The sequence below is a fragment of the Enhydra lutris genome, unplaced genomic scaffold (assembly GCF_002288905.1).
Source record: "Enhydra lutris kenyoni isolate GAN:26980312 unplaced genomic scaffold, ASM228890v2 scaffoldscaffold45, whole genome shotgun sequence".
In the NCBI taxonomy this organism is placed as follows: Eukaryota; Metazoa; Chordata; class Mammalia; order Carnivora; family Mustelidae; genus Enhydra; species Enhydra lutris.
In genome coordinates this window covers 15,173,418-15,235,654 of record NW_019154129.1, presented here as the reverse complement: position 1 = coordinate 15,235,654, position 62,237 = coordinate 15,173,418, and the positions used below count along the sequence as shown (strand labels likewise).

At 64.8% G+C, this 62,237-nt stretch overlaps 9 protein-coding genes across 18 annotated transcripts in view; 4 read left to right on the top strand and 5 right to left on the bottom strand.

Annotated features, from left to right (window-relative positions):
• Positions 1 to 7,549: 7,549 nt before the first annotated feature.
• On the top strand, positions 7,550 to 8,849 carry LOC111156206 (family with sequence similarity 173 member A). Its single transcript, XM_022516944.1, has 5 exons — positions 7,550 to 7,807; positions 7,881 to 7,985; positions 8,067 to 8,207; positions 8,417 to 8,467; positions 8,595 to 8,849. Exons 1-5 carry the CDS (start codon positions 7,646 to 7,648, stop codon positions 8,814 to 8,816), a joined length of 681 nt encoding a protein of 226 aa, XP_022372652.1. The 5' UTR covers positions 7,550 to 7,645; the 3' UTR covers positions 8,817 to 8,849.
• Positions 8,850 to 8,882: 33 nt separating this feature from the next.
• LOC111156196 (coiled-coil domain containing 78) lies at positions 8,883 to 13,188 on the bottom strand. 3 transcript variants are annotated; one of them, XM_022516925.1, is made up of 15 exons: positions 12,803 to 13,188; positions 12,548 to 12,659; positions 12,255 to 12,341; positions 12,089 to 12,175; positions 11,692 to 11,850; positions 11,559 to 11,615; positions 11,397 to 11,458; positions 11,180 to 11,258; positions 10,951 to 11,076; positions 10,539 to 10,723; positions 10,305 to 10,473; positions 10,091 to 10,131; positions 9,343 to 9,409; positions 9,171 to 9,271; positions 8,883 to 9,088 (listed from the first exon to the last, which is right to left on the bottom strand). In XM_022516925.1, exons 1-15 carry the CDS (start codon positions 12,862 to 12,864, stop codon positions 8,977 to 8,979), a joined length of 1,506 nt encoding a protein of 501 aa, XP_022372633.1. In that variant the 5' UTR covers positions 12,865 to 13,188; the 3' UTR covers positions 8,883 to 8,976. The 3 variants fall into 3 exon arrangements, with proteins under 3 accessions (XP_022372633.1, XP_022372634.1, XP_022372632.1); XM_022516924.1 differs by having other exon boundaries at positions 8,884 to 9,088; positions 11,698 to 11,850; positions 12,548 to 12,665; XM_022516926.1 differs by lacking the exon at positions 12,803 to 13,188 and having other exon boundaries at positions 11,698 to 11,850; positions 12,255 to 12,370; positions 12,548 to 12,612.
• A 348-nt stretch (positions 13,189 to 13,536) lies between these two features.
• Positions 13,537 to 16,300, top strand: LOC111156204 (hydroxyacylglutathione hydrolase like). Of its 2 annotated transcripts, XM_022516941.1 has the most exons (8): positions 13,537 to 13,921; positions 14,280 to 14,344; positions 14,434 to 14,551; positions 14,628 to 14,736; positions 14,814 to 14,917; positions 15,152 to 15,253; positions 15,579 to 15,658; positions 15,917 to 16,300. In XM_022516941.1, exons 1-8 carry the CDS (start codon positions 13,817 to 13,819, stop codon positions 16,083 to 16,085), a joined length of 852 nt encoding a protein of 283 aa, XP_022372649.1. In that variant the 5' UTR covers positions 13,537 to 13,816; the 3' UTR covers positions 16,086 to 16,300. The 2 variants fall into 2 exon arrangements, with proteins under 2 accessions (XP_022372649.1, XP_022372650.1); XM_022516942.1 differs by lacking the exon at positions 15,152 to 15,253.
• Positions 16,301 to 16,998: 698 nt separating this feature from the next.
• LOC111156198 (nuclear prelamin A recognition factor like) lies at positions 16,999 to 23,987 on the bottom strand. Its single transcript, XM_022516929.1, has 11 exons — positions 23,922 to 23,987; positions 22,731 to 22,826; positions 21,105 to 21,248; positions 20,695 to 20,827; positions 20,112 to 20,246; positions 19,709 to 19,827; positions 19,403 to 19,532; positions 18,657 to 18,729; positions 18,112 to 18,249; positions 17,500 to 17,657; positions 16,999 to 17,311 (listed from the first exon to the last, which is right to left on the bottom strand). Exons 1-11 carry the CDS (start codon positions 23,985 to 23,987, stop codon positions 17,073 to 17,075), a joined length of 1,431 nt encoding a protein of 476 aa, XP_022372637.1. The 3' UTR covers positions 16,999 to 17,072.
• A 12,717-nt stretch (positions 23,988 to 36,704) lies between these two features.
• LOC111156199 (mesothelin-like) lies at positions 36,705 to 40,137 on the top strand. Its single transcript, XM_022516930.1, is given in 12 exon segments — positions 36,705 to 36,806; positions 37,194 to 37,281; positions 37,818 to 37,861; positions 37,969 to 38,068; positions 38,253 to 38,281; positions 38,283 to 38,504; positions 38,588 to 38,743; positions 38,851 to 38,993; positions 39,070 to 39,197; positions 39,479 to 39,573; positions 39,790 to 39,976; positions 40,049 to 40,137. Coding segments are annotated over 12 exon segments (1,383 nt in total).
• A 603-nt stretch (positions 40,138 to 40,740) lies between these two features.
• LOC111156194 (mesothelin-like protein) lies at positions 40,741 to 47,327 on the bottom strand. The gene is made up of 14 exons (XM_022516923.1): positions 47,210 to 47,327; positions 46,882 to 47,002; positions 45,920 to 46,040; positions 44,976 to 45,061; positions 44,692 to 44,818; positions 44,417 to 44,607; positions 44,039 to 44,129; positions 43,684 to 43,825; positions 43,188 to 43,381; positions 42,961 to 43,116; positions 42,764 to 42,891; positions 41,911 to 42,214; positions 41,408 to 41,663; positions 40,741 to 40,994 (listed from the first exon to the last, which is right to left on the bottom strand). The coding sequence occupies exons 1-14, from the start codon at positions 47,325 to 47,327 to the stop codon at positions 40,741 to 40,743; spliced, it is 2,289 nt and encodes a 762-aa protein (XP_022372631.1).
• A 2,663-nt stretch (positions 47,328 to 49,990) lies between these two features.
• LOC111156203 (RNA pseudouridylate synthase domain containing 1) lies at positions 49,991 to 52,995 on the bottom strand. 4 transcript variants are annotated; one of them, XM_022516938.1, is made up of 6 exons: positions 52,846 to 52,985; positions 52,226 to 52,416; positions 52,007 to 52,130; positions 51,775 to 51,877; positions 51,541 to 51,642; positions 49,991 to 51,093 (listed from the first exon to the last, which is right to left on the bottom strand). In XM_022516938.1, the coding sequence occupies exons 2-6, from the start codon at positions 52,405 to 52,407 to the stop codon at positions 50,696 to 50,698; spliced, it is 909 nt and encodes a 302-aa protein (XP_022372646.1). In that variant the 5' UTR covers positions 52,408 to 52,416; positions 52,846 to 52,985; the 3' UTR covers positions 49,991 to 50,695. The 4 variants fall into 4 exon arrangements, with proteins under 4 accessions (XP_022372646.1, XP_022372647.1, XP_022372645.1 ...); XM_022516939.1 differs by having other exon boundaries at positions 51,766 to 51,877; positions 52,226 to 52,988; XM_022516937.1 differs by having other exon boundaries at positions 51,775 to 51,880; positions 52,226 to 52,987.
• Positions 52,996 to 53,229: 234 nt separating this feature from the next.
• LOC111156191 (chromosome transmission fidelity factor 18) overlaps positions 53,230 to 62,237 on the top strand; it is a 9,879-nt gene continuing 871 nt past the window's right edge. The window contains exons 1-22 of one of the 4 annotated variants that reach the window (XR_002641188.1): positions 53,230 to 53,328; positions 53,497 to 53,691; positions 53,773 to 53,923; positions 54,061 to 54,229; positions 54,577 to 54,669; positions 54,755 to 54,807; positions 54,891 to 55,023; positions 55,684 to 55,893; positions 56,407 to 56,504; positions 56,736 to 56,859; positions 56,943 to 57,091; positions 57,262 to 57,355; positions 57,624 to 57,722; positions 57,799 to 57,929; positions 58,104 to 58,275; positions 59,167 to 59,391; positions 59,475 to 59,624; positions 59,710 to 59,840; positions 60,474 to 60,618; positions 60,716 to 60,847; positions 61,160 to 61,217; positions 61,312 to 61,557. Coding sequence is in view for 3 of the 4 variants with exons in the window: in XM_022516913.1 (XP_022372621.1) it covers positions 53,238 to 53,328; positions 53,497 to 53,691; positions 53,773 to 53,923; positions 54,061 to 54,229; positions 54,577 to 54,669; positions 54,755 to 54,807; positions 54,891 to 55,023; positions 55,684 to 55,893; positions 56,407 to 56,504; positions 56,736 to 56,859; positions 56,943 to 57,091; positions 57,262 to 57,355; positions 57,624 to 57,722; positions 57,799 to 57,929; positions 58,104 to 58,275; positions 59,167 to 59,391; positions 59,475 to 59,624; positions 59,710 to 59,840; positions 60,474 to 60,618; positions 60,716 to 60,847; positions 61,160 to 61,217; positions 61,312 to 61,448 (2,940 nt within the window). In the remaining variant the exon portion in view is untranslated. Of the gene's footprint in view, positions 53,329 to 53,496; positions 53,692 to 53,772; positions 53,924 to 54,060; positions 54,230 to 54,576; positions 54,670 to 54,754; positions 54,808 to 54,890; positions 55,024 to 55,683; positions 55,894 to 56,406; positions 56,505 to 56,735; positions 56,860 to 56,942; positions 57,092 to 57,261; positions 57,356 to 57,623; positions 57,723 to 57,798; positions 57,930 to 58,103; positions 58,276 to 59,166; positions 59,392 to 59,474; positions 59,625 to 59,709; positions 59,841 to 60,473; positions 60,619 to 60,715; positions 60,848 to 61,159; positions 61,218 to 61,311; positions 61,626 to 62,237 lie in introns of those variants that run through there. The other 3 variants (XM_022516914.1, XM_022516913.1, XM_022516915.1) reach the window with 3 other exon arrangements.
• Positions 61,652 to 62,237, bottom strand: part of LOC111156207 (G protein subunit gamma 13) — a 720-nt gene continuing 134 nt past the window's right edge. Inside the window, exons 1-2 of the mRNA XM_022516945.1 lie at positions 61,940 to 62,237; positions 61,652 to 61,763 (exon numbers count right to left, since the gene is read on the bottom strand). The exon at positions 61,940 to 62,237 is cut by the window's right edge and continues 134 nt beyond it. Coding sequence (XP_022372653.1) covers positions 61,658 to 61,763; positions 61,940 to 62,037 — 204 coding nt within the window. The 5' untranslated portion in view covers positions 62,038 to 62,237 and the 3' untranslated portion in view covers positions 61,652 to 61,657. The remainder of the gene's footprint in view (positions 61,764 to 61,939) is intronic.

Here is a 62,237-nt window from a genome sequence, read left to right as displayed (position 1 = left end):
GAAGACAGGTGGCCCCGTCCAGGTTTTCTGCGGCTGACAGTTGGGCCCTGGGCAGTAGGCCTGGGCAGGGGAAACCTGGTGTTGAGGAGATGGGTTGGGGCAGTGTGTGTGCTCCTTCCGGACCAGGCCACTGGCCAGGAGCCCTTCCCTTGCACCGCAGGCACTGACGCATTCTCGGGGTGGGGAGTGCTGGAGCTGGCAGGTGGGGAGCCAGGGGCCCTAGGCCCGCCGGCTGGGTCGGCAGCTGTGTCGTCGCACTGCCACCAGAGGGCGCCTGGAACCCACCATCTCAGAGACCCGGGCAGGGGCTCGGCCCAGAGCCTGCGCAGAAGTGGGAAAGGGACGTGTGCCTCTCAGCCCAGGCAGCTGTGGTGCCCACCGAGTGCCCTCTTTCCTCCTCCTGCCACCTCTTTGACCTTCTACGTGCCCAGCACAGGCCCTGTCTACCTCTTGCATTTTTACTTGAGTAAAATGGGCATCCTCACCATTTTTAAAAATATATTTCTTTTTTTTTTTTTAAGATTTTATTTATTTATTTGACAGAGATCACAAGTGGGCAGAGAGGCAGGCAGAGAGAGAGGAAGGGAAGCAGGCTCCCTGCTGAGCAGAGAGCCCGATGTGGGGCTCCATCCCAGGACCCTGAGATCATGACCTGAGCCCAAGGCAGAGGCTTTAACCCACTGAGCCACCCAGGCGCCCCCCATTTTTTAAAAAGATGTTATTTATTTATTTATTTGACAGACAGAGAGATCACAAGTAGGCAGAGAGGCAGGCAGAGAGAGAGAGGAGGAAGCAGGCTCCCCGCTAAGCAGAGAGCTGGATGCGGGGCTCGATCCCAGGACCCTGAGATCATGACCTGAGCCAAAGGCGAGGCTTTAACCCACGGAGCCACCCAGGTGCCCCCTCACCATTTTTAATTAAGGTCGCAGTTGAGTAGTGTTTGGCACATTCCCATTGCTGTGCAGACAGCCCCTCCTTCCACCTTTCCACCTGAAGCTCTTTCTCCATCACACACCCTCTCCCCACCCCCCTGCCCCAGCCCCTGGCACCCACCACCTACCTTCTGTCTCTGTGAACTTGACGACTCCAGGGGCCTCACAGAAGTGGAATCATATGGTGTTTGTCCTTTTTTGTCTGGCTGATGGCACTCAGCATAACGCCCTCAAAGTTCATCTGGGCTGTACCAGGAGTCTGAATCTTTTTTTTTTATAGTTTTCTTTTCTTTTTTAGATTTTATTTACACACAAGGGAGAGCACGAGATAGGGAGAGACGCAGAAGGAGAGGGAGAAGCAGACTTCCCGCTGAGTGGGGAGCCTGGGACGTGGGGCTCAATCCCAGGACCCTGAGATCATGACCTGAGCTAAAGGAAGACCCTTAAGCAACTGAGCCACCCAGGTGCCCCCAGATTTTTTATTTTTATTTCTTAAAATATTTTATTTATTGGGGTGCCTGGGTGGCTCAGCAGGTTAAGCCTCTGCCTTTGGCTCAGGTCATGATCTCGGGGTCCTGGGATCGAGCCCCGCATTGGGCTCTCTGCTCAGCAGGGAGCCTGCTTCCTCCCTCTCTCTCTGCCTGCCTCTCTGCCTACTTGTGATCTCTCTCTCTCTCTCTCTCTCTCTCTCTCTTAAATAAATAAATAAAATCTTTAAAAAATATGTATTGATTTGCCAGAGAGAGAGAGAAAAAGAGGGGACAAGCGGGGGAGCGGCAGGAAGAGGGAGAAGCAGGCTCCCTGCTGAGCCAGGAACCCAACATGGGGCTAGACCAGGACCCCAGGCAGATGCTTAAGGGACTGAGCCAGCCAGGTGTCCCCAGAGCTCCTCCCTCTTTAAGGCAGACTCATAGTCCTCTGTTGGACAAGACCACATTTTGTTTCTCCATCTGTTGACGGACACTGAGGCTGCACTTGGCATTTTGGCTGCTTCTCACTCTCCTTGCCCAGAGCAAGGGGTCTCTTGTAGCCTGCGTGTGTCTTCTGCTTCCCTCTGGGGCCACCTCCCGCATCTGTCAGCCATGCCCTCAGGCTCAGGAGTAGCTGGAGGGCTGGGGTAGGGCGATGGTGGGGTGGAGGGTTCGCACCCACAGGTGGCGGCAAGTCTGTGCTGTTCCCTGCAGACCTTGGTTAAAGCTCTCAGTGACCCCAAGGGTTCCAGTACATGGTTGGACTCTGGGCTTTGTGCCTAGGGCCTCCGTGATCTGGCCCAGGGTTTTCGCCCTGTTCTCGCCTTTGCCAAGGCAGTCTGCTCCTCTCCTCTGCCTGGATTCTCCCCAGTCCCTACCTGGCTATCTGTTCCCCCACACTCTCCCCCCAGGGAAGTCCTTGCTACCAGGAGACCTCGGGGCTGCCAGCCCACTCAGCTTGTCTGGTGCCCACTCAGCTTGTCTGGACCTGCTGGGCGCCTCCTTCTGGGGCTCGGGGAGGTCCTCTGGCTCCTGGCTTTCCATGCTGCCCACGGGGGCCCAGCCTCTGGCCCCCCCTTCCCCAGGGTACGGTGCCATCTCTTGGGACGAGCCGGCAGAGCCCGACCGGGGCAGGCTGGGGACTGAAAGCCCGGGGCCCACTCTTGGAAAGGGCCACCCGAGAGGAGCCTCTCTTCCTCCTACCCCGCAGCGAGGTCCCAATGGGCGTTACTCCCGCCCCAGCCCGCGGAGGTCTGGAGTACCAGGGCGCGTACGGCGGCAGGAGGGGGCGGGCGAGAAGGCGACGCGGGGTCCGCAGCTCTCCTCCGCGCCCCGCGGGCGGAGGCTCGGCCGCGCGCCCCCACGAGCGCCTCTGCGATTGGCGGAAAGTTCCTGCGCCGCGCCGCCATTGGCCGCCTCGGCCGCTGCCCCGCCCCGCTGGGCTCGGGGCGCGCTGGGCTCGGGCTCTCGGGCGCCGGCGCCCGCTCCTCGGAGGAGCCCTGCAGCTGGGGCGGCAGGTACGAAGCCCGGCGAGGCCGCCTCTGCCCCTCCGGCGCCCCGGGGTCCGAGAACCAGGTGGACGCGGCCGCCGCTGGCTTCGGGGGAGGGTGGGGGCGAGGGGGCCGCGCCGGCGGAGGACGCAAGCCGCCGCCTCAGCGCCTCCTGCCCTGCGCCCAGCGGCCTGACCCAGGCGCCGGGCAGCGTGCGGTCGCCGTCCGTGGCCCGTTCGGAGGTCGTGGCTCAGGGGCTGTACCCGGCCGGGGCGCTGCGCCCGACCCTGGCCGGCCCTCTTCCTCCAGGCCACGCCGCACCCAGACAGCGGCCGCGCGGCCTCCTCCCGTTCCCGAAGTGCGTGAGGACGGGTGTCCAGGACCGCCTCCGCACGCCCGCGGGCTTGGTGCTGATGGTGAGGGATGGTGGGGGTGGGGACGCGCCGTCTTTCGCACTGGACAGAGGGAGAAACTGAGGCACGAGAGTGAAGCGGGCTGCTAGAGGTGACGCAGCCAGTGAGGACAGGTCGGACAGACAGAGAGGGGCGGGCAGTCCCTCAGGACTCCGCTTAGGAAAGGGCTGGCCAGACTCTCTGTCTTCGAGGGCTGGGAAGAGGGAATGAGGGGACAGAATCAAAGCATCCAGCCGGAGCTGTCGGGGGCTCCTCGGTCCAGCCAGTCCAACACAACAGAAGTCCAGCGGGTGCCTGGTCACCATGGAGACGCTGCCTTGCCTCCCTGTAGGGCACCAGGCCCAGCTCTTTACTTTCCTGTAGAACGTGGAGCCTGACCCCACAGGGGATGGGGATCTTTCTGTTCTGCCTCAGGCCCCAGACCAGAGACCCCAAGGTTCATGATAGCATCCTGCCACCCACCCAGGTTGGGCTGGTGTCTTTGGGCCCAAGGAGGCAGCTCTGGGAAGCCACAGGGGTTTCCGCACGCTGGTGCGCACGTGTTGAGGTGGGTGTGTCAGAGCGTGCCCCTGGACACCCTCGGCCTGTGCGTAAGTTGTGCCCGCATGTGGGGCACAGCCCCTAGACCCACGTCTGTGGACGCGTGAATGTGCACGTGTCAGGTGCCAGCATGCTCTCTTGGGTCCCCAAGTGCCATCAGGCGCCGAGGGGAGGGTCTGGTGGCCTGTCTTGTCCTTCCTGCCTCCAGTGGGGCGGAGGCCTAGGGTGGTCCAGGAGAGGGCAGGACCTACCCTCACCGTGTCCCCTTCATGCCAGGTGCCTGCAGGCCCTGCAGTGACCCTGAGCTCCTGCTCGCTGGCCGCCTGCCCCAGCGGATCTTAGCCGTGGGGGGTCTGGGGCCCGCCCTCCCCTGCATGCCGCTGGCCGGCGTGTCTCCCCACAGTGATCAGTGGAACCATCCGCGGGGTTGCCCACAACACAGAGCTGCAGGAGTCTGTTATGGAGGACAGACCCTGCCGCCGTTCCCGGTGGGGGAGGCCGGGGGCTGGATGCGGGCCTCCACTCACACCCTGCTGCACGGCACCGTCTGGGCCCCTTCCTCTCCGTGGGCCGGAGCCACCTCAGTGAGGCCTGGCTGGGCTATGCGCCTCATTTCCAGGAATTCAGCCGTGCCTATGGGGCTGCCCACACCAGCCACCTCCACCCGGGAGGTGGCCCTGGATGGAGGGGCCTGGAAGCAGGGCACTGAGGGGGGGCTGGTCAAGGGGGGCTGAGGGGCTGCCTCCCGGTGGCACCGGCTGCTTGGGAGGGGAGAGTGATGAGAGTAAGAACATGGATTTCCTTAGCCAGCGTGGGTGGTGTCCCGTGCCTGAGCTGGCCCTCGTCCGAGCCGCACCCCCCCCCCCCCCGCCCTGCGGGCTGCTCCAATTCCACCTTCAGAGTAGGACACTGAGGCTCAGGGCAGGGCGCCTTGTCTAAGGCTAACCAGCTAGTGAGTGGAAGAGTGGCCCAGGCCTGCGCCTTGGGGAGGAGCTGCTGCTTGGCTTGTGGGGAAGCAGGGACCCTCCTCTCTGCGTGAGCCTCCGCTTGGCCGCTCCTACCTTCATCGCCAGGTGCTGCTGTCGCGCAGAGTGGGAGTGGGGAAAGTAACCGCCAAGGTCTAAGGCGGCGGGGTCCCTTAGTGGGGGCAGGTGGGCAGACACCACTCCTGGCCTGTGAGGGGAGGGGGTGCAGCCTGGCCACAGGCTGGACTTCTCGTTGCAGTCCACTGTTCCTGGCCCTGGCCCCGTCCCACCCTCGGGGACAGATGGGCTCCTCCAGTCGTCTGTGCAGTGCATCTCTGTAGAGTCAGGCTTGTTGCTCGTTGCTGGAGCGCAGGGGCATACAGTGGGGTCTCTAAGGACCTTTACGCCACTGGTCCTATTGTCGCTGGCTCCGCCTTCTTCCTCAGCCTCAGCCGCACAAAAGGCCAGTGCAGTTTGGGACAAAGCCCAGGGCCCTGAGGCTGAGTGCCCCTGGGGTTGGGGTTGCACAGGGGCTCCTAGACTGGAGACAAGCGGACTGTTCACCCCAACCCCACAGTTCCCAAGAGAGCCAAAGCTCAGGTTGTGGGTGTGTGTGTTTGTGTAGGCTGATGGGCTGAGCCCAGGAAGCAGCTTCCCGTCCTTCCCTGCCAGTCTACACTGAGGAAGGGCCTGATGGTGAAGGTGGAGGCCAGAGGCTGTGTCATCTATTGGGCAGGAACTGAGGCAGGGCCCCTTCCTCCAGATTCGGCTGACGATTATGGGTGGGGGAGGTAGGCTCCTGTGGGTTTCTGCCCACCTGCCCCTCCTGAGGTTCTCTGCTGCTCCCTTCTTCCCAAACCCCCAACCAGGGGTGCTCCGTGCTCAGGCACTGGACCTCTTCTGTTACTATTCCTGCACTGGAGAGCTGGACCTGCCTTGTGGCTTTAAAAACTGTCAGGATGCTGATGATCCCACATACTGACCTCCAGCCTGGACCTCCTCCCTGTCTGCCCCCTTCCCCTCGCCAAAGACTGACTTAGCAAAGATCAGGAGGAGGAGAGGAGGGTATGCTCCTGGTCCTCCTCCTCCTGTCCGGAGGTTTTTGCACTGTCCAGACGGGCACCAAGGATGGCTTCCTCTCTAGGGCTAAGCAGCCCCTCCCCGTTGGTGTCTGTCCTTTCTGGTCAGCTCTGCACATCCTTTCATTGGAAGGAGGCTCCTGGCCACACCAGGGGCCACTGTGGACCACCCTTCAGACCACCTAAGAAATCGAGGGGCAGCTGCTATGGGGTAAGCTCTTGGTTGGACTGCGGTCTCTACGCACCTGCTCTAGGAAGTGCCTGAGCCTCCAGTGCACTCACCCTCCTCGGAGAAAGTGCAGAAATGCAGCAGGGGCAGTTGTGGGTGTGACTAACAGGGCCAGAGAAGCACCAAGTCCTGGGTCAGGGGCTTTGTTCCTGCCTGGGGGAAGGGGCCAGAGGGAAACGGTGCGGGTGAGCATGTGTGTGGGGGCCGTGGGCTACGGGACCTGGCCCGTGGGGCACGCCCGGGCACGTACACTCACATGGGTACGCAGCCAGCTGCCCAGTTCCCCTAAGGCAGAGGAGCAGAGCGTGGGACGGGAACACGGGTGTTGTGGGGTGTGCACAGAGGAGTCGGGTTAGGTGTGTTCATTTGTCCAACAAGCTTTTATTTGGTGCCGGCTCTAGGCACTGGCAATAATGCAAGGAATGAAAGACCCAAAGGAGACAGGATGCTGTGAGCCACCCCATCTCCCCAGTGCCCAGATCTTGGGAGCAGGGCACTGGGGTTCCCTGCCACCCAGGGACACCTGTCTTTTGGGACTGGTGGCAGCTGGGGCCAAGTACAGGCAGGCCTGTGGGACCGTGTGTAGTTGGGGGTGGGGGTTGACGCCCAGGCCCCTGACCAGAGCCGTGGATGGGTACAATCCCCTCACAGTCCTGAGATGCCCGGCCTTGGGGTGGGATGAGGAGTCCGGCCCTACGCCCTACCACCCCACCCAGGCTCTGTCCCCCCCACCTCCCTCTCCCACCGCAGGCTTTGCCAGGCCACTTCTCGGATCTCAGGTTTTAGGTCACTGTTTGGAGAAGGAAGGTGGACTCCCCCTCTTGGGGCCCTTTCTGGCACCCCTGTGTGTGGGCCAGCTCCCCACGGAGAGCCAGCCCCAGCGCGCCCCAGCCGGCTCCAGCCCGGGTCACCGCGCTCCGGCCCCCGTCGTCCCCGGTCAGCTCGCTCTGGCCCCGGTCGGCCCCGCGTCTCGGCGGAGCGCCCCCTCCCTCAGACCCCGGCGCCCCCTCCACGCCCCGCGCGCGGACCCAGTCTTCGGCTGCGGGGAGGGGGAGCCGGGGGACTGGCCTTCGGGCTGTCCCGGTGGGCGGACACGCGCCGCCCCGAGCTCCACCGCCGCCAGCGCGGGGCCCGCGGGAACCCCCTTCAGCCGCAGCACCCCGTTTCCCTGGCGCGTGTAGCCCTCTCGAAGGTCGGCGGCCGTGTCGCGTCTCCCTGCGCGGGGACGCGTGGTCCACGGGGTCGCCCTGGGCGCTGGTGCGCTGGCGGTCACAGGCTTCGAGCGGGACCGGGGCTGGTGGGGAGGGCGGGGGAGCAGGCTCCGCGGCCCGGAACGCGCGGGAAGGGCCCGGGACCCCGGCCGGAGCGCCAGTGGGCGGCCGCTTCCGGCTCCCGCCGAGGCCTCCGCCCCGCCACTTCCGGCGTGGCCTCCTGGGGCCGGGTGGGCGCGGCGGGGCGTGCTGTGAGCTCCCCGCCGGCGCTTAGGGCCGGTGCGGCGGGACGCCCCGGAGCGGCGCGCCGGCGGCCATGGAGCAGGACGACCCGGGCGAGGCGCTGGCGGAGCTGCGCGGGCGGCGGCTGGGCGCGCGGGAGCTGCTGCAGGCGGCGGCGGGCTCGGGCCTGGCCGCCTACGCCGTGTGGGCGCTGCTGCTGCAGCCCGGCTTCCGGCGCGTGCCGCTGCGGCTGCAGGTGCGGCGCGGGCCAGCGGCGCGGGGGGGCCGGGGCTCGCGCTCGGAGACCAGACCCCTGCCTCCCTGCGCAGGTGCCGTACGTGGGCGCGAGCGCGCGGCAGGTGGAGCACGTGCTGTCGCTGCTGCGAGGCCGCCCCGGGAAGACGGTGGACCTGGGCTCTGGCGACGGCAGGATTGTAAGGACTGCGTGCGGAGTGGGGGCCCCCTCGCCGGCGCCCGGCCCGCCTTCGGGTCCCCACAGCCTCCTGTGCCCATAGGTGCTGGCCGCCCACAGGTGCGGCCTCCGCCCGGCCGTGGGCTACGAGCTGAACCCCTGGCTGGTGGGCCTGGCCCGGCTGCACGCGTGGAGGGCGGGCTGTGCCGGCAGCGTCTGCTACCGCCGTGAGGACCTCTGGAAGGTAACCCAGGGAGTCCGGAGCCCGAGACCCCACACCCGGCCTCCACACTTCAGTGCTGGCTTGGCCCGGGAGCTGGCAACCCAACCACAGGTTCTCCGGCCATCTGCGTGGGCTGGGGCCAGGACTTGGAAGCCACAGTGGCCCCACGCCCACCAGACCTCCTCCTGGCTGGGGCCCTACTCCCTGCCGGGGCGACCTTCTTCTTGCAGGTGGACCTGAGGGACTGCCGCAATGTGTCCGTGTTCCTGGCCCCTAGCGTGGTAGGTCTGGGGCTGCCAGCGGCAGGGGAGGCGCAGGACGTCCTCCTGGAACTTGTTAGGCCTGGAGGAGCTGGGCAGGGCGGCCGTGTTCCGTCCTGCACCCCGACCCTCCTGCTCTCTCCCACAGCTCCCACTGCTGGAAGACAAGCTGCAGGCAGAGCTGCCCGAAGGGGCCCGAGTGGTGTCAGGGCGCTTCCCCCTCCCCACATGGCAGCCCGTGGCTGTGATGGGTGAGGGTGTGGACCGTGTCTGGGCGTACGATGTCCCGAGGGGCGGGTTGGCTGGTCAGGCGTCCCCAGGACCCAGTTCTGCCTCAGCCCCTGGGCCCCCCAGTTCTCAGGCTGGCTGACCATTTGCACACAATAAAGACTCGTGGACTCGTTCGGACTCTTGTTGGGTGCAGGCTGGGTGGATGACACCCCCCGACCCCGCTCCCACCCAAGGGGGTGCTGTGAGGAGGGCTCCATGCTGGCTGTGAAGAAGAGTTCTGCCCTGAGTTTGACAGCTGGCTAGCGGCTTCGGGTCCTTGGGTGCCGCGTCTTGATGGGTGATGTGGTCCCCATTCCCCAGGCGTCCTGTGTACCCGTGAGCTTCCTCAGCCTCAGGATCTCCTGTTTGTACCTGCTAGGAGGGGTCCGGGTCAGGCACCAGCCTGGTGGTGCTGTTACCTGGGACCGCGGCCTGCAGGTCACACCCAGCCCACCTGCCAAGGTGCTGGTCCACGTACTCCTGTAGCTCAGAAAGTTGCTCCTCAGCCATTGTGGCCCGGACTAGCAGTTGTGCCCGCTCGCGTTCCAGCTCCGCCTGGCATGGGGAGGGCGTAAGCCACAGGGCCAGACACAGTGTGAACAGGGCCCCAGCCAGCCTTGCCTTACCTGGGTGCCACGGGAGAAGTCCAGGAGCTTCTGGTGGATCTGGGCCCAGGAGGCAGCTTCCTGGCCCCTGTGAGGAGAGAGAGGGACAGGCAGGAGGGCCAGCGTCCTCTCAGGTGTTGACCGATGACCTTGCTCAAGTTGGGACCCTTAGATCCCTGACTTGGCTGCTGGGAGCAAGGTCAGGACAACATGTGCCCGCGTGTCCACTCAACCCTGTTTGGGACTTTGAGCTGTCCATCGGTACGTGGGGGCAGGGCAACCCAGGCCCAGAGGACCCACCGGCTGCTCACAGAGGGCAAAGCCACATTCTAGCGGTTTATATCTCAAAACTCTGGGAGATAGGCTGACACAAGCCCTTGTGCATTGCACAGGAACATGGAGGCCCAGAGGCAAGGGCTGTGAAAGTCACCAGGCAACCTGCTTCTGTCCTGTCCACCCCCATCCCGGGCCAGAGCCTCTACTAGCCATTCCCCACACCTCTTCATCCTTAGGTACTCTAGGTCTCACTACAAGGTCCCTTTCTCCGGGGATCTCCCTGGCCCTCCATTCAATGTTAGCCCCTCTCCTGTCGGGCGCCCCCTTCACCCAGGCATTTGGCCGTCTCCCATACAGACCAAAACCCAAGGGCACAGGTGAGGTGGGCCACCTTGTTCACCACGGCCACCAAAACCCCACCCAGGGCTTAGAGTTGGGGAATAAATGAACGACCCCCTGCAGGTCCCCCCACTACCCACCCCAGGGTACTCACTGTGGGTCTGTGACTCCCAGGGAGGCTTCACTGGGCCCCTTCTGTAGGAACAAGGGCGGCAGCATGAGCCTGGTGAGCTGTGCTAGGGACTCCCAGTCGGCTGCACGAGGCAGGCTGCTCAGGAATTGGGGTCTTTGCTGAGCCTGTGATGGTCCTGGGGTGTGCTCTGGGGTGCTCGCCCCAAGACCAGTGTAGGGCAGCAGGGAACGCTCACCTGGGCCTGCAGCTTCCGGAGCTTTGTTTCCTGCCTGGCCTGGTCTTCTGGGTGGCCGAGTTTGGTGACCAGGTGCAGAGACCGGGGCTCCAGGTGTAAGGTGGCTGCGTCAAAAGTAGCTTTGGGGGTCCCAGGTGCCCCACTGGAGTCTGCCAGCACCTGCTGCACACTAAGCCACATGCCAAGTCACATAGGGCCACCCCACCCCGGTGCCCGGCTCAGGGAGGGGCCCACCTGCGGGTCGCCAGCAGCTCCTGTCTACGGCTCAGATCTGACAGGCGCTTGCGGTAGGCACGAGCAGCCCGGGCCAGCTGCTGCTCACGGCTGCGGTGCGCTGCCCGGATGTGCTCCAGAGTGGTCTCCAGGAATGTGCGGAGGGCTGCGGCTGCCGGCTGCTGGCCGGCGCAGTTCGCGTACTCCTGGAGGGGAGGGGCCGGGGCGGGGTGGGGCCAGGCCTGGGGAGGGCGGAGCTTGCTGGGCGCACCCCCCCCCCCTTCCCATAGCCCGCTCTGGGGAGCGGCCAAGGCAGTGCAGCAGGCAGGGACCCCGGGGTCTCCCGGAAGCAGTCTGGCACGCCCAGGCTAGGCTTGGTCTCCCCAGGACGCGAGGCCTCCCTCACCACAGGGCCACCCCACCCGGTGCTCACGGCCACGGCTCGGGCACAGCGCTGCAAGTGGAGGGCATACTCTTCGTTCAGCTTCTTAAGCTGCAGCTGCAGCTGGGCGTTCTCTGCCTCCACCTGGCGCAGATGGCCTTGGCAGGCAGACAACACCTGGGGGTGGAGGAGGCCTTGAACCCACACTCCACGAGGTGGGCCTTTGCTGACTGTAGGATGGCACCTGCTAGACCTCAACGTGGGGAGGGCCGGGCCTCACCATGGCTTGTGCCGCTAGTTGCTGCCCCGACGTCCGGGCCTCTTCTCGGGCTCCCTGCAGCCTCCGGCCCAGGTCTGCCCTGTGGACATGCGTGTGAAGCTTAGCGGGACCCAGGGCGGGGACTCCCCCCCCCCCCCCCCCCCCGTTCTCGGGAAAAGCCGCTCCGAGCCTGGTGCGGTACTGCGTCCTCCCTGTCCCGCGTGAGGCAGCCACTCACACACGGGTCTCCAGTGCCTGCCTCTGGGCCTTGTGCTCCTCCAGCGCGCGCTTCCATTCTCCCTGCAGGGTGCGCAAGCTCTGGGTTCCTGGCACTGTCCAACACCACCCTGGGCTAGGACAGATCCGGACAGGTCCCCAGGCCAGGTGGCTGCACACTCACGCTGTTCCCCAGCTTCTGCTGTTCATCCTTAGGGCTCAGAAAGTCCTCAGACTGTGCCTGTAGGAGAGAGCTGGTCCCAACCTCACTGTCTCTGCTGCACCCCTGCTTGGCTCCCACCCAGCCAGGCACTCACGGCGACCTGGGGTCTATGGTGGATGGAGTGTCCCTGCTCCCAGGCCTTGTGTTGGAGCCCCCGTGCCAGCTCCTGGCGCCGCCCCAAGGCAGCCTCTTGGGGGGCTATGCGATCTCCATGCAGCTCCAGCTCCAGCACTCGGCTCTCCAGCCGTAGGACCTGTAGGGTGACCAGGGTGAGCAGGTGCACTTTCCTGTCAGGCCACCCAGGGTAAGTCAACATCACCAGGGAACATACAGGCACACACAGCACACACGGGAGATGTGGGTATCACAGACACTGCATGAGCGTGTACAATCCCATGAGCATACCTGGGCCCCTCACAGCACTGGTCCCAGGTATGCACCCTCCCGCCATGTGCCTGGGCCGGCACATGTGGGCACCTTCCGGCACCCACCTCACTCTTCAGCTCAAAGAGTTCAGCCTCATGCTGCTCCCGCATGTGGTGAGCTGAGATCTGCAGGTCAACCAACTCCTTGGAGATCTGTGGGTGGTCAGGGTAAGAGGCGGTGTCCAGGGGACCCTCCCTCCTGCTAGCTGGCCCCCTAGGGCCTCACGCGCACCTGCAGGCACCGCTGCTCACTCAGCTCCAGATCCGAGGGAAGCTCTGTCTTGAGGCAGGCTGCCAAGTCCTCTGCCTGGGGCAGAACCTGGGGAGGCATCACCCCCCCATCGCCCACTGTGTCTTAGGCTTGAGCAGTGGCCTCCACTCCCAAGGAGAGCTGCCAGCCATGCACTGGCCCCTCCCCAGTACCCCCTCCACACACAGACTGAGGACAGTTTCTCCTGGCCTCTGAGGGGTTAGGGAGGAACCCCGGCGCCATGGCAGAAACAGAAGTGTCCTGGAGAGACTCACATTCTCAGTGGCCCCAGGTGGGGGTCTCGGCCTGGGGGCTGTGGCTGCTGCATGCTCCATAGGCAGAAAGGACTCTGGCCTCCCCAAGGGCAGTGCCGCCTTGCCAACCCGCCTGTTGCTGCAACACAGTGGCTTGTGTTGCCAAGGCCTCTGCTGGCCCCCTGCTGGTCCCGGGGGTGTCTGGGGCCCCACCCACCAGGGGAGCCAGGGAGGGGCACTCTCGGATCCTTCCGTATATGGCTACCCATCCTTCACCTGGGAAATGCAGACCGGCGCCTCAGTGTTGACCCTGGGTCCTGATGGAAGCAGGAGTTCATGAGAAGGCCCAGCACAGAATGGAACGACCGCCGCGGTCACTGCTGTCCTCGCGCAAGGTGCCCTGTCTTGCTGTGGGCGTTCGCACAGTAGGCACCTTCTGTGTGCCCACTGCTGCTGGCTGGGCGCTGGGATGGGCAGGTGAACAAACTGGACAGATTCCTCCGCCCCCAGCCTGAGGGAAGGGGCCGCGGACGTTCCAGTCGAGGGACTGGGGGACTCAGGAGGACGGGCTCAGCCCCGGCGCCCGGAGGGCTCCCTGGAGGCGGCGCCCGAGCGCCGGGCGCTGCGGCCCCCGACGTGCGTGCGGCCCCCATCGGGCACGCGCGCGCCCTCGCACGCGCTCTCCCTACGCCGGGGCACGGGCCATGGCGGCGGCCGGGCCGAGCGCCGCGCTCCGTTAAGGCGCCGTGGCCAGCGCCCGAGGCCCGTCTCTGTCCGGTAGTCTTTGAGGCGGTCCGCGCAGTCAGCCCGTGCGGGTAAGGAAACGGTTTGGGACCCGTGTTAGCGCCACGGCGGGAGGGGGGCGGGGCGGGGCGGGGCGGGCCTGGGGGCGAGGCCTAGGCGCGACGCGCGGAGCGGCGGAGGGGGCGTGGTTGGAGGGGGCGCGCCGGGCGGTTGCGCCGTCGCGAGGGGCGGGGCCTTCGCGGCTGCGGGCTGCAGTGGCGGCCGCGGTGGCGGCGCAGTCGTTGTGGTCGATGCCGCTGGCGGGCTGGCGTGCGAACTGGCCGGCCGGGCCTGAGCCTGGGGCGTGGGCTTCCGCACCGGAGCTCCGGGAAGTCCGCGGAGCAGCGAGCGGGCTCCCTTACCGGCCCCTGATGTGTGTGAGGAGCTGACCCCTCCCTCGCGCAGCCCTGCCTTGGTCTGGAGAGGGGAGCCCCCGCCCTGAGGAAGGGGTTCGGAAGCCTGGGGGCCTCTCGACGAGAAGACGCGGGGTGCCTGAGCTCTGCGACCATGAAGGTCAAGGTCATCCCGGTGCTCGAGGATAACTACATGTACCTTGTCATCGAGGAGCACACGCGGGAGGCTGTGGCCGTGGACGTGGCCGTGCCCAAGAGGGTGAGGGCAGCCTGTGGGCGGCGGGGAGCGCCGCTGGGGTCCCCCGACCACCGTGGCTGGAGCAGGCCCTTCCCCTGCTCTCTGATCTCTGGGCGCATGGCGATTACGGTTCCCGGATTATCTCGGGGCTGCCCTGAAGTTACGACCGTCTCCGACCCCCGTTTTTCTCCTCTCTGGTGCCTCACCGTTGTCCTACGCCCTGGGCGCTCAGTCATTGTCTGCTGGGTCTCCCGTACCTCCACGCCCCCCCGAGCCCCCGGGACTCTGTGTACACCACACTTGGCGCCCTAACTGGGGGGCAGAGAGGTGGGGCGGCCACTGGGCTCTTCCAAATCTCCCTAACTCCCGTCCCTTTCAGCTGCTGGAGATCGTGGGCCGGGAGGGGGTATCACTGACCACCGTGCTGACCACCCACCACCACTGGTGAGCGCGGTCGGGGCGGGCCGAGGCGCGAGGGCATCGCCCCTGCCCCACCCCGACCCAGGCGTGATCCTGCTCCCACTCGTCCGCAGGGACCACGCGCGGGGTAACGCGGAGCTGGCGCGGCTGCGGCCGGGACTGGCCGTGCTGGGCGCGGATGAGCGCATCTGCGCGCTGACCCGCAGGCTGGTGCACGGCGAGGAGCTGCGGGTGAGCGCGCGCCCGGGAGGGCGGGGAATCGCCTTGGGCCCTCCCGCCTCACCAGCAGCCCGCCCCTCTGCCGCAGTTTGGGGCCATCCACGTGCGCTGTCTCCTGACGCCAGGCCACACCTCTGGCCACATGAGCTACTTTCTGTGGGAAGAAGAATGTCCGGATCCACCCGCGGTGTTCTCGGGTACTGGCTGCCCCGCCCCACCACCCCCGCCTGCCTGTGACCCTGCCCCACCTTCTCTGACCTGCTGTCCTCCCCAGGGGATGCCCTGTCGGTGGCGGGTTGCGGCTTGCGCCTGGAGAGCACAGCTCAGCAGATGTATGAGAGCCTGACGGAGACCTTGGGCAGCCTGCCCCCTGAGACGGTGAGTGGCCATCCCTTCCCCTCCTGCAGGGTCCGGTCACCCTGCACAACCCACACACTCTGACCCTGACTGGTGCTGCGGGGGTGCAGAACGAGCACTCCAGCCAAGGAGCCTGGGCAGACCAGGCGTGGGGTGCGAGAGTGCGGAGAGGGGCCAGGCAAGCCCAGGTGAGCACCTCCCCGCATCTCTGCCTGTGGCAGCGCTGTGCACCCCCTGAGTGCCTCCTTTCTCCAGAAGGTGTTCTGTGGCCATGAACACACACTGGGCAACCTTGAGTTTGCACAGAAAGTGGAGCCTGGCAATGACCACGTGAGAGCAAAGCTGTCATGGGCCAAGGTGCGGCCACCCCACCTTCTCTCCTCCTAGAGGTTTGGAGGGTGGACGAAGGTTGGGGCAGAGGAGGGGGTCTATAGAAGAGTCAGACATGACCAGACCTGGCTTAGTCCGGGGTCCACCATTGACTGAGGCTCCTACTGGATAGGGGAGGAGTAGGTGGTTTTGGATGGGGGCCTGTGCAGGTGGTGGGGTGGCCGTCCTCAAGGAGCTGATGAGGCGAGGAAGCCCTTCTGCTCCCGCCCCCAGAGAGGGGCAGGGCTGAGTGAAGCCAAGTTGCTTGGGGCTCTCGAGATAGGGCTGTGACAGGGGCCTGTGGTCATTCCAGAAGAGGGACGAGGACGACCTTCCCACAGTGCCATCCACCCTGAGCGAGGAGCTCCTCTACAACCCCTTCCTAAGGGTGGCGTGAGTACTGGTTGGCGTCCCCAGCCTTCTTGTGGGGCCCTGCGCCCACCCCTGGGGCTGCACCCCAGAGCATTGTGTCCCGTGGCTGGCCTGCTGTCCCTTGGTCCCCTTTAGCGTCATCTGGGTACTGCAGGAGGTGCCAGGGGACTGCTTATTGGGCTGACTGGCACCAGGGAGTGGCTGTTCTTTAAGTGTTTCCTGCCAACACCCCCTGGCATTTCCCCAACAGTCTCCCCACGGTGTCCCCTCTCCCTACAGAGAGGAGCCTGTGCGCAAGTTCACAGGGAAGGCGGCCCCAGCTGAGGTCCTGGAGGCACTTTGCAAGGAGCGGGCGAGCTTCCAGCGGGCGGCTGAGCCGCTGCAGCCGCAGGCCCGGGCTTTCCTGGCCCTGCAGTGGGGGCTCCTGGGCACACCTCGACAGAAATGAGCCCCAGGAGGACCGGCTATGGGGCCAGGCAGCACACCTCTCCTCCTTCACCCCTTGGCCGACTGAGCCCATGGGAGGATTGCCTCTGGCACCTTCCATAGCCCTGCCCAGCTGGCTGTCCAGACTTGGGGAGTGGGCACCCTGGCACTGGACATGTGAGGCTCCTCTCTGGGGTGCGTGTGAGCCCCGAGGCCTGGGTGTTTGGGATGCGTGCTGGGGTGCACAGGGCTTCTGAACTTTGAATAAAGCTGTGGAAGGGTTCATTTTTGATGCTGGTGGATGCTCTTGGACTTGGAAGCGTTTTCAGAGAGATCCCTTTATTAGATGGGGAGCTCTGTGACAACACGCCAGGCGGTCTCACCCCACTCTGCCCTCTCCCCCACCCCTGTAAGTGGGGACCCAGCTGTGCAGATGGGACTCAGCGCCTGATCTCACCGGGTCTAACAGAACCTGCTTCCTGCCCAGAACCGGAGAAATGCAAGCTGTTCGGTCCCAGAGACCACGGCATCCTCAACGCCCAGTTCCAGGTGGGGCAGGTATGCCACCCCCAGCGTGGGGTGCTATGGGCCGCGCGCTCCTCTCCGGCCAGCGTTCCCTGCCATCCAGGGCCGGAGGGCTCTCCACCAGTCTGGATGGATGACTCCAGGAATGGGGAGGAGAAATCCCACTTTCGCTCTGCCTTAAGCTGCCCACGGGCCTGGGCCTTACCTGGGTCTCCAGGCAGCAGAGAGAACACTGATCGCAGACCTGGGCCCACGGGGAGGTTCTGGGACCTCGTGGAACCTCTGGCCTCCTGCGATGGGGAGTGTGGGTGAGGGCGGGCTGGAGGTCCCCTTGACCGGCTCTGGGTCCGGAGTCCCATTTCTGTGTGGGTTCCAGCCCATCCCTGCAGCTCAGTCAGGGTTTTGGGCTGGGGTCTCAGGACATGAGCTTCGTGGGAGTCCCAGTATTGGTTAGGCAGGCCCGGCAGCCCCGTGAGGAGGCAGCCTACCACCTGATGCTGAGGCCAGAGCTGGCCGTCTCCACCGCGTGGTAGCTCGTGTGCAGCAGGCGGCCAGCCCGCTCTGAGCCCTCGCCCTGCAGCCAGTGCTCGTACAGTTCCTGGACGCCAGGTGCGTCCTCTGGCACCTGCGTCGTCACCGCGTCGTACAGCATCTGCACGTGCTGGAGCAGCTCCTTGCCGGCTGTGCCGGGGGCCTTGAGCTGGCCTCCGCCGTTCAAGCAGCCTGTTGCAGAGCAGGGCAGGCGGGAACACGGTCACGGGATGACGCCTGCACACGGGGCGCACAGCCCAGCCCCTTCCCACACTGGCTCTCCTGAGCCTCCGGGCCGCCCAGGCCGGGGAAGAGACGGAGCCCCCCCCCCCCCGCCACCCCTCCCACAGCCCCGGAAAGGGCCCCTGCGCCGCAGCTACCTGCGGGGCAGGCCATGACCTCCACATAATGGTATGGGCAGCGCCCTCGCTTCAGCTTCTGCACCAGGTTCTGGATATTACGGAAGCCGTACACGGCGGCGAAGTGCAGCAGCACGCGGCCCTCTTTCTCCAGGGTCACCTCCTGGAAGTCCTTGTTCCTGAGGGGAGCACAGGCTGGGCTCCCTCCTGCCTCCCACCCCTGTGGGCACATGGGCCACCCCGACCGGCTCCTCCGTGGAGGACGGTGACGGAAGGGAAGGGTGGGAAGCTCACTTCGCTTGGTGTCCCGAACCTCAGGATGGGATCCCCCTCCCTCCTGACGGCCACCAACCTGGCGAGGTCAGACAGCCCCCAGCCCCCGGCTATGGAAGAGGGCATTATGTCGGGACAGACCCTGCCAACCACGGTCTCTGGGAGCTCTTGACCACCGTGACGGGGAGGCAGAGCCCTGGAGAGCACTGGCCGGAGAGGAGGTATCAGCTCCTGCCTGGTGCCCTGGGTCTTTGCCAAACCCACCCTGCTCTCCTTCAAGCCCACCTCAGCCAGGAGACCCAGGCCGAGGCTGCCCCAACTGGGCTAACCTGTTCCCAAGCTCCAGCCCTCCTCACTGACCTCAGGGGTCTGTAGGTGACCTCATCCACGTGGATCCCAAAGAGCTCCCGGGCTGCATGCCGGAACACGTGCTCCAGGTAGCCCCCGGAGCCCCCGCCTCGGTGGCTGGTGGGCTCTTGGGCAGATGCGCTGTTGCACCTAGGGAGCAGGGCACGGCCTCAGGGGGCAGCAGCTGCTGTCCACAGGGCTTTCAGAGAGCTTCTATCTCTCGAGTCTGACGGAGTTGCTCTCTGAACGGGAAAGGAGTCTGAAACCTGGGGGCTCTGTGTGTCAGGTGGTAGCTCAGGTGGGAGAAAGATTATCCGTCTGTTGAGTAACCTGTTTCGGGAGCTCAGGCCTGGGTTGGGTTGGGGTCGGCTGTCCACCGGCTGTCTCATGAACCTGACCACCTCTGTGCACACCAAGACAGACCACAGAGCAGACATGGGGCCGACCAGAAGGAAGCCGCGTGGGGAGGAGCAAGGGAGGGGACACGAACCACCTGCACGCCCCCAGACCCACACTACGAGCACCCTGACCCCACTCCGCACTAGAAGGCGACTTACAGACTGTCCAAGGGGGCTGGCTCCAGCTCCGAGAGGGAGACCCCTTCTTCCTCTAGCAACTTGAAGACTTCTCCTACAAAAAGACCCCAGCGCAGATGCTCTTCAGCTGAGATCGCAGTAAAAGCAGCGAGGAAGCCCATGGCACCCGCACCCCTGGCGGACGGACACCCTGACGTCCGCCTCCCGGCTTGCGGGTGGACGAGAACCCGGCCACAGGGCGAAAGGAGGACCCACTTCTGAAGCCCCTCAGAAGAGCCAGCCCGCGCCCCGGACCTGTAGCCCGCCCTCGCGCCGACACAGCTGGGGGGCACGCCCATTCCCGGGGCATGCCTGCAGCGGGGTGCTCCCGGCTCCCCACCAGGCGGACCAGGGCGTGTGTTCGTGCAGGAGGCCTTCCCCCCACTGGCTGGGCTCCCAAGCGTTCACTCTTCTGTATCTGAAGCCCTCGGGAGACTCTGAGAGGCTGCTCAGCTCAGAAATGGGGTGACCCACGGGAGCCAGAGCAGCTGGCAGGAATCTCCACCCACCTCCCCACACAGACTGTTTGAGAGCAAACAGCCCGGTAGGGCAGGGGGTCCCGCTGGCCGCAGTTCTCCGAGACCGAGGAACAGGGTGAGGTATGGCCTGGCTCCCTGGGGAGGACCGGGGCTGCCTCGTCCCCAGGGGACGGCGCCTCCAGCCAGAGCTGACGGGTGGGACCCCGGCAATGCCGTCCGTGCCCTGGGCTCAGGGCAGCGGGAACCGACCTGTGGTGACCACGCAGTCCACATCACGAGTCTGGTGCACCTGGCTGAAGAAGTCTGGTCTGGAAGCTTCCAACTTCTTGTCATAGCAGGGCATCACTGTCACGTGGCAGATGCCGTCAGGGGTCACGTGCTGCTGAGAGACGTGGAGACGCGCAGTCGCGGCCTGGCCCGACAGGAAGGGCCGTCGGCGGACGTGGGGTGACACCAGCCAGCGGCCAGGATGTGGCCGTGGCTCTTTGTGTGGGTCGTGGCTTATCTTTCAGGATGGGGGCAGTGACTGGCTCACAGCTGGAACGTTCCTGTTACCTGCTGCTGGGCAAAGAAGTCCTTGACCAGGGAGCCCATGACCTGCTGCGGGGACCGTGCTGTGCTGAGGTGAGGGACGAGGAAGCTCCCGTGCGTCTTCTCCGCATAGCAGATCCAGCCTGAGGCCGACACCGGGAAGAAAAAAGGAGCGTCGCACCGGCTGGGCAAGTGACAGGACATGCTACAGGGGACCAACTCGTGCAAGGAGTTATGGTCCCATTACGGAACGTCCCTCGCTCTGCTATCGCTGTCGAGTGCTGCTAGCATCCGTGAGATCACGGCCTCGGGGAACTGAGTGACTCTCAGGCGCCTCCTCCCGCCAAGGAGGCCATCCTGCCAGAAGCCTGCGCTGCTCCCCCCACCCCAGCGTTCCTGTTCCCCGCGTCCAGCAGTGTGGACACACCTGGACAGGCGGACGTGAGCACAGGCAAGGTCTGCGTGGAGCCGGCCTGTCCTCGGAACCGCTGCACAAATTCTCGCTGGCTCTCGAGGAGACTGAAGTTCCTCGAGAAGGCGGTGTCGAACACGTAGTGCACCCCTGAAAAGCAAGCACCCACCTCACTGCCACAAAGGGCGGCTGAATCACGAGGCCCTGCCGGCCACGCCCCAGGAAGCTGTTGCCACCTGGCTTGTCAGGGACCGGCCACGTCCTGGTGGCACGCAGCCCACAGCCTCCAGCCCAGCTCTTGGCTCACAGAGGTCGACCAAAGTCGATCTGAGCCGGAACCGGGGAAACGGGCCTTGATGACGATCACTTAAACACAACGCGAGAAGCAGGTAAGCGCCAGGTCGGGAGAGCACGGAGACGATTCAGAAGGTCTCTCTTAAAAGGCTCGGCTCTCGTGTGTCAAACCAAAACTCTGGCCTGACGTCAACTTGGAAGGTTCTGGTGTGTTTTGAGTTCAGTGACTCAGAAGCCCAAGGCGCCCCCTCGTGGGACCTCCCCCATGCTGAGCCGGAGCGCTCCGGCGATGTCTGGTGCCTACCGATTTTCTTGAAGAACGCAGTCAGCTTCTTGGCAGTGTCTGTAGGACTCAGCTGAAATCTTGCTGCCAGCGACGCTCTGGACTGGGGCGAGACAGAAACCACAACCAGCCTCTGCTGACCTGGGGCCGCCGTCTGCAAAGCAAGGGACACGTGCTCACTCGGCATGTTTCCGCACTCATCCCCAGGGGTCCGGTGCTGGTGAGAGCACGCCCTGTCTCCGGGGCATGTCATTTCTATGTGCAGGTGGGGCCCAACACTTCAGTGTGGGAATAGGACAAGTCACTGACGTCCCGCTGACGCCACTTTGAAAATGAGGGAGTCACCCGGAGATCGGCCCTTGACAGCAAGAGCAAAGGATGCTGCAGTCGATGTCAGGCTAAAAACGTCTCCAAGACCGTCCACCACTTACCTTATTGGCATCTAGAATTTTCCGCAGTTCCTCATGGCTTTGCTGCGTGATGAGGACGGTCTCCGCGGAGGTGACACAGCCACTGCATGCCAGGCAGTCACCCAGTGAGATCTTGGCCTTCTCTAGCTTCTGAGTCCCTCCGTCCTGGAAGCACAGCACGCGGTGTTCAACAGGGCCCCCTGCACAAGGACACGAGCCCTTGGGATAACGGAACCTACAGGAAACCTTGATTCTCTGGCTCGCAACACTGACTACCAGCGTGGTAGCTGGCTGGCTTTGAATGCCACTGCGTTTCTAAAAATTAAATATTTGTTGGAGAAGTACGTCCATTCTATATATAGTCTAGCTCCACCGAATTCTAATCTGGGCACCAGCTCAGCTGGCGCATCACAGGCGCATTAACGAGGCCCACAGCCTGTCCGGGGTGGAGCGTGGGTGTGTGGTCTGCGGAGCTGCCAGAGGCTCCTAGTCTACACTCGCGGGGCTGTGCAGAGGGGAAAATGTCAACGGCCAGGCTCCAACGGGAGGATGAGAAAGGCAAGGCTGAGACGAAGGGGGAGAGGGCAGAGTGAGGCGGCGGTCTGCGAGCAAGCGCCAGCCCGGGAGAGGCGGACAGACACTTGGGCAGCAACAGCCGGACCGCCAAACAGGCGCAGAGCTTGGTGTGGGACGTGGGCCTCCAGGCCGACGTTCTGCAACTTTCCCGAGATGCAAGAGACCCCAGCTGAGCACCTTTACTCCCTCTGTAAACTAAGGAAGGGTTGGGGCCAGGGCGAGCTGCCGGGGCCCAGAATGTGACCAGCGGGTTGAAGAGACGGGGACCCCCTTCCAGCCAAGCTCATCAGGGCGGCACTTCACACCGAAGCTGCGATTTGAGCTCAGTGCGTATTTTTAGAGTTGGATGGGCCTAAAGGCCCAGGCTTTGATTTTGTGCCAAGAGACCTATTCCCAACTTCTCTCCACATCAATCACTGTTGCTTGGTACGGCAGGGCCCACTGATGCCCCCACCTCTCCTGGATCTCTTCACTTGTGGGACCACCCCCCCCAACCCTTAGGTGGTGTTTCCCTGTGCTGGGCTAAGCTTGGGCAGGAGCTGTGGTGTGCTGCGGGGTCACGCTCCTGGCCTGAGCAAACGTCCGGCTCTCTCCCTGTGAGCGCTTGACCCCCGGTCCAGCCCTGCCCTGTGCCCCCTGAGGCTCCTCCCCTGCCCGTGAGAAGTTTCTGGGCCAGGTGCACCCATGCCTGTAGCCCACGGGACAGCACAGACACTCTTGAGGGTCCAAACAGCAGATGGTCCTTAAACCAGGATCTCGGTATTGTGCGATTATACAGGAAGCAGGGGTTCGCTGACAACAAGCTGATGAACTGGAAAATCCCACACAGTGAGAAGCGGAGAGGGAAAGGGAAGACAGAGACCATCAGCTCTGCAAGAGGATCCCCTCTGCAGACCAAGTGAAACTCCACGCTCAGCCTCTGTGCCCCTCCACCCCAACCCCCGCCCCATCCCCGCCCTCCTGGCCTTGATGACAGTGAATCTGACCGCCGTGAGAGGTCTCCCGGTCACTGTACTCGTGACTGCGAAGCGCAGCACGCACATGCTTCTGGTCATCTGGGCCGGAGCTCACCTGCGTGACCTGGAAGTAACTCCCATCTTCTTCAATGTGGATCTTGGCCACGCCACTTCCTGTGCTCTTATCCACCTTCATGGGCTTGATGCAGTCCTGTACAAGGAAGAGACCCCAAATGGGGGCCTGAGTGCACGGAGGTTCCCCAAGAAGAGGAGCGACCTGGTGGTCACGCCAGCACACCTGACTCCTCTCGTCCGGCCACGGAAGCAGTCTTAGCAGGAAGGCGGCTGACCGCGCTTGCACACGGGGTACACGTTCGAACAGCCCGCCGGCACCAGCGGTCACTCTGCGGCTCACAGCCAGATGGAGGCCCGTGCTGCCGGCCGCACGCTAACGCCCTGCAAGCCTGCCCGCTCTGAACTTTACTCTTGTTCTCAGCACGCGGACTGGCCACTGGGAGGACACCCAGGAGCCACCGTTTCTGCACCTCGGCAGGAATGCTTTGGTCGGAGGTCACTGCCCTGCCCAGGCCCCAGTGAAAGGAGTTCCTCCTTCTCCCCAACTCCCCAAGTTCTTGGGGGTTTCCCTGTCACAAGAACCTCTCTGGCAGTTGCCTTCCCAGGTATGGTGCGCCCCAGAAAGCCCTGCCCATGGTGATGTGCCCAGCCCCGCGCCCTCCCCCCTCCCGGGCCTGGTCCCGCACAGCCGGTGCCCTTGGTAGGGAGGGACACCTGATGAGGAGGACACTCCCTTGCCAGTGCAGCTGTCCTGCCTCCCTTAGGGGCAAGCTCCGCCAGCGACGACCACACACCCCGACGGGCACCGGGTAGTCAGGGCAGGTGACGCCATGGGACCAGCTCCTCGGACCTCCGGACCGTCCCGCCTCTACCAGAGGGAGTGGACAGGGTCGCCCTGGCCCCAAGCCCAACACTGCCCGGGGGGGTGGGGGGGGGTGACGCCGGCGGCCCCGCCCGGCTTCCCCCCGGCTTCCGGGTGCGCACGGTGACGGGCCACTCGGCACGCCCCCCACCCGCGGCCCTGGCCAAGCCTCGCTCCTCGAAACCTCGCGGTGCCGTAGTCCTGCTCGGACAATTGGCATCCCCGGCCGCGGCTTCCCATCAGGAGGAAACTGGCCAGGGCGCCGGAGGCCCGGGGGTCTCGGGCGGATCCCGTTTCTCAGGGGAAGAAACTGACCGGGTAGCGGGGCCCCACCCCACACACGGCCGCCGCCCGCGCGGGCCGACCCACCTGAGAGGGCCCGATGAAGTCATCCAGGTCCGTCAGCTGCAGCGCCCCGCTGAAGGGCGACGCCATGGCTGCCGTACTGTCGCGGGGCTCCCGGCGCAGAAGTCGCCAAAAGGCGCGAAACGGCAAGCGCTTTCCGCCACGCTGCCGGAAAGCGCCCCGCGCGGCGCATGCGCGTCTGCCCCCAGCCGCCGGGCGCCTGGAGGGCGCGCGCCCCCTGCTGGCTGGCCCAGTTCCGCGGAGGAACCTGTCGCCTTCCCCGCCTCTCGGGCGGCGGCGGAAGGAGCCGAGAACACTAGAATGACGTCTCCCTCCCCCAGGGCTCCCCTGCCGGCCAGTGTGCGGCCCCGGAGTCCTTGACCTGGGAGTTTGCAGAGGCAGCGGCTTCGCTGTATTGGGTCTCACAGACGCTCGAGACCCCAGAGGGACGCCCGGTCCTCGTGGGCCCTCAGTCTGGGCGGCGGGGTGAGGAACGTGCGGGTGACAGGGACACGGGCGGCTGCTGACATTGGCTCGGCCTCCGACGCCGTCCTCTGTTACTTGGGGGACCCCATGGAGAAGACTCCGCTCGCCCGTGAGATTTCGCAGCGCGGAGCAGGGCTGCTGCCGGCTAGACGCCGGTCTCCAGCCGCTGTGAATCGCGTCGAGTCCAGCTCAACGTCAGTGACCACCTTTCATCAGGGCTCTCCGGAGGACTCCCGGAGCTGGGTCTGGTGTGCGGCGCGAGCAGGGCTGGGTTCAGCCCAGGGCGTCCGGGGGAACCTCAGGCCTCAGGGCCCAGCCTAGCCTGGGCTCCCGCTCTTCTTGGGAGTTCCTGCCCCAGTATGGGCTTGTCCTGGAGACTCCCACACCTGCCTGTGGGGTTTCTTGGCGGTGCAGAGAGCCCAGCCCCCCCCCCCCCCCCCCCCGGGCTGGGGCAGCCTCCCAGTGGGGGCGGGGGTGCAGCGGCTCCTCTTGGCTGCCAGGACAGGAATTTCCGTTCCAGCGGCTGGGCCTGGGGCTGGGGGGAGATGTTCCCTAGCAGCTAAACCAGGTGGACTTCCAGGCCCCACCCATCCCTGCCCACACAACACCTGACCGAGGTCTGAGATAGGATCCCTGAAACTCCACAGTCCCAAGTGGTTCTTAGGAGTAGGGAGCCCAAAATAACCTTGGCTTCCCCGGAATCCCCCAGGGGAAGTTCACGGAAAATACCGAGCATAACAGGCAGTGGTGGGCTGGGGGCAGGATTGGGATCAGTCAGGCGGAGCGAAGGAGGGGGCTTCCACGGGAGGGGCTCCGGCTGAAGCTGGGGTGCAGGGAAGTTTCTCCCAGTGCAGGAGTGGGGAGCGCACCACCAGGATGCCAGAGCCCACGGGGGTGCAGGGCCGGCCTCCACCTCCCTGCCCCCCTGGAACCCAGGTCTGCAGCCGCAAACCAAGTGGAGCAAAGAGTGGGGGGATAAAGGCGGGAACAGCCCAAGTGCCCTTCAGCAGACGAGTGGAGAAAGGAGCTGTGGTCCCTCCCTGCCACGGAGGAGTACTCAGCTGTAAGGCAGGCGAGCCAGGGACGCCCACTGCCCTGAGGATGACCCCCCGAGGACACGAGGCTCCGTGAGAGGAGCCCCACAGAACGCCCAGCATTGCTGGACTCCATTTCCAGGACGCCTGCAGAGTCCGCGCCATGGAGACAGCCAGTAGCTTGGGCCTGGGGAGGAGGTTTCGGTGTGTGGTGATGAGAAGCGTTGGAGAAGGAGGTGTGGTTACACCTCCCCGTGAACGCAGCTGAGGCCTGGACTGGGGCGCGTGCACGGGGTCCCTGGGGCAAATTCTGTCGTGTATGTGTTCCTGCAACTTAAAAAAAATGTCACGTATCAAAAACCATTGAATTGCACAGTTTAAGTGGGCGGATTGTAGGATATGTGAGTCTGTATCTCGTTGAAAGCGGCGGCCCCAAGGTGCCTCCAAGAGCGGGACAGTGAGTGAACCTGAGTCCTCCGGGCTTCCAGCCCCCAGTCCCACCATCCCTGTGGGGTGCCTGGGTGGCCGAAACAGCTTCTGGTTCAGAAACTCCACCTGGGGGTCTCCGATACCGCACGCGCGTGCACACGCACACACACGTGAAGAGGGCCCCTGGAGACCCTGAGGCCCCGGAGCCGACACCGTGCCTGCCTCCTCTGTGCAGCTGCTCTCACAGCTGAGGATTGTTTCATCATCATCATTACCGAGTGCCCGCCGCACGCTTCCCACGTGCAGTGCCAGGGTTTACCCACGTGGGGGAAACGGAGGGCCCTGCAGCCAGCCCGGGCCACGGGGTGTAGGCACCCCTTTCCCTGAGCTGGGACAGATGCAGAGCTTGGCTTCTGCTCCAGGTGTGCCTGCAGGACCCCCTTTGCCCAAAGCCGGCCGGCAGATCTTTGGGCGGGAGCAGGCACAGTTTCTACCGAGATGCATGCAGCTGCCGACCCCTCCTGCAGTCTGGGGGACTGGTCCCAGGGACAGGGCCTGTGTTAGTGTCTAGTGCTCCTGCAACAGGGGTCACACGACGGAGGGTTTATAATAACAAAAATTTTTTTCTCGGTACTTGAGGCCACAAGTCTAAGGCCAAGGTGTTGGAAGGACCTTCCAAAGGTTCCCTCCTGCCTAGCACTGCTCCTGGTGGGCCCGGGCAGCCCTGGGCACATGGCTCTGTTCCTCCAGCCCCCACGGCTCCGTCGCAGAGCTCCTGTGTGTCACCCCTGCTGTTCTAAGGACACCCGTCATTGGACTCAGGGCCCAGCCTACTACCCAGCATGATATCTTCTCAAAACCCTCAATTACATCTGCAACGACCCTATTTCCAAGTGAGGTCCCATTCACAGGTTTGGGGGACATGTTATTTGAGGGGCACCGTCCAACCCACCATAGCCCTCATGTCCAAGTTCTTGTGGGACTCTCAGGGGTCAGAGGACAACTGCGTAATGGGATGTATCTCCCCAGATCAGAGCCCCCCTCCCACACGGACTTCCCTGAGGGGTGGGCTGGGATGGACCACCCGCGCTCGGCTGTCCCCACAGCCGGGCTTGAGCCAGCAGGTGTGTCTGGGGGGCAGACAGCCCATGTGCGGTAGGAATACTACAATCCAGGGTTGGGAAAAGTAAAAGGTGTTTTGTCTTTTCCAAGAAATGTTTAGGGGCTCCCGTCTGGATCGGTCGGAAGGAAGAGCGCTCAGCAACTCTTGATCTTGGGGCGGTGAGTCCAAGTCCCGTGTTGGGCATGGAAATTGCTTAAGGAAAACACTTCTAAATGTTTTTAAGTTTTTCTTAAACGTGTGATTTCAAAACATTTATTACATTTTCCCACGTTACTGTATCGTGAGATGCTGGAAAGTAGAAATGGGCTTTGCTCCCGCCCTGTTCCGCATTGGTGTAGGGGGAAGGACGTGTGCTCGGGTGTGGCCCACATGCTTGTGGTGTCCATCTGCCCTGTGGACCCGCCCAGACACTTGGAGCCCGTGTGGAGGCCCTGGGCCCCACGTTGGACACGGGGTCGGGGTCGGGGGAACAACCAGGACCCACAAGTGGGGGCTTCCTGCTGCATCCCAAGCCCCTGTTGGTAGGTCAGTTGGGGTCAGTCACGTAGAACAAGGCTGGCCTCACACCCAAACAAGGACTTGTGGCCGTCTGAATGTGTCCCCATGCTTCCTGTAGACTGGGGACTGTCCTGTTCATGTGGGTGACCAGTTAGGGGTCTCTTCACCATGTGAGGGTCTTCATGCTCAGGGGTTTCTGGGGGAATCAGTGTAGATCCCCGTGGGTCCTGGGTGTCCTTCCCTGTCTACATGGGTGTGGGGCCACAGCCTTCTAGGCCACTCTCTGCAGACCCTTCCACGTCCCTGGGAGGCTCTGCAGGCCCTGGGGCTGGGGGTGGGGGGTGGAGGGTGAGGGGAGGCCCACACAGGGTGGGTCTGCGTCAGGGCGCTCCTGGCACACCCATTCTCAGAGCCGAGAGAGAAAGCAGCCACTCTTAGGAGGACACACAGGCACGTGTGGCCGCTGGTCGTGGCCAGAGGTGTCCCCGTCTGAGCCCCCCGGGCCTCCCAAACCCCAGGTGCACCCTGGGCTCCTCGTGAAGCCAGACTCATCCCTGGGCTGAACAGACACAGCGTTTGATTTGTTGCAGGAAGTCACCGCGGGCAACGAGCACATCATTAGCAGTCTAATCAGCACAGGGCGCCTTCCCGCGGGGCCGCCACAGCTTGTCAACAGGTGTAATGTGGCCACAGCTCTGGGAGGCCCGGCGCAGGCGGCAATTAGCCGCTAATGAGGAGGCCTGCGGTGACCTGCCCCTCCTAGGGAGAGAGCGGCGTGCGCCCGGGGCTGAGGGAGGGCGGGGGTCAGGGCCAGGGCATGGGGGCTTCTGGGGGCTTCTTCCTCCCCCAGCGGTGCAGGAAGCGGTGGAAGGAGCCGGTCACCAGGAGGGCCTCACCGCTGCGCACACGTTCGCAGGCACGGAAGCCGAGCAGGGCCCGGGGCTGCGTCTGCGGGGACACGCCAGCAGGTAGCCAGGAGGAAGGGAGGCAGCCCCCGACTCGTTTGCCCGACTCGGTGCAGACGGAGAGAGCCAGGAGGGCCTGGGTGCCTGCAGCACTGGTCTGTCGCGGGGCCTGCAGGCCGTGGCCCAGGGAGCATCGGGAGTACACGGAGCGCTCACAGGAGGGGCCCCCCTAAGGCTGGTCAGCCCCCCCACCCCACGGCACAGGGCAGGGGCTCTGCAGGCCTCCGTGAGCCCCGTGGTCCTGCCGTGAGGCATGCCAAGGCCAGGCCGGCAGCCCCGTGGTGCCCACTTTGTATTCAGCCCCTGGGTCGTCAGGGGGACCCTCTGGGGCGTCTGGGGAGGCGAGTGCTGGGTGGTGGGACCCTGGGGCTGCTGGCTGGGGCGGGGTCCTGTTGGGAGATCCCAGGCTCCGGGCCGTGGACGCCTGCTGTTCACGTGCACCGGTGCTGGGCACTCACCCAGCGGTGGGGGGCTTGGCTTCTGGAGGAACAGCCCCCCTCCACCATCCCTGCCCCCACCCCGGGTTCACGGCTGGCTGGTCAGGCTGGGAACCCCTGGTGGGGGCATGGGGGGGCCCCAGTGTGGCTCCCCTGGCGGATGACAGGCTCAGAGACTGGAAGGGCCGCCCATCCAGACCTCCATGGGGCTGAGGGTCACACACATGTCCACGTTCACGTCTGGCCCCTTGGCAGCCAGCAGCACCAGGTGGGCCTCTGGGGCACCTGCTTTTTGGGGACATGGGCATGACCCTTGCCCTGCTGCCATGTCTGTGCCTCCTCTGACTCCCCATCTCTGTGGTTACCCACCTCTGCGGACCCCCCGCTGGCCCGGGGCGTCCCCTCCAATATGGTCCTGCCTGTCACCTCTCCCCCAGCCCCCATGCCTCTGCTCCATGGAGCTCGGGTGGGGCTGACTCAGCACCCCCGGGAGAGCTCGGGGGGCCTGACCAGCACAGTGACTGGAGGGCCATCGGGGCCCACTTGGGGTTCTCTGCATGGTGCTTTCATTGGTTGGCGAAGGTCAAGCCTGGCCTGTTCCCTGTGGGGGGAGGGTCACCCTGTGCACTGGGCCCCAGAGCCGAGCCTGGAAAGACCCCTGCTTGGGAGGTCATGGGCCCTCCTCAGAAGACCCCCACCCAGGCTCCCTTCCCTCCTGCCCTGAACGTCTCCTTGGAGGACACCCTCCAGCTCACCTACTTGGGCTGTGGCCGTTGGGAGTAGGCAGGCCCGGGGGGGTCTCCCACACTCCGTAGAAGATGAGGTCTCTCTTACGCTGGGGGACTGGGAGGGGGGGGCCAGCTGCCTGGGTGCAGACAGAGCTAGGAGCCGCTCAGCGACTGAAAACCCCATGGCCGGGTTCACGCCAGCAGGCCCAAGGAGCAGGTTCAGCTGGGCAAAGGGCCGTTCCACGTCCCCTCAGGACAGCCCCTCACAGATGCCGGTGCGCCGGGTCTGGCCCGCCCTCATCTCGGCCAGTGCAGCCGGCTGTCGCAGGATCAGCAGAGCCCAAGTAGAAACCTGGGGTCCGCTCGGGGATTGCCTCTTCTCCCTGATATTGCTGTGCACAGCTGGGTGTGCCGGCCCCCATCACCCCAGTCTACCTGAGTGTGAGCCTTCTGCTCCTCTGAGAAGGCGTGAAGGCAGCATCCAGGATAGTCCTGCTGGGGGAGGAATGATGGTCACGGGGAGGGCCTGAGAACCCAGCAGGCTACCCCAGCACCAGGGGGCCAGTGGGGACACACGCAGGCTCCAAGACACAGCCCAGGCCTTGGAAGGCAGCGGCAGCGGGCCGATGGGCACCCAGGTCAACCCTGATCCTGGCCCAAGCCCCACCCAACCCTAGGACCTGGCCCACATGCACCCCCTACCCTGGGGTCCTGGTCCACACCCCCCACACCGCTGGGCCCTGGCATGGGTTCCTCACCCCAGAAGAAACAGTCCTGCCCCTGTTGAGGGTGTGGGTTGGGGATGCACAGAGACCTCTAGCTGGGTGCAGGGAGTGAGCTGGGACTGGAGTCCCAGAGACCAGGAGGAGAGTCAGTGGCCCTCAGAAACAGCCCTTGAGGTCAGTGATGGCCATGGTGGGAGCTCTGGCCCCAGACAATGGAATGCAGCCTCCAAGATGATGGCGTCGACCCCTGGGAGGTGGTGGTAGAAAGGCTGGGCAGGGCCGACCACAGCAGACCCTCTGGTGAGGTCACTCCAGCCCCTGCAGCCCTGGGGGCCCACGGCATACAAAAAGCCCACAGGGCTGGCAGCCTCGGCCGTGGCCTCTGCAGACACTCCCAGAATGTCCAAGAAGGCCGGCATGTCTGTCACGGTGAGCAGAAGTCAGGCTCAGCAGGGCAGGGGACATGTCCTGCACCTGGTGATTAGCTGCAGCCACACCAGCCCTCAGATGGGCTCTGCCTGCAGGTCAGCCTCTGGCCAGCCTATTTCACTGATGGCTGTGGTCCCGCAGCCTGGGAACAGAGCAGCAAGGAAAGCTGTCCTGCCCACCAACCGCACCTGGCCACTTCTGGGGGCCAGGAGGGGGCCCGTCTCACGCCCTTGAAGCTGGGGCTCAGTTACAGGCATTTGCTGAAGTCGGCAAAGCTCTGAAGAAGCAAAGCTGTCCAGCATCCAGAGCCCACTGACGACAGACACCCCACCCTGCACGCTGGTGCCCATTCTGCAGAGCTGGAAACCCAGGCTCTAGAACCCACTTGCAGGGCAGCAGCTGAGCAAGAACGTGGCCCCAGGGGCACCTGACACCAGAGCTGTCCCCTTGCTCCTCCACCAAAACCAGGGGCCCAGATTCTTGGGTGGGCTCTGGTCAGTCACTGGATCTCTCTGGGCCTCCGTTTTCTTCTCTGTAAAGTGGGGATAAAAAGCCATCCCCAGTGGTTCTTCATTTGCAGAATGAATGTCGTGCTCTTGTCTGGCATCATGGAGGAAACCATGGCTCACAGGAGAGGGGCTGACCTCCCAGAGTCAGGAAGGCCGGGTCAGCCAAGGAAGGCTTCCAGGAAGAGGTAGCCTGGTGCAAAGACCCATGGCAGGTCTGCCCCAGGCCAGCAGACTCTGGTCCCTTTTTCTCTTTTTTCCACACTGGGGACAGATGTTTTAAGAAATCAGACAGGAGAGGGGCGCCTGGGTGGCTCAGTGGGTTAAGCCGCTGCCTTCGGCTCAGGTCATGATCTCAGAGTCCTGGGATCGAGCCCCGCATCGGGCTCTCTGCTCTCTCGGGGAGCCTGCTTCCTCCTCTCTCTCTGCCTGCCTCTCTGCCTGCTTGTGATCTCTCTGTCGAATGAATAAATAAAATCTTTAAAAAAAAAAAAAAAAAAAAAAAAAAAGAAATCAGACAGGAGATAGCCTACGGAATTCAGGCAACGGATGCTACTACCCCCACCCCTGAGAACCTGGGTCCTGCTGGGGCTGCTGGTTGGTCAGCCCTGGAGTCGGGATGATGAGATTACAGTGAACTATGTCCACACCAGCACTCAAACCAGGAGTGACTATTCAGGCGTGACTGGACACCACCCCTGACGAGGAACAGATTTAGCCATGTCAACATGAAAGAAAAAAGGCTTTTTCTTCTTGTGCAGAATAAACAGTCCCAAATTCGTTTTGTTCACCCGGAGAGTGACAGGGCCAGCAATAGCCTGGAGGTAAATACAGCCCACGCTTGACGGCGAGCAAGGGCAAACAGAGGTTGTGCACCAGGAAGGAGAAGCTGGTGGTGCACCTGCGTGCCACCCACAATGGCCAAGGAGGCGCTGAGGACCAACCCTGGGAGGGAACGCGCCTCCGTGTTGCAAAGTTGCCTGGGAGGCCGGTGGGAGCCAGGCAAGGGCTCCGCTCCATGCGTCTGCGCCCCTGCTGCTGCTCTGTCCCTCGGAAGGTCATCAGCACCCGTTACCACCCACCCTTCTGATTTCGTGAATCCCTGTTTGCACCGGGATTTCTGTGGCTGCCGGATTCCTGATCTCTGCGTGTTCCGGGTGCCCACCGAGCTGGGGGTGCCGCAAGGTGTCAGGCGTCCCGCACCCTGTTTCACATCTCCCTGTCAGCCACCAAGTGTCTGTTGAACAGGAATCCTGAATTCTGATGAAGCCGAGGTTACCCACCAATGCCAGGTCGTTTCAGTTTGGGTCTGGGCCTTGTTCCTGGGTCAGCTCCTATCTACACGCTCTGCCATGTGGAGGTCTCTAACGCGCTTTGTGTCCGGTCTGTCTGATGGAAGCCTGGAAGCCTCAGTCACTGCTGGCAGGCTGTGTGACTCTTGATCTCGGGGTCATGAGTTCGAGCCCCACGTTGGGTGTGGACAGGACTTAAAAAAAAAAAATCTTAAGAAAAAACTTTGTGTGATAATTCTAGTAACTGACTCATCGTGGCATTGGCCTCAGTGGATTCCTTCCCTCTGAGGATGACTCACAGTTTCTTGGCTCTTCCTCTGATAAGTAGTTTGGATTTTTTCTTAAGTGATGTGTAGTGAACACAGTGTTGGATTTTATCATGAACGCTGTGACCATCAGGTTGTGGAGACACTGCGTTCTGTTATGTTCCTGTGAAGACACTGGATGCTTTTGTTTTGCGGCAATGAACATACTCAGGCTTGCGCCGTGAGGTCTGCAAACATTGAGGGGTTAGAGGTCCGTCTCGGTATCCCTTGCACATGCATGACTCAGGGGTCAGCAGGAGTCTTGGGTAGACTTCAAACACAGAATCTGGGTCCCCATCTCTGGCACTTTCCCTTCCGGAGTTCTCCACTCACTCTCTGGTGTCTGCTTATCCTGGGTTCCTTCCTCCTTCGCCTGGAAAAATGGGGGGTCGGGGGACTCTCCAGGAGCCTGAGAGCTGGGACCAGTGCAGCCTTGCCTCTGGTTGTTTTCAGGGTAAAGCTACACACATGGAAATCTCTTCCCTCAGGTGTTGATTCCCCTTCAAAATCTGCCGACTTTTGTTCATTTCCCTGAACCTTCGGGGATTTATTTTTACGTTTTGTCCAGAATGTTTTAGTCGTTATCTACAGGTGAGACTTTTTTTTAAGGCATATACTCCCCTGCTGACTTCTGTAAATTGATTTCTCGTACCAGGCAGCTTTGCTGAATTCTGTTTGAATAGCCCTTTGGCCAGGCTGCGTATAATAGGAAGCCCAGCCCACAGAAGAAGATGAGACCCAGGCACCTGTCTCCGAACGACTTAGCAAACAGAAGCCTTTGCAGGTATGTAACGCAGAGACAGGCTCTCCACAGGGAATTCTGGTCACAGAATTATTGCAGGAGCTGGAGAGAGAGCAGGGAGCCACCGGGGGACATTGGCTTCAAGGGTGTACTACGAGGTTGTGGTCCATGGCTGGCACCCCATGTGCAGATGCCGGCATCTGGCCAGATCAGAGGCTCATGTTGTCTGTCCTCACTGGCCAGTGCCACGGCCACAGGAAGGTGGCTTCTACCTCCCATCAGTGCCAGTGTTGGGGGCTGGCAGGTCCCCAATGGCCCCACCACCATGGAGGGCAGTGCTGGGTGCCTGCTGGAGCTCGCTCTGATGTGGATTTGCCTTCTGTGACCCCTGGGCTCGAATCCAAGCCCCTCCCACTACCAGCGATGTCTGGGTCACGTTGCCGTGAGCCTAGAACTCGCTCCAAGAGCTCCCACTCTGGCCAATGCCCTGGGGAGTCACGCCCTGGCTGGGCAGCCACCACCCAATCTGCTGACCTCCGGCCGGGGGGGTGGCCTGCAGACACCCTGCCCCAGCCCCAGCTGGGACGCCACACCCTTGCTCTGCCTCACGGTCCCGGCCACTCTGCTCCACTGAGTCTCGTCTCTCGGGGGGAGAAATGGGAGTGTGCAAGCCGGTGAAGTGAGGCCTCAGCTCGCAACGTGTGCCCGGTCCAGGCCCGGCGGGAGCTGCCACCCTAACCCACTGCGGAAAGGCTGGGCTGGGGCAGCGCTTGGCCCTGGGCACCCCTCCCCCTGGGGGGCTCCTCGCAGGGCCTCCACCCACACGTTCCTGCGGCCTGGCAAGCCCTCATTGGTCTCCCGTGACAGACCTGGGGGACTGCCAGCTTTTGACCACCTCACTTCCAAGCTGAGGCCAAGGCAGAGAGGCTCAGGGTCGGTCCATCACCCTGAAACAGTCACCGGCCTGGGGGCACTGGGGGATTGTCCCAGGGGCCTCCGGGGACCCACCCCAGTGTTCAGCATCGAGGAGCTTACCATGGCCTCCTCCGTGTGGGGCAGGGACAACAGCCCAGTCGGTCTGGGTCACCTGTGTGGGCGTGCCTGGGGAGGTGAGGGGGGTTGTGTCCATCAGCACTCCTGGCACCTCCAGCCAAGAAGGTCTGAGTGGGAGCAGGAATTAGCCGAGGCTCTTCCGGGGACCTACATGGGAGGGACTGGGCCACCCCCCCCAGAAGCAGGCCAGGGGGCATCTGTGCCCTGTGCCACCTTAGATCCTCATGGCCTCCCCTCCCTTGGTCCTCATGGCCCTTGGGGAGTGCCGAAGACAGCCCCCACTACCCCCCGCCGGCTCTGCTCCCATGGCAGTGCCCTCAGGTCGGCTCTGCCCCAGCCCCGAATGCTTGGCCATGCTGTGTGACCCTGGGCTGGCTGCAGAGCCTCTCTGTGCTTATGGCTGACCATGTGACCAGGAGGCCAGCACCCTAAGCCAGTCATCTGCTCCCTGCCCACTCTTGCCAGAGGGTCCTGAGCTAGGGAGCGTGGCCTGACTTCCGTCCCTTGAGGGCCAGACCTCAGGGGGTCGGGCTGGGCTGGGCGATTCTGCAAGGGGTGGCCTGCCAGCCTTGGGAGCTCAGGCCTCTGGGCTGCGGGAAGGAGCCAGCGTGACTGTCACAGCCGCAGCCGCCTCTACTACACGCGGCGTGCAGGGTAGGCGCAGGCAGGCGGGGGCAGGGCCCGAACCCTTCTGGCTCCAGCGCACCCCCGGGTCTGTGTGACACCAGCATGCCGCAGGCCCTCAGCCAGCGTGTGGGTGGTCAGGGACTCACAGGAGACCAGGTGGGTGCCAGCCACGGAGGACTCGGGGTGAGAGATGGGACTGTCCCTGATGCCTTCTCTATACTGCCCCTGCTGTGACCCACGAACCTGGCTTTTTTTTTTTTTTAATTACTTATTTGACAGACTGAGAGACCAGGAAGCTGGGGAGGGGGTCAGAGGCAGGGGGAGAAGCAGGCTGCCCGCCGAGCAGGGAGCACGTTGTGGGGACTCGATCCCAGAACCCTGAGATCATGACCCGAGTCGAAGGCAGAAGCCTAGCCCACAGAGCCCTCCAGGCACCCCTAAGCTGGCCTTTTTAAGAAACGACACAGGACAGAGAAGGACACCTCCCGGCAGCCATGACCAGGGAGACACAGCGTGGGTTGGCGACTGTTTCCAGGTCACACGCAAGCGCGGGCTCTCCAGGCTGGCAGAAACAGACTTGAAACGGCAGGTCAGCTGTAGGCCACTTGGGAAGCTGGAGCCACGGGACGGCTGACCTGCCTCTGTGGCGCCTGCTGGCCCTCCCGGGGGTGGGGAGGTGAAGGACACAGATTCCAGGACGCAGATTCCAGGGCCCACAGTGGCCTGCAGACGCTCCCAGGATGCCCCCACCCGTGGTGCTGGGGGTTCCCTGGTGACATGTGGCTGGGGAGAGGGCTGCGGGGGACCGCAGGGGGAGGCACAGTTCTTGCCTGGCCTCCTCCATCCAGGGGCTGGGGGCCTCACCCCACTGCCCCTTCTCTGGTCTGGGGGTCTGGCTTCCTCCCACCTCCTCGGGAGCCTGGTTGGGGAGGGGAGAGGGCTCCCCTGGGGCCACTCCCCAGGACACTCCCTGAGGGCTAGGCTCTCTGTCCAACTGAAAGGAGCTGCCTCCCCGCTTTCTGAGCCAGGCGGAGCTGACACAGGCTTGGGAGGAGGCATGCAGGGAGGGGATGTCTCCGCTCTACCCAGCCAGGGCAGCCTCCCTGTCTGGGCCTCCCTGGTAGGGGTGAGTGCAGGGCTGCTGAGGTCTCCTGCAGGCCCCCGCCCTCCCCCGGGGACCATACTCCCTGGAGAGCGGCCCCCTCTGACCGCCCCCCCCCCCCCCAGCAGCCAGCGAGGCCTCCTAAACTCCACTCCAGAAACGCACGGTGGGAGGGTCTTCCCGGAATGCCTTTCCACCCACTGCCCCACTCAAGGGACTGACCCATAGGAAGGGGCGTCCCACCCACTGCGGCCTCTGTTTTGGGAGGGACGTCAGGAGGGAAACCAGGAATGCAGGGGGCCCCACCAGCCTTGTCCACCTGGGCCATGGGAGGGACAGGATGGGGAGGAGAGAACGGCCATGCCCCAGGGAGTGGGGAGGGGTCACTCAGGCCTGTCCCCAGCCCTGGTGTGAATGGGGAAACTGAGGCCAGCCTGAACCAGAAGTGGCCCTGCCTTCTTGCACTAAACTCTCCCTCCGCGCCCTGCCCTGTGGGCAGAGGGGACAGACACCAGCCACCCGCGGCCCTCCTGGGCTCTCACCGCTGGGGGCCTGGCTGACTCAGACTCAACACCCGGGCAGGAGGGGCCAGTTTCCCGGAGGCGGCAGGGGGGGCCAGGTGGATTGGCTGGGCTTGAGAGCCGGGCTGGAGGCCCCACAGACGCCGCCGCAGGGGCCCGAGAAGGTTCCACCGGGGAATCTGACACCCCTCTAGCCCCATAAGGCCCTGCACTGGCCCAGGGCAAGTGGGGGCGGGGGGCAGGGTGGGCGCCCTGTCCAAGAGGTGAGGATATCAGATTGGCTCTTCTCCACAGACTACGGCCATGCGAACCACCCAGCCTGCCTGGGGGTCCTGGGGCACCTCTGCCGGCGGCAGCCTCCTGCTCCTGCTTCTCAGCCTCGGTGAGGAACACGGGTGGGCTGCGGTGAAGTGTTGGGGGCCAGAGAGCATCAGACAGCACCCAAGGGGCCTTAAGGCTCTGCCTGCCCCACGCCTCCTCCCTGGAGGCCGGCAGTGCCCGTGTGCCCACCCCACCCCCAGCAGGCTATTGTTCCAAATCTGGGCAGGTGCCCCAAGTCCTGGCATGTACCACAAATCTGGGCAGGTGCCCCGAGTCTCAGGTAGGCTGTCAGCCGTGTCTCTGCTCCCAGAGGTGGCTGTGTTCCTCCCTACTGTGCAGCACTGGAAGCTGAGCTGTGGGGGAGTGAGGGGGGCTCAGGCCAAAGGGACAGTGTCCGTGACCTGGGTATCTGATTGCCCTGAGCAGGGAGGTCTTAGGAGGAGGATGTAGGAGGCCTGGGCTCCCTGGGGTGGGGTAGGCTGTGACATCATGGGGTGCCAAGTCTGGGGGGGCCAGCTTTGCCTCCTTCCTACCCAGGGTGGGGCACACCCAGGAGTCCCCCGCCACCCCCCAAGCCTTGTGCCCCCTCCCCTGCAGGGTGGGCGTTACCTTCCAGGGCCCAGGCTGCAGACTCGAGACTGGTAAGGTCCCTCCGGGAAAAGGGAAGGAGGTGTCTGGCCCCGGGTGAGGGGGGGGTCCTCGAACCCTGAGCCAGCACGGCTGAGCTGCAACCCTGCTCTGTCCTCAGGGTGTCATGACCCCATGGCTGCAGGGTACCTCCCGGGTCTTGTCCTGGTGGCGACCTGAGCTATCTGTTGTCCTCTCGCGGGACCTGCGGGACACAGACAGTAAGCGGGACACCCTGCCTGCTGGCTGTTGGGAGATGTGGGGCTGGGGGTAGCGTAGTGGGGTCACACCTGCCCACACATCTGGGGCCCTTCCTGGCTGCACGGCTTGCTTGGAGAGTGGACAGAATGGACCCATTTTGCCGATGTGTAAACTGAGGCCTGGAGGGGGTCCTGCGTTCCCCAGGGTCTCGGCAAGGTTTGGGAGGAGGAGGTTGACTGGAGAAGTCCAGCCCCCAATCTCCGGCCGGCTCCTGCAGGCAAGGTCTGCCCGCCCGCGCGGAAGGCCCACGTGATCGATGAAAACCTTGTCTTCTACGAGGAGTGGGAGCTGGAGGCCTGTGTGGATGGAGCCCTGCTGGCCGCTCAGATGGACCGCGTGAACATGGTGCCCTTCACCTACCAGCAGCTGGACATTTTTAAGCGCAAGCTGGACGAGGTAGCTCAGGCCTGCCCACCATGCCGCACTTTCCCGGGCAGCCAGGGCATGGCTGTGGCCCTCACAGCCGCCGCCCTGGGTAGTTCTACCCACAGGGCTATCCCGAGTCCCTGACCCAGAACCTGAGCTACTTCTTCCTCGAGCTCAGCCCCGCGGACATCCGCAAGTGGAACGTGACGTCGTTGGAAACCGTGAAATCTCTTCTTCAAGTCAGCAAAGGGCAGAAGAGGGACGCTCAGGTAGGGCGACAGCCGCCCCGGAGGGAGCAGGTGGGGTGATGGTGTGCAGGCCCCCAGGGGACGCCTTTCTCCCAGCCGCAAGACGCCTCCGTGGCCTCCTTCCGCAGGTGGCTGCCCTGATCGCCCGCTATGTGGCGGGCGGGGGTGAGCTGGACCAGGCCACCCTGGACGTGCTGGCCACCTTCAGCCCCGCATACCTGTGTTTCCTCAGTCCGGAGCAGCTGCGCTCCGTGCAGCATAGCGTCCTTCGGTGAGTCCCAGGGGCCTGCTGGGCGGGGTGGGCATGCGCTCCCGGCTCACCGCCGGGCCCCATGCTGCCTCCCCAGGGCAGCCGGGCCCCAGGACCTGGATGCGTGCCGCCCTCCGCAGATGGCCGTCCTCTATCCCCGGGCCCGCACCGCCTTCCAGACCGTGAGCGGGCCTGAGTACTTCTCGAAGATCAAGCCCTACCTGGGTGAGCCAGGGAGAGCCCCTGGGGGGCGAGAGGGCCCAGGCTGCCCCCACAGGTGCTGCCAGGGTCTTGCCTCACGAGGCTGCTGCTGTTGGTGTGACTGGTGGTCACCATGGGCCCTGCCCTCACACGCATGTGTCGGTTGAGGCCCTGTGAGTCCCAGCCCCCTCCAGCCTCTGCACCAGCCCAGGGGAACCTTGGGCCTAGGAATTCCTTAGGGTTGGAGGATAAGACTGGGGGCTGTTGTGAGGTCTCACGCTTGGGGCCCCACTCCCCGCGAGCAGGTGGGGCCCCCACAGAGGACTTGCGGGCTCTCAGCAGTCAGAAGGTGAACATGGACGTGGCCACATTCCAGAAGCTGCGGACGGAGGCCGTGCTGGTACGGCGGGGGGCGGGGCCGGGGCCGGAGGCGGGGCCAAGGTGGGGGTGGGGCGGGGCCACGGCCGCCAGAGCGCTGGGCTCAGCTCGGAAGTCTGGAGGGGCCAGGCAGGATATTCAAGCCCGGGAAGCACCGGGAGGTCTGGACATAGCAGAGGCTGGCAGCTTCTGGGGAAGAGGCCGGGCGACTCTGACGGCCCCCTGGGGACTCTGGCAGCCGCTGACCGTTGCCGAGGTGCAAAACCTTCTGGGTCCAAACCTGGTGGGCCTGAAGGCGGAGCAGGAGAAGAGCCCTGTGCGGGACTGGATCGTCCGGCAGCGGCAGGATGACCTGGACAGTCTGGGCTTGGGGCTGCACGGTGGCCTCCCCAATGGCTACCTGGTCATGGACCTCAGGCTCCGAGGTGGGCTGGGGCGCTCTGCTGGGTGGGGCTGGGGCGGAGCCATGCAGGGCGCCTTAGTCACTCTCTCTGCAGAGGCCCTCTCGGGGGGCGCCCGCCTTGTGGGACCCGGAACAATGCTCACTGCGATCCCCACTCTGCTCCTGGCTCTGATCCCCAAGTGAGGCCACCGTCCTGGATGCGGAACATCGCCCCCGCCGTGGCGGCCTGCCTGGTCCACCCTGCCTGGTCCACCCCAAGGGGACTGGAGTTCAATAAAAGGCCCCTGTCCTTCCCTGCAGAGATGGCCTGTGGTGTTCTGAGGACCGGGAGGGAAGGCCTGACCCCGGGGTGTGGTAGCTGGGGTCCCTGAGTTGGAGTTCCTCCTGTTTGCACTTGGCGATGGGGAGGGGACTGGCCCTCAGGGCCCTCCTACCACTGTTCCCATTCCCAGGGCCTTCCCTCCAAGGCCAGGCCAACACTCAGGCTGGCTTCTGGGGACAGAGGCCAGGAGATGCAGACGGAAGTCCTATTCCCTGCTAGGAGGGTCTCTGTCCCTCCTTGGGCTCAGAGCAAAGGGATGCAGGCAGGATTATCACCTTGTCTTTTATTCAAATCAGTCAGCAAGGCCCCCTCCCCCGTACCAGTTCTTCATCCTGGAGGAGGCCAGAGGACTGGGGCAGCATCTCTGCCACCTGTATGGGGCTGGCCACGGCATGGGCCCAGGTCATCATTCCAGCTCCATGTCCTGGGAGCTGGGTATGAGTGGAGACCAGCCCTGCAGGCCCCTAGGAGGTGGGACATGGCCAGGTCCTCTGGCCCTGGAGCCTGGGCGGGGGCCTGAGCAGGTGTCTAGCTCCACCTACCAGCCCCAATTTCTCTGCATGTGGCGCTGGGCCAGCGCTGTCTTTGGAGGCCTTGGTGCAGGTGCCCCGGGAGCAGTCCTGGCTCGGCCCCGGGATGCCCCAGTACAGCAGCCACAGGAGGCCTGAGGGCAGGGCTGCAGTGAGTGGCCAATATCGCAGGTGGGCTGGTGCGCTGCCTGTAGGTGGGACGTGGATGAGCACCCATCAGGCCCCGCTGGGAGCCTCCAGGCCTGGGCCGCCCTCCCTGTGCGCTTCTGCGGGCGGGAAGGCCAGTGGGGACTGCACCGAGGCTGCTGCTCCGGGCCCTGAAAGGCATCTTAAAGCTTCTCCCACCCCCACTTTCTGGTGCTCAGCAGGTGTTGGAGGAGGGGACTTGGTCCTTCAGTAACTCAGCAGCCAGTGAGGACTGAAGCCAGGGTCACCCAGATGTCCCCCAAGGAGGCAAAGGGAGGAGAGTTGGCCAACAGAGTAGGAGGTTGGGTGTGAGATGCGGAACTGGGAGCCGTCAGGGGTCTGCAGAGGCCCTGGGCAGACGGGGCCAGGCAGAGACAGCGGAGCCCACGATGGGGAGGCTGGGTCTGGGGCATACCGGAGGTGGGGCCGTTGTTCCCCAGCTGGCCCGCGGTGGGGGCTAGATGGGACGCCCAGGGTGTGGTGTCCGGGGTTCCGGTGGTGGAGCGGGCTGGGCCGGTGGGGCTGGCAGCGTCTGTGTCCAGGCCCAGCTCTCCTAGGGCCGAGGTGTTCAGGCTGCGGAGCCAGGAGCTGATGGTGGGATGGCTGCGGGCCTTCTGCAGGTCCCCCACATTCTGGCCCAGCAGGGTCGTCACGTTGCCTACACTCAGGCTCTGTGGAGGGAGGGGTGGCTGTGGGGGCAGGGCCGGAGGGTCCCTCAGCAGCCGGCTTGGGGGCAGAACCCGGCAGGGCAGTACTTAACTGAGGAGCGAGCCCAGGGGTGAGGCTTGGCAGAAGTGACCTGGGGTTCACCGCACACCTTTGACTTTGGGGTACTTGGGGCCTGCAGACTGTGACAGCGGCCTCCCCTGGTTTGGCAGCCCCGCCCCATGCCTCAGACAGGCCTCCCCGGGGGCCCACCTGCAGCACTCGCGGGTTCAGGTTGGTGAAGGTGTCGATATCCATGGAGACGTTGGCCTGGGCCAGGTGCCGCAGCTCCTCCACGGGGGCCCCTCCTGGGGGCAGGCAGTGGTCAGAGGACAGGGCAGGGGGCCTCTGGGACAGGGGGGCCTGCACACAGGGGAGGGTCTCACCTAGGTAGGGGCGCATGAAGCGGTAGTAGCTAGCTGTGTTCCTGGCACTGCCAAAGGCCTCGCGGGCTTTGGTGTAGAGCGCGTCCTTCCGGCTCTGCGGGCAGGAGGAGATATCCAGGGCCCCGGCCCGCCTGGGGGAGGGGGAGGCTGGTGGGCGGGCTGGGCGCCCCTCGTGCTCCTGGCCTGTCCCTACCACAGCTTTCCTCTTGCCCTCCGTACCATGCGGAACAGGGTACCCCCAAAACTCACACCTGCCCGAAAACTCAACAGAGCCTCTCCTATCTGTAGATTTTATGATGAAGTCGACATCGCAGTGAAGTAGCGCGGCCCCGAGTCCAAGGACTGGAGCGGGGAAGGGACTCTGCACCCAGGTGCCGAGGGGAAGGCCGTGTGGCCGTGGAGGCCGAGGCTGGGGCGTGCGTCCCCCGGCCCGGGCAAGGCCGAGGAGTTCTGGTGGCACCCCACGCAGGATGCACCTCCCCTGCAGGTTTCAGAGGGAGCCGGCCCTAGGACCCCTGCATTTCAGGTTCCTGGTGTCTAGAGCACGGGAGAATTTCTCTTGTTTTAAACCGCTCAGATTGTGGTACCTGGTTGTGCAGCCCTGGGAACCTACCACACCTCAGGCCGAGCCCCTCCCTCCTCGGCTGAGCCGATGGTGGGCGCATCCCGGGCTGGCTCACCGGAACTCCACTGGCCTGATGGCCTGGATCTGCCGGGCACTCATCCAGCAGAGACGGGAGCCCCCGATGGCCATGAGCAGGGCGCTGGTGATGGTGCCGTTGTGGTCCAGGTATTTCTGTAGGACAGCCTGCAGGCAGGGCCCGGGTCAGCGGGGCCAGGGGCGGTGCGCCCCCACTGCCCCCTGCACTGCCCTCACCTCGGTCTGGTTCTCCAGGGCCACGTCCGAGGCCAGCAGGGCCACGACCGTGTCCCTGGACGTGATGTTCCACTGGCTGATCTCCGAGCGGGAGTAGAGGTAGACCAGCGAGGTGATGAGTCGTAGCTGCTCCTCGGGGATGCCGTGCGGGTATACCTGTGTGGGCAGGAGGGTCAGGCCGGGCTGGGCGCCTGCCTGCCGCCCCCCGCAGCCGGTCTCCAGCGCACCCGAGCCAGCTTGGCCTTGACGACGCGCTGGCACTCTGCTGGGAGCGGGTGCTGCAGGAGTGGGTCCAGGTTGGCCTGGAGCACGCGGCTCCCCAGGCAGGACTCGAGCTGCACGCAGTCGTAGCGCACCAGGAAGAGGTTGTCGAGGAGCGTGGCCGCCGTGATGTCCCCGTGGACGCAGGGTCTCCTTGCGTCTGGGGGAGGGGTGGGGGTTTTGAGCTGACCTTTGCTGACTTTGGGCCTGGCCTCACTCCTAACCTCAGCCTGCCCTTGACTCCTTCCTGAGCTTGACCTCTAGCTGAGACCTGGCTCAGACCAGAGAGTCAACCCTGACCTTGACCCTGACCTTGACCCACCCCAGGCTGGATGCAGACCCCTGGGCATGCCCAGGAGGTCCAGTAGCAGGTGGGACGGTCTTTTGAGTGCCCATCCCCCAGGGTTAGGAGTCCAGGGCAGGGGAGGGACAGCATTCCCTGGCCCTGGTGGCCACACTGACCTGTGCCCCGCTTGGGTCGAGAGGACACTGACACGGCCTTGGCCTTGAGAAAGCCCGTGACGAAGCGGCTGGCATCACCCTGGCTGAGCCGCCCAGCTCGGTACGTGGCCACCATGCTGCTGAAGAAGGCCAGGCCCATGGCCTGGCCAGGCGGGCATAGAGACTCCATGCCCGGGGAGGGGCTGCCAGGCGCTGCCTGGTTCCTCGTCCCGTCCCACAGACGGAAACCCTGGGGCAGGGAGGGACTGGGGACACTGGACAGGCTGGCAGAAGGTCGGCTGGATGCCCTTGTCCTTGTGCACAGCCACCTTGACACTCCTCCCCGCCCCCCCCAGCCCACTGCAGAGGGTCCTACCTCCTGCACCTGTACCCACAGGCTGGAGCTGATGTAGCTGGCCAGGGCTCCCAGGGCCTGCAGCCCCTCCAGGTTCCAGGAACCGGGAGGCCTGGTATGTGGTAAGGGAGCACCAGGTTGGTGTCAGGAGCAGAGCCCGGGCCCCCGGAGGCGGCCAGCCCCTCTGTGAGCACCCAGTTTGCAGGGCCTGCCTACTGGGGACACCTCCCACTCCAGGCTTGGGGGCAGGGGAACTGGAGGGTCTAGAGGGTGGTGGGACCCTGAGGCTGTGCAGGGTCAGGGGGACAGGTGAAAGGTCAGCAGGATGGTAGACATTAGGGGTCTCCAGATCGTCTCGAGGAGGGGCGGCCTGGGTGGAGGCACCGGACCCGGCCCTACCCCAGCACGGTCTTGCCACCAGCCAGCAGCGCGTTGAGGGCAGCTTGCTGGGGGGCCGTCAGCCGGTGGCAGCGCTGCAGGTTCTCCAGCACATGCGGGTCTGCGGTCTCGATGCGGGACGCGTGCATGTCACACACCAGGGCTCCAAGGAGCAGCAGGTCCAAGGCACTGAGCCGTCGGCGGGGTGCTCCCTGACACACAGCGGGTCAGCATGAGCCGGCCCTGTGCCTGTCCACCCTCCCCCTGTCCCGTCCCAGCCTGCCTGTCACGCCTACCAGGCAGGCCAAGGCCGTGCGCTGCAGGGCGAACCTCTGCTCTGGCAGGTTGGCGAGCATCTCCGTGTCCCCCTGGGCGGCGCGGCGGATGAAGGCCCGGCAAGTGGCTTCCCTTACCTGCGTCAGGCTGTGGGCGGGTTGGGGGGCTGTTGGGATGGTGGGGGCCACCCGAGGACCTCTGGGGTGGCCCAGATGTCCCTGGGGAGCTGGGGGCCCTGGGACTCCGAAGGAGGCACTCTCAGCCTGTTGCACTGGGACGCTGGGGGCTGGGGGACAGCACTCACTTGTAGAAGAGCAGCAGGTTGGGGGGGTGGAGCTCGAAGTCGTCCTGGAGGCCGTGCCAAGTGGCCAGGTTGGCCAGGCAGCTGAGCTGGGCAAGGCAATGGCATGTCGCGGGCTTGGCCAGACCGGGGCCCACAGCCCCTATCTTTCTGCTGTCTTAACCTCTCCTTTGGCGTGGGGCCCTCCCTGTCTGCCTGGGCTCTGTCCCTGGATGCCCTGTGGTCTGCCCTTCTCAGGAGGCATCAGGGCCAGCCTGAAAGCCCCCCCACCCCCCACGGCTCTCCATGGCTCAGTAATTTACCCCAGTGCTACCTCTTGCCTAGACTTTTTGTCTCATTGGACTTAATTTGGGGTTTTCAGATGTATTGCTAATTTCATACTAATTTTATAACGGGGCAAAATAGTAGCTTTTCTTCCTTTTGTTTCTTTAAACTCAGGGGCAGGTCGAGGTGGGCTCAGACCACATGGGTGAGGCCAGGAGGCTGGAAGATCCCCACAGGGCTCCAGAGGACCTGTCCCAGTGTGGGTACCGTGTGCCACTGGAGGCAGGAAGCGGCCAGCGCAGGCCTGCTGGACAAGCCCTCGCCCAAGCCAAGAATAGAAGTCAGGGGGTCTGACTTCTAACAGCTGACTACCTGACTACCTGACAGCAGGTAACGGGCTGAGAAGTCCTGGAAATGGTCCCAAGTGGGCAGCACCATAGAGTCACCCAAGGGAGGGAAAAACCAACCTCTGATGGCCACACTTCCTGCCATGTCAGAGTCTACCCAGCAGCCGTGTCTCAAGTGCCCGGGAGGCTGGCCAGGTCTCGTGCCCCATCCCAGTCCCGTGGGCCCCCACTGACCCGTGTCCTTTGCTGGGCACGCCCTTCCTACCCTCCTGTCTCCGGCAAGTGGGCCCTTTCCCTCACCACCCTGGCCCACTCCCACCAGCCACAGCCATTTACCTGCCAGGCCCTGAGGGGGACCTGCTGGGTCGCCATCCCCTGGATGAGAGTGGAAAGCTGGTCCCGGGACAGCTGGCTGGCCGGCTGGCACCAGAAGGCATGCAGGAGGGAGGTATTGGCACTGGGCAGAAAGAGGACAGGTGGTGAGGGGCGGCATCGAGGTCAGCACCGCCAGCTCTGAGGGAGTGAGACACGGGAAGCGTGGCCCATGGCCCCCGGGCACATGCAGGACCACAGTTTCATTCCGTGCTCACCCAGCAGGCACCAGGCTCCCAGCTGTGAGCAGGGCTTGGATGTGGCCTTGGCCTGGACTCTGGGGTCCTGGCAGGCTCTGAGCTCGGGCGGGCCCCACTGTCCCTGCGATGGCTAAGTGCATGGAGGAGATGGGGCCTGAGCACCAGCTGGGGCACCGCAGCGGGCCTGGCCTCTGGCTCAGTGCTGCTCTTGGTGTGCATCTATCTAACAGAGTCTGTGTGTGGGGAGGGCGTCCTCTGGGACGTCAGCCTGGGCCTCTGACTCTGCCTCATCAGTACCCAGATCAATCCATCCCTCGATGTCTCATCAGTGATCTCTAACCCTCCAGGGAAGCGAAGCGCAGCTGAGCCCACACTCGAGGCCCCAGGACAATGGCTGGGAATGATTGAGTCTCTGGGACCTGGGAGAGCCACCTAGTCTTGGGGCAGAGGAAGAAACTGGAGAGGACTCGGCACAAGAAGTAACCGCCCACCGGGCCGGAGAGCAGCACAAGCCAGGAGGGGCTCGGAGCCCCGTCCAGCGCGATGCCTGGGGACCCACTCCTGGCCACGTGGGTAAGTCTGATGCAGGACTCTGGAAGCTCCGGGCCATCTCGGGGTGAGGTCAGTGAGTGATGGGGGCCCTGCCTCAGCTGTGCCCAGGCTGTCGGGGGTGGAAACCCCCCCCCCACCAGAGGATCAGCCGCAGAAGTGTGACCTGGCACTCACCTGCCCCACAGGTCATCCCCGCTGGCCTCCAGCCCTCCCTGGGAGGAGCTCTGGGCCTGGGGACAAGAGCAGTGGGCTGTGAGCCACACGAGGAGGGCGAGGCCTGGGATCACCTGACCACCTGGAACAAAATGGGCCGTGAGCAGCGGCCGGCCCCCCAGCATAGCTGGGCGCCGCCTGCTGGGGGCGTCCTTCAAGGGTCGGCCCGGGGCTCCATGGGTCCTGGGAGAGGCCTAGGATCACAGATGGCCCTGATACCTCCAGGGAGCCTGGCCGTGGGACCTACCCCCCGAGGGTCTGAGATGCCCCTTGGTGAGGGCCTCCTCACCTGCTCGGGGACCCATGGCCGTGCGGTGTGCACTGCTCGTCCTGGCAGAAAGGTGTGGGGTCACAGGCGGTGAGTACAGGACAAGCTGGAGAGGAGACAGGAGGTGAGGCCCACCCATCACCGTCCCCTGCCCTCTCTGGCACAGGGCACAGAGAGGGAGGTGCCGTCCAGGGTCATAGAGGAAGGGCTCCCTGCAGCCCCGTCTCTTGTCTTTGGGGAGGGGCACAAACCCCACAAACAATGCCTCTTTGGAACTAAAGGGAGTGGCAAGAGGAGGGGCCGGGCCAAACGCTGGGGCCTTTCTTATCACAGGTCAGGGCCCCTGGGACCGGTAGCTTCGGTGTCTCCAGTAAACAGATCTCTTGACAGCTACTGGGGAGGGGCGGTGGTCCCAGTAAGTCCCTGCAGGCAGCTGCGGGTGGAGGCCTGGGGGCTCTCCAACCTGTCGCCATTCCTGGGTGGCCTGGAAAGTCCTCTTCCCCTCTCAGGGCCTCACACGCCCAGGCAGACCTGGCCTCCGGCCACAGCCCACACCACAGCCCCGAAGGCGGCCCTGTACAGTCTCCAGCTGGAGGCCCGAACTGTGAGGTGGTGTCAGGATGCCTGAGGGGCTCTAGACTCTGCATGGCCCAGGATAGTTACTGTCCTCTGCAGGGGACAGAATGGAAGCCCCCCACCCAGGTTCACACCGAGACTGCCCTGTGGGTCCAGGTGGTAGTGGCCCTGCCCCAGCCCTCGCTTCTCACCGGAGCATGGAGACCATCTGCTGTGGAGGGAGGCTTCTCCTGTGCCCCGCAGTGGCTGTCTGATGGAGGGGGGGTGGGGATGTAGGCCAGGTGCCAGGTGCTCCTGAAGACCCCAGTCCGCTGAGTGTGTCAGCCCCTGCGGCTGAGTACCGGGCCACCGCGTCCGTGCAGGGTGGGGGCACCGGGCTTCCTGCTCACCTCCATGGCTCACTGACACCCTGCCTGCCTGGCCGCCTGCTCCTGCAGCGACGCCTGCAGGGGAGGGTCCAGGTGTCAGGTGAGGCTGTCGTGCCCACCCCTGGGGGCCCTGAGCCCAGCAGACACCTGCTCTCCAGCCCTGGGGGAGCGGGAGGCTGAGCTCACGGTTGGCAGCTGCCCAGCGCACACCCCTTCCCCCCAGGGATGGGTCTGTGCCCCGAGGATCGGATGTGCCTTCGTACGCATGCGTGTCTGCATCTGTCGTGAGTGCTGGTGGTTTCGTGCACACGCGTGTGCATCTGGGAGCACCAACTATGTGCATGCCCGATGCACGTGTTCCCTGCGGGATGCCAGTCACACGCGGATCCAGCGTGGTACCTGGGTTCCGTGCTGCGTGTCCCGGTATCTGCTCTGTGAGCATGCGTGTCCCTACTGGTGTTTGCCAGGGACTAAGAGGGGTGCAGGCTCCAGGCATGTGGCCTCAGCGGCAAAGAGCTGTACCGCACATGCCCTGGGGCCCAGGATGGGGGCAGCTCCACCAGCGGCGGGTGCGGGGGGGGGGGGGGGGGGGGCTCTGACGTCTTGTGGGAGGTGCCCGGCTAGGCCAGGCAGGGCCAGGGGCTGGGCGGGGCCAGGGGCAGGGCACTGAGTCCTGACTCTTCTCATCTCCTGGGAGGCGCACAACTGGAGGCACCGAGCCTGGAGCCCCGGGACCCTGGTTTAGCCACCAGCACCCCAAGTAGGGCTGCACGTGGCCCACAGCCCAGCAGACATGCTGACCCGGCAGACACGCTGACCCACAGCTGAGGACGGCTCCCCAGCCCTGGACCACCCCCATGGAAGTCCAGCCGCACCAGGTAGAGCTGTACGTGGTCCTGGATGGTGCCCCACCAGGACACCTGCCCCCCAGAGCTTGCCTGTCACGGGTCAGCCCCATGCTGCCACCTGCAGCGTCCGTCTGTCTGGCCACGCTTGCCTGAGGAAACTCGCCTTGCTGTCCTTGTCCAGGAGACCCTGCTCAACTCCCACACCTTCCAAACCTTGCCCGCTCACAGCTAGGGTGTATTTGGGGGACAGACAGGCCTGTGTGTGCCCCATGTCTGTCTGGGCTCCACAGTCTCAGCCTCGAGGGCCCCAAGGCACTGGGAGACAGCTGATTGCAGGAAGCAAGAGCTGGGTCCGGCCTGTGGGTGGCTCTCTGGGTCCTGGGGGGCTCAAGGGTCTAAGCAGGCATTTCAGGGGGAGCAACAGGGCTGGGGGAGGGGCGACACACATTCCCCGGAGGGACCTACCCCTATGCACCTTCCTGTCCTGCCTCCCTACCTTGGGGCCACCAGTCTGTCCAGCCCTCCAACTTCCCTGGGGTTTGCTCTGTAGGCCCAGCCTGTGGGCGCCACCAGGCCAAGGTGTCCAGACCCATGTCCCCAGCTGGCCACACGTCCCTCTACTCTCTCCCAGGGCCACCCCCAGCCAGGAGTGCCCACCCTGCAGGGTAGCTGGTGTTCTCATGGTGGAGGAGCCTAAGGGGATGTGGGGACAACAGCTCTAAGGAGGGACCCTGGTGAGAAGATGGGCGCTCCACTGCTTTTGGCTTAGAGAGCTGGGATCTCTGGGAACGAGGCTGACCAGCTTCCATCCTCCACCCAGAGCCCAGCGTCCGCACCGGCTGCACGTGCTCACTGCACGGCAGGGGACGGACACGCCAGCCAGGACCACAAGGTCCATCCCGGCTCCTGCTGAGAGGCCTAGGGCAGACACCCGCCCAGTGCAGGAAAGAGAGCAAGGGTCTGGGGCCCCCAAAACCTCCCCATCGGATGGATTCACGGTTACTCATGAGGTCAGTCACTGAGTATTTATTCTGAAGCCCTGTAGCTCAGCTACAACTAGGCTGACACGGACAGGACATTCGGGATGGAAAAGATGGGTGCTAGCCACCCCTGCTCCCAGCTGAAGCCTGAGGGCCTGGGAGAGGACCCAGGGGCGCGGCTCAGACCCTCCCCCAGGTGCCGCGTGGATGGGGAGGCGGGGGCCCACAAGCAGAGTCTGGTAAGAGCAAAGGCACGAGGCAGCACTGGCTGGGCAGGTGAATCCGGGCCGCAGGTAGGGAGGACCCAGCCGGGAGCGGCCGACCGACACAGGAGGTCTGAGGAGCGCGCTGCGGAGCAGGGTGCTCAGAGGCCCAGGGCCAGGAGGAGGCGAGGCCTGACCGTGGGCTCTGTCTCTGAGACAGCGACCCTGGGCAGATCCATAAAACAAACCCGGAGAAGCAAAGCTTGGGAGCCGGGAAGGCAGGCCTTGGTTTCCCCTCCCAGAGGAGGGCAGGTGCTCAGGGAGGGCCCACCTCCAAACTCCCGGCGGCCTGGCGCCCCCTGCTGGCCCTGCCCGTCTCTCCGGGTCTGGTCTCCGCAGTGGGGGCCTCAGGCTCCACCCACAGCGGCCGCACACAGGGACAGCCCCTACCCAGGATGGGCCCAGGGCTCTCCCCGGCAGCCCCCATCCCCCTCGTGGGCCCAGCCTGCCACTCCCGCCCAGCCTGCTGCTCTCAGTTGTCAGGCTCCAGAGTCCACTCCGACAGCCACTGCAGGCAGGAGGCCCGCTGTGCCTCTGTCTCGGGGGGCTTGCTGGGGGGCGTGGGAGTGCTGCAGGGCGCAGGGCTCCCTTCTGTGGGACCAGGGTCGGGAGCAGTCCTCAGGACCTGGACGAGCTGGTCCAGAGACTGCACCAGGGTGTGGGGGCTCCAGCAGGCGTCGAGGGCCGGCACGAAGGGGTCTGGTGTGCAGGCCTCCACGCGCTCCGTGTGCGTGGGGATACGCAGATAAAAGGCGTGCAGCATCATGCGGAAGGGCTGGTCTTCTTGGTCCAACGCCTGCCCGTAGGTCAGGTCCCCCACGACGGGATGGCTGAGGGCACTGCAGTGCACACGCAGCTGGTGTGTCCGGCCTGGGGGGGAGGCGGGGCAAGGGGATTGGTAGGGTGGGGGTGCCATGCCATGCCCGTCCCTCACCCACTCACATCACCCCTAACACTATCCCCCGTTGCCCTCTTCAAGCCCCATAAAACCCCTAGAAACGGCAGACCCCGATTCCCGTCACAGATAAGAACGTCAGAAGTCAGAAGAGGAGTCAGCCTCCAGATGGCTGCCCGTCAGGGCAATGCCAGGTGCGCTACAGAACCCCTGTGGCCTTCTAGGACAGCAAGCCCCAGGACGGGGTGGGGGCGGGTAGAGGGGAATGGAAATGGCGGAGTGGCCCCAGGCAGGCTGCTGTGCCCCTGCGCCACCGCTTTCCCGCAGTCCCCTTCGGGAAGAGACGCTGGCGCACGTGGCGGGGAGGGGGGCCCCGCCATTAGCAGCCTCAAAGTGGCTGCCTTCCTTGGCCCCGGACACACCTGTGAGGGGCCGCAACAGCACTTTGGAAACAGGGGCGCCAGCATACAGCCCGTGCTCCAGGACCTCCAGCTCTGTCAGGCTCGGTTTCGGGTTCTCACAGCCTGTGGAAAGCAAGAGGAGCTGTGAGGGCTGGCTGCACCTGCGCAGATCCCAGCCAGCCCCAGCCAGCCCCAGCCCGCCCCAGCCCGGCTCACTCAGGGCCCCCACTGGGTGACCAGCCCTGCCCTGCGTACCCTGAGTGCCCTCAATGCACATGGTGTGAGCACGACCCTCGGTGCTGTTCCTGCCGATGGCGTAGCTGATGGTCATCTGGTTCTCCTGCACGTGTCCCCGCACCTGCTGGGCAGAGACTTGAGCTGCTCTCAGGGCTACCCACCACCTCTGCGGAGCCCACCTGGCCCTGACGGCCTGCCGGAGAGGCTGAGGATCAGAATCCCCGTCCCAGGGGGACCAGTCAGGCCTTACCAGAGCCAGATAGGCCTTGGTGACTCGCCGCTCCTTGAAGCACTTGTAAGCGCGGCCGGCTGCCGCCTTGTTCAGGGCCACGCAGAGCGCCCCGCTGGTGGAGAAGTCCAGCTGGTGGCAGAATCTGACATGGGGCAGGGGGTCAGGCTGGCTAGGCTGGGGGCGGCTGCTTCCTCCCGCAGCAGCGGCTGGGGGCCATCAGGGCCCGCCCCCGCGTACCTGAACCCGTAGCAGGTGTCAGGATCCGCGAGCTCGGGGAAGCGGTGGCGCAGCTGCTTCTGCAGGGTGGGCGTCTCGCGCCACATCCGGCTGTCGATGCGCAGGTCCCAGTGCTTGTTCACCACCAGGAAGTCCTGGCTCTGGTACACCACCGACAGGTTCTCCGTGCGGCCCGCGTCCATGGCTGCGGCCTGCGGCGCGGGGCCAGCGTGTGCTGTGGGGGCGCGCGGGGAGCCCGGCACCGACTCCTCAGGGTCCCAGGGTCGCGGATGGGAAGCGGCTCACGCGGGGCCGGCCGGGCACACGGCCCCGCTGCGCGGGCACCGCCAGACCCCGCTGCACGGCCGCCTCCGAGCGGGGACTGTGGCGCTACCCCACCCAGACGCAGATGCCGGGCCAGCTGTCCTGCGCCCGCGCCCCAGCCGCGGACCCCCGGGACAGCGCGCCAACGTGCCACGAGAGCCTTCGTCGCAGCGGGGAGGGGCAAGACCTTCCGCGCCCCCAGGGCCCGGACCGGCCAGGTCAGCCGAGTGAGGGTACCCCCGCACCCCGCCCCCGCGTCTGATGGCTACAGGCCGCCCGCCAGGGCCTCCCGCGGCCCCTCCCACTCCGAGACCCACCTGCACCCCGGCCGCGCCGCCCCGGCCCCGCGAGGCCGCTGCGGGTCCCTGCTTCCAGCACACGGTCCCCGAGCCCGGCGACCGGGCGACCCTGGAGCCGCGCCTCACAGGGCCCGGCCGGGGCCCGCAGCCCCGCCCACACCACGCCCACACCACGGACGGGCGGCCATGTGGGCCAATGGCGAGCGTCCGGGGCCGCCGCACTGGCTCGGCTCCGCCCCGCCTGCGCGCGCAGCCCCGCCTCCGCCCCGCTCTCCCCGTTGGCCAGTGGCGAGCGCCGCCGGGCACGCCGGCCAGGGATTGGCGGCGCCGGGACGCAGGGGGCGGGCACGGCGCGCGACGGCGGCGCGGGAGGTTCGGAGCTGGCGGCGGGTCGGACGGGAGTGAGCGCCATGGGCGACCCGGAGCTCGAGCTGGCCGGTGCCCAGGACGACTTCCACAGCCAGTTCGCCGACGAGCTGGAGGTGCTGGCCGAGCTGGAAGGTGGGCGCGGGCCCTGCCGCAGCTTCGTTCCCCGTAGTCCGGGAGGGCTTCCTGGAGGAGGGGAGCGGGGGGGGGGCGCGAGGCTGGAACGGCGCCGCCGCGGGAGCCCTGGCCTGCAGTGGGCACGCGCCCACCCGGCGCAGCTGCTGTCAACCATGTCTCCTGCAGGGACGGCGGCCCTGTCGCCCTCCAGGGACCCCTGGCCCACGGTGGGCCGGTCCCGCCTGCCGTTCGAGGAGGCCGCCGCTGGAGGGGGCGCCGCCACTCCCTGCTCTCCCGGGGGACCGCCAGAGAACCGCGGAGGCAGTGCGAGGAAGCGGCAGCTGGCCGGCCGCGTCGCGAGGGACAGGGCCTTGCCCTCCAGTATGTCCTCCGGGGCCCGGGGCCCAGGGGTGGGGTGTGAGGCTGGGGAAGAGCCTCCATTCCTCCCGTCTGCCTCTCCAGCCCCCAGGGTCAAACGGCTTAAGCTGGAAGTCGTCAAGAAGCTGAACTTCAGGCCCGAGGAAATGGAGGAGCCGCCCCTTCCTGACTCCCCTGCGGGGGACATCACCCCCCCACCGAGTCCCGAGGTCCCCACTGAACCGCGGAGCAAGGGGTGTGTGGCTTGGGGCACGGGTTTCCAGAGGCCTGCAGCGGAGGGTGGGTGGGAGGGATGTGTGGTTGCGCGGATCTGGGTTCCTCTCATGGTAGCAGGAGGTGAGAGGCCCCAAGACAGCCCTTGTCCCTTCCCAGGGCCTTGGACGCTGGTGTCGATGCGGGTCTCCTGCAGGCCTCGCTGGCAGCCCGAAATCCTGTCCTGAGGCGGCCCCCTGTCCTGGAGGACTATGTCAGTGTGACCTCCACGGGGGGTAGCCGGGCTTTTCTGGTCCTGCGGGCTGATCCAGTGGGCACAGGGGTGCAGGTGGGTGCTGTGTGGCTACGAGAGAGGTGGGGGGCTCCGTGCTGCCCAGGAGAGTCCTAGACCTCACACCCCCGCCGGGACCCTGGGGACACCTCCGGAAGTTCAGCAGGCCTGTCTCCCTTCCCCTCTGTGCCTCGTACCTCCTTCAGCTTTTGTGTGGGTGTCTTCCGTAGAGTCTTGCCCATCCCGGTGTCTTGTTCCATTGGCGTTCTTGGTTAGAGAGGGAGCTTGTCCTGTTGTTGGTCTGTTCATGCTGCAAAACGCCACCTGGGTCCCTAGCATGTTGGCAGGGGTCCGGGGTGGTTATGTCCCGGAGGGTGATGAAGGCTGCCTTCGCTTTCCTGCAGACCCCTTTCCTTGATATCTGGCGGCGAGGCCATGGCCAGCTGGATCTGTTGGGCGTGCCCTTCACGGCTCTGAAGGAGCAGGTCGACAACGAGGTGGGGCTTGCTGGGAAGAGAAGGGTGGTTCCGGGGGGGCTGCATGTCGGAGCCATTCCGATCCCAACCTCTGGTGTTCGCACAGCGGAGGCAGCAGCTGCTCGAGGAGGCCCGTCGACTCTCAGACACGCTTCGCAGGTGACACGGGGGGCCCTTCCAGCCCTGACCTCCCGCCTGTTGTCGGGGGCGCACAGTCCCTCCAAAGGCACGATGTTCTCCAGCCTCAGGTCGGAGGAGGTCCAGCCTTTGGCGGCTCCTGAGGAAGAGCTGGCCAGCAACCAAGCCGAGTCCCAGCACTGCCTCTGGGTGGACGAGTTTGCCCCTCGGTCCTACACGGAGCTGCTCAGTGACGACGTGAGACCTTATTCTTGTTCAAGCGTGACTGGCTTTTTTGTTGCAACAAACAGAAGGTGCAGGATTCAGCTAAACCTCATGTTGTCAGCAATGGGAGAGATGCTTTTTGGTTTTTAAAGGTTCTGTTTATTTGAGAGAGGGAGCGAGTGTGAGAGGGGGAAGGGGAGCAGGGAGCCTGACGCGGGGCTGGATCCCGGGGCTCTGAGATCATGACCTGAGCTGAAGGCAGACGCTTCACTGCTTGGGACCCCCAGGCGCCCCAGAAGAGGTGGTTTTGGTTTGCACGTTTGAGTTGTAGATGGGGATACTGAGCCCTCACGGGGCTGGCACACTCTGTGTCACTCGTGATCTGGGTCGGGATCTATACCTGCCCCCTGCCCCTGCCACCCGGAATTTCTGTTTCCTGTTTCCTTTCTTGCTCTCATAAAAGCCGATGTGGGGATGCTCCTGGGGAAGGTGGGGGGGGGGCCTGAACGGGCCAGGGTTGTAGGTCTGGAGAGTTTGGTATGAGCCTCCCTCTGTTGCTCATTGGTCACTTGTCATTTAGTTTCAGTCTCCCTGGGTGTTTCCAGGGCTCACGGCAGCAGGTTGATCCGAAGGGCAGGCACAGGGGGTCTTCCGTGCTGGCCGCTCCTCCAGGCCGTGCCTCTCTTCCTGCAGTTCACTAACCGCTGCCTCCTCAAGTGGTTAAAGCTGTGGGACCTGGTGGTGTTCGGACGAGAGAGGCCTGCCAGGAGGCCGAGGCCCGGCATGGAGTTGGCCCGGGGTGGCAAAGAGGCCCCGAGCACCAGCAAATGGAAGAGCCATGAGCAGGTGCTGGAGGACATGCTAGAGGCTGAGCTGGACCCAAGCCGGCGGCCCCGGCAGAAGGTGAGGCCCTCCCCCGCACCTTGCGGCTGTGCTTTCGAGCATCGGTGCCTTCGCAGCCTCGCGGGGTCCTGAGGCACATTTGGTGCTCCCGCGGTTGGGGCGTTGAGAACACCAGTGTGTCGGCGTGGAACGTCAGCGCCGGGAGTCGGACTCTGAGTCTGTTTTCATGGCTCGGTTAGAGCGTGTGCTCTCTGGAGGATCCTGGCCCTTCCCAGGATGCTCAGGGTGATGGGGGTTTCTCGGGGTCAGACATGCCAGCAGTAGCAGTGCTTCTTGCCGCACGTCCTCGTTCCTCGTCTCACGTGCGACTTTCGCTCTGACGCGTCCTGTGTGAGGCATCAGCATGCGGGGGTCCTTTCTTGGTCGGTCACCAGAGCGGGGCTGGGCGTGCATCCCTTCGTAGCAGGCCTCTCGGGACAGGGTTTTCAGCCTCGAGGTCGAGGTGGGCGTGGGGGGGTCCCTCGAGTGGTGACAGGTTGTAGGAGATGGGCATGTGTGTTGTCTTGGCCTCAGGTGGCGCTGCTCTGTGGGCCCCCGGGGCTTGGCAAGACCACCCTGGCCCACGTGATTGCACGGCATGCTGGGTATTGCGTGGTGGAGATGAACGCCAGGTGAGGGGCAGGGAGGCCAGCCTCCGTCGTGACGTGGCCCTGAGGCCCCAGTGGGTTGGAGGCGGGGACGGCAGAGAGGAGCTCTTGCTGCGTCAGGGCTCGTTGCGGGGTTCGCCTTGAGATGTAGGTGTGGGGGTTCCGCCCTGGGAGGTCGTCCGGTCAGGGACCTTGGTCGCTGTCTGGCCAAGGCCGTGCCGCCCTGACGGCTTTGCCCCGGCCTCATGGTTCCAGTGACGACCGCAGCCCCGAGGCCTTCCGCACGTGCATTGAAGCGGCCACGCAGATGGAGTCGGTGCTGGGTGCCGGCGGGAAGCCCAACTGCCTGGTCATCGACGAGATCGACGGGGCCCCCGTGGTGGGCCTCCTGGGGGCCCCAGCTGGGGGGACAGGCGGGTGGGCAACGGGCTGCGGCTCACAGCATCCTTTCACATCCCTCAGGCTGCCGTCAATGTTCTCCTGAACATCCTGGACCGCAAAGGCCCGCAGGATGCAGAGTCTGGGGGTCCGGTCCCCCCGAGTGGGGGACGGCGGCGCCGGGCTGAGGGGGGGGTCCTGATGAGGCCGATCATCTGCATCTGCAACGACCAGTGAGCGCGGGGGGTGCTTGGGCGGGAGGGGTGTCGGGGCCCTGGCAGGAGGGCACCAGCCCAGGGAGGGCGCACCCCCAGCCCCACCCGGCTGCCTCTGCCCGCTGGGCTGTGGCCCCCCCGCCACGCCCCTGCCTAGGCCGTGAGCTGTGTGCGGCGGTGCCCTGCAGGTTCGTGCCGGCCCTGCGGCAGCTGAGACAGCAGGCCTTCCTGCTGCACTTCCCGCCCGTCTTGTCCTCCAGGCTCGCGCAGCGGCTGCGGGAGGTTGGTGACGGTTGGGGTGGGGCACGTGACTAGGGGCCCCGTGGCTGACTACGGGGTGGGGGGACGCGCCTGCTGTCCTGGCCCCCGTGCTCTTCTCCCTTGCCATCCCCTCTCGTATCCAGGGCCCCATCCCCCAGGTGGCCCCAGGATGTGTTGGGGGCATGTGGTTCGAAGCAGGGATATGTGGTAATCGTTCTGTGTTCTGGGGAAGTGGGGGCCTCGGGGTGGGTTTCTGGGGCGCGGCCGCCCACTCTCCCGCCCCCTGCAGATCTCCCTGCGGCAGGGCATGAGGGCCGACCCTGGCGCGCTGGCCGCTCTGTGTGAGAAGACCGACAACGACATCCGTGCCTGCGTCAACACGCTGCAGGTGGGTGGGTGCGTGGGGGCGGCTGCCTGGGGGCGGCCGGGAGGGCTGCTTCTCACCAGCTCTGCCCCGTGTCCAGTTCCTCCATGGGCGGGGCCAGCGGGAGCTGAGCGTGCATGCTGTGTGGACCACGCGGGTCGGCCTCAAGGACCAACGCAAGGGGCTGTTCTCCGTGTGGCAGGAGGTGTTCCAGCTGCCCCGGGTGCAGAGGTAAGCGGGAGGGCCTGCCTCCACCGCCATCCTGGGTGCCGCAGGGGCCCTGGGTGCTCCCGGGTCCCGCAGAGCATCGTCTGTGTGCAGACGCTTGGGCCGCTTCGGGGAGCGCGGCACCACGGAGGGGGACGAGGTGGGGGGCCCCATTCCAGCCTTGACCCCCCCCTGCAGGCAACGCTGGGGCCAGGACCCGGCCCTGCCCCCACACATGCTCCTGCTCAGTGATGGGCACCTGGGTCTGGGGGCCCAAGCTGCTGGGGCACCTTCAACCTCGGCTTCCCAGCGGTTCTACCACATCCTGCACGTGGCTGCTTCTGCAGGCGAGCACGAGAAGGTGGTCCAGGTAATCTCGCTCGGCCTTGAACGCTCTCAGACCTGCCAGTTTGCTAGCACCTGGCCGTGTCTCTGTCCCCAGAGGACAGGCGATGCTTCAGACGCCGTCATGCTCGTGGAGAAACGGGATGGGAGCGAGGGGTGGCAGACATAGGGCTTCAGGGAGCTCTCAGAGGTGATGGCGAACAGGGACAGAGGCCCGGGAGGAGGGACTCGTTGGTGGCAGGGGCGGGGGGTGGGTGGTGGCAGGCGTGGGCTGACAGGGAGGGGGGGGGGGCTGGGTGCGCGGTGGGGCAGTCATCTGACTGCTGGGGTCACTTCAGTTGCTGGTTGGGACATGTGAGTGGGGTGGGAGAGTCCCCATTCTGGATGTGAGCTGTGGCAACGGACACGTGCGTTAGGGCAGGTGGGGTGAAGTTGGGGCTGGAGCAGGTGGCAGAGGTACCCCCCGCCCCCGGGAAGCCTGGTCTAAGCTGTTTGCCTGAGTAAGCTTTGGATTAGCGGCTGTGGATCTGAGTAAATCCGGAATCTGCCCCCCGAGAGCATGGGGGTCTCACGGGGAGGGAGAGCGGGGTTTCTGTGCCCTCCGTCCTGGCCGCAGAGCTTCCTTCAGGGGGGGTGGGTCCTGGAGGCTGGGCTCCTTGAGGCAGTCATGGGCCGGGGGTTCTTCTCCTGCAGCTCTCGGGGCTCTGGTCAGAACAGTGGGGGCGGCAGGCTGGGCCTTCTTGGCTCCTCCTTTGGGGCTTCAGGGCCACTTGCTGGTGCTAGTTGCTGTCCCAGAGACCTTGGACTTGGCAGGGCAGGTGGGAGGCGCAGGGTCCCGGCAGAGGGGGGTGCCTGTATGTGGGCTGGGGGCCACAGCTGGGGGTGCTCAGCAGTCCGCCCGCCCGCTTACCCCCAGGGCCTGTTTGAGAACTTCCTGCGCCTGCGGCTGCGGGATTCCAGCCTGGGCACCGTGTGCGCAGCCCTCGACTGGCTGGCCTTCGACGACCTGCTGAGCCGCGCTGCGCACCACGGCCAGAGCTTCCAGCTGCTGCGCTACCTGCCCTTCCTGCCGGTGGCCTTCCACCTGCTCTTTGCGTCCAGCCACGTGCCGAGGATCGCTTTCCCCAGCAGCCAGCAGGAGGTGTGTCTCCCGCACCCTGCCTGGGCCTGGGGTCTGGCCCAGAGATCCTAGATCACCTAGACCCACTTCATTCTCCACCCCAGGCCCAGAACCGGACGAGCCGGACACAGAACCTCATCCAGACGCTGGTGGCAGGCGTCGCACCGGCCACCCGTAGCCGAGCTGCGCCTCAGGCTCTCGTCCTGGATGCCCTCTGTCTGATTCTGGACATCCTTGCACCCAAGTTGCGCCCTGTGAGTGCCTTGTCCGGAGTGCGGAGTGGGGGTGTGGCGGCTAAGGGGGGCGGGCCTTGGCCATGCTCAGCATCCGTGTCCACAGGTGAGCACGCAGCTGTACAGCACTCGTGAGAAGCAGCAGCTGGCCAGCCTCGTGGGCACCATGCTTGCCTACAGCCTAACCTACCGCCAGGAGCGCCTGCCCGATGGGCAATATGTCTACAGGCTAGAGCCGTGAGTCTGCGGCACTTGGGGGGGTGCCGGGGCAGGCTGGGCTCTGGATGCTGTGGCAGGTGGGCCAGGAATCTTGGCCAGGTGTGAGTCTCACTTTCCCGTCGGTGGGGCAGTGGCAGGGGCTCAGTCCCAGTTTGGGGCTTGCACACAGGTGTGATTGTGAGGCGGGGTGTCCCCCTTATTGCAGAGGGTCTGCCTGCCTCAGTGTCCCTCAGGCACTGCTTCCATGGGCTCTGGAGCTCCCCAGGGCTCTGCTGCCCCAGGCTGAGATGTTCCCCGGGGCCCCGCTGCCCAACAAGGGGACCATTGCCATCCCTCTTTGTGCCATTTGCAAGGAGTTGGTAATGGTGACAGTTCTCAGTGCTCAGCCCCGGCCTTGAGTCTAGGCCCTGCCCTGTGGTCTCATTTCTTCATTCTGCAGCCCCGGGACGTTTCCCTTCTCACGCCCACAAGCACTTGGGGAAACAGGCTTGGGGTGGGTAATCCCTTGCTGCTGTGGGGTACAGGCATTGTATTACCAAGACTGAATCCCACAGCGCAGCTCCTGCTTTGTGGCGTCTGGGAGCGGTGTGGTAGGTAGCACCTGCCTGTCCCTGCTGATGGCCTACGCCTCTTGACCCACCCCGAGAGCAGGAACGTGGAGGAGGTGTGTCGCTTTCCTGAGCTGCCCGCCCGCAAACCTCTCACCTACCAGGCCAAGCAGCTCATCGCCCGAGAGATTGAAATGGAGAAGATGCGGCGGGCGGAGGCCTTGGCCCGGGTTGGGGACAGCCCCCCGGTAAGCCTGCTCTGGGCTCTGGGTGGGGCCGTCGGAAGGGACAGCGTCCCCCAAGTGGCCCTGCCCGGTCAGCCCTCACCACACTTTCGGTCTGCAGGTAGACGGGGTTCCCCTAGGGGCCAAGGCTCTGCCGGGGGCTGTTGGGGACAAAGGGGGACGCGGCCGTGAGGAACAGCAGCTGCAGCGGCGGCTGGAGCGCATCCTGGAGAGAGCCGCCCTGGAGGAGAAGGTACGGGGTGGGGGGCGCTGGTTCTTGGCCCCGGGGGGCCTGTTTCTTGTCTGCTGGTTAGCCTGGAGGGTTCCCTGTGGCCTCAGCTTCCCCTGTAGGCAAGAGGGGGCTCTGCTGGTTGTGGTAGGAGGGAGCTACTGGGTGGGTGATGAGGGACCCGAGGGACACGAGCTGGGTGAGTCTGCTTCAGGGGGCCTGGGGAGGGGAGGTGGGCCTCTGCTTCCACAGCCTGGGGCCACTGGCTCCTCCCCCAGGGCAGGGAGTGACCGCCACAGGTCTTTCCTGAGAGCCTGACCAGCCTGCCCCTTTCAGCCCGAGAGGGACTTCTTTGGTCGTGTGGTCATCAAGAGAGCGGCAACCCCGAGTGCAGGTGCTTGGGGCGCGGGAGGGGCGGGGGGGGCGGGGGGGCGGGAGGGGCGGGGGCAGGTGGGGGAGGCAGGAGAACAACTATGCTGCCTTCACAGGAGACGCGGCCCCGGAGACGGATGCGGCAGAGCGGCGCATAGGCACGGCGGTGGGCAGGAGTGATGTCTGGTTTCGATTCAAGGAGGGTGTCTCCAATGCTGTGCGGCGCAGTGTCCACATCAAGGACCTGCTGTAGCGGGGGCTGCCCCCGCCGCCAGGAACCCAGGCCGGGTACCTCCACCCGTGCTGGACGCCCCAGGGACCACGCTTCATGCTGTCGGGTTGCGTTTTCTCCGTTAGGAAATGTACGAAAGCAGGACACTCTCAGAAAGTCCTTATAAAAGTCACACCTTTATAGAGTCGTCCTCCCTACACGAGCAAGAGCCTGGGGGCAGGGCGGGGGCCTCACAGGATGGCACACTTGCCCTTTTCCACCCATGGGTTGTTCTTCATGAGGTCGGGGTTCAGGAACGGGTCCTTGGGGATCCCGTCCTCGATCCACTTGAGGAGCCTGTGGGTGGGCAAGGTGGGGAGGGCGAGGCTGAGCAGGTGGGTGCCAGGCTCCTTAGAAGTGCTGCCCAGTGGCTCGGTGCGGGGCCATAGTTCTGGCTCATGCAAACGAGCGCAGGGCAGGGAAATGACATGCAGATCGGAGCCGGCCTGGGCTGGGGGGTCCCGGGGACTTACTCAGGGATGGTCTTGGACGACATCTCCCTCTTGAAGGCCAGCTGGTACTTGAGACTCTCCACCTCCTTCTTCATCTGGGGCACATCCCACTCCTCCATGGCGTCGGGGGCTTCAGAAGTGGCCAGCCTGGGGCTGGAGAGCCCAGGAGGGAGAGACAGCCAGGGGGCTGCCAGCCTGCAGTCACCCCCCAGCGGCTCCCTCCCCACCAGACCGATGCCCAGTCTGCTGCTGGGGAGGCCCCCAGGGGCTGTACCACCCCTATCCTGGGGGCCCCAGAGGCACCCACATGGTCCACAGG

What these genes read in the sequence shown, in the direction of transcription:
- LOC111156203 (XM_022516939.1), bottom strand. Translation starts at nt 52,407, where the DNA reads ATGGACGCGGGCCGCACGGAGAACCTGTCGGTGGTGTACCAGAGCCAG. An exon ending in GGGCACTCAGGGTACGCAGG is followed by an intron (nt 51,643 to 51,765) that starts GCAGGGCTGGTC and finishes TGCTTTCCACAG; the next exon opens with GCTGTGAGAACCCGAAACCG. An exon ending in GCTGTTGCGGCCCCTCACAG is followed by an intron (nt 51,094 to 51,540) that starts GTGTGTCCGGGG and finishes CCTCCCCCCCAG; the next exon opens with GCCGGACACACCAGCTGCGT.
- LOC111156204 (XM_022516941.1), top strand. Translation starts at nt 13,817, where the DNA reads ATGAAGGTCAAGGTCATCCCGGTGCTCGAGGATAACTACATGTACCTT. An exon ending in CTGACCACCCACCACCACTG is followed by an intron (nt 14,345 to 14,433) that starts GTGAGCGCGGTC and finishes ACTCGTCCGCAG; the next exon opens with GGACCACGCGCGGGGTAACG. An exon ending in GCAGCCTGCCCCCTGAGACG is followed by an intron (nt 14,918 to 15,151) that starts GTGAGTGGCCAT and finishes TCCTTTCTCCAG; the next exon opens with AAGGTGTTCTGTGGCCATGA.
- LOC111156196 (XM_022516925.1), bottom strand. Translation starts at nt 12,864, where the DNA reads ATGAACTCCTGCTTCCATCAGGACCCAGGGTCAACACTGAGGCGCCGG. An exon ending in AGCAGAAGCTGGGGAACAGC is followed by an intron (nt 11,459 to 11,558) that starts GTGAGTGTGCAG and finishes CGCACCCTGCAG; the next exon opens with GGAGAATGGAAGCGCGCGCT. An exon ending in AACTAGCGGCACAAGCCATG is followed by an intron (nt 11,077 to 11,179) that starts GTGAGGCCCGGC and finishes CTCCACCCCCAG; the next exon opens with GTGTTGTCTGCCTGCCAAGG.
- LOC111156194 (XM_022516923.1), bottom strand. Translation starts at nt 47,327, where the DNA reads ATGGGTGGGCCTCACCTCCTGTCTCCTCTCCAGCTTGTCCTGTACTCA. An exon ending in TCAAGGCCAAGCTGGCTCGG is followed by an intron (nt 43,117 to 43,187) that starts GTGCGCTGGAGA and finishes CTGCCCACACAG; the next exon opens with GTATACCCGCACGGCATCCC. An exon ending in GAACAACGGCCCCACCTCCG is followed by an intron (nt 40,995 to 41,407) that starts GTATGCCCCAGA and finishes TCCCACCTACAG; the next exon opens with GCAGCGCACCAGCCCACCTG.
- LOC111156198 (XM_022516929.1), bottom strand. Translation starts at nt 23,987, where the DNA reads ATGGCGTCGCCCTTCAGCGGGGCGCTGCAGCTGACGGACCTGGATGAC. An exon ending in ACTTCATCGGGCCCTCTCAG is followed by an intron (nt 22,827 to 23,921) that starts GTGGGTCGGCCC and finishes TTCCTTGTACAG; the next exon opens with GACTGCATCAAGCCCATGAA. An exon ending in GGACTGCGTGGTCACCACAG is followed by an intron (nt 18,730 to 19,402) that starts GTCGGTTCCCGC and finishes GTCTTTTTGTAG; the next exon opens with GAGAAGTCTTCAAGTTGCTA.
- LOC111156206 (XM_022516944.1), top strand. Translation starts at nt 7,646, where the DNA reads ATGGAGCAGGACGACCCGGGCGAGGCGCTGGCGGAGCTGCGCGGGCGG. An exon ending in GCGTGCCGCTGCGGCTGCAG is followed by an intron (nt 7,808 to 7,880) that starts GTGCGGCGCGGG and finishes CTCCCTGCGCAG; the next exon opens with GTGCCGTACGTGGGCGCGAG. An exon ending in TGTTCCTGGCCCCTAGCGTG is followed by an intron (nt 8,468 to 8,594) that starts GTAGGTCTGGGG and finishes TCTCTCCCACAG; the next exon opens with CTCCCACTGCTGGAAGACAA.